The sequence below is a fragment of the Purpureocillium lilacinum genome (assembly GCF_023168085.1).
Source record: "Purpureocillium lilacinum CBS 284.36 DNA, scaffold_3, whole genome shotgun sequence".
NCBI classification, from domain to species: Eukaryota; Fungi; Ascomycota; class Sordariomycetes; order Hypocreales; family Ophiocordycipitaceae; genus Purpureocillium; species Purpureocillium lilacinum.
In genome coordinates, this window is record NW_027072113.1 from 1,613,773 (window position 1) to 1,685,336 (window position 71,564).

At 52.4% G+C, this 71,564-nt stretch overlaps 4 protein-coding genes across 4 annotated transcripts; 1 reads left to right on the forward strand and 3 right to left on the reverse strand.

The window, feature by feature from the left end:
* Nucleotides 1-16,009: 16,009 nt before the first annotated feature.
* Nucleotides 16,010-17,993, forward strand: PLICBS_004143 (uncharacterized protein; the record flags this gene model as incomplete). Its single annotated transcript, XM_065600442.1, has 3 exons — nt 16,010-16,757; nt 17,695-17,801; nt 17,916-17,993. The coding sequence occupies 3 exons, from the start codon at nt 16,010-16,012 to the stop codon at nt 17,991-17,993; spliced, it is 933 nt and encodes a 310-aa protein (XP_065456514.1).
* Nucleotides 17,994-22,559: 4,566 nt separating this feature from the next.
* Nucleotides 22,560-26,524, reverse strand: PLICBS_004144 (putative PKS/NRPS-like protein biosynthetic cluster; the record flags this gene model as incomplete). Its single annotated transcript, XM_065600443.1, has 6 exons — nt 22,560-22,601; nt 22,661-22,789; nt 22,851-22,861; nt 23,191-23,767; nt 24,500-24,858; nt 26,074-26,524. 6 exons carry the CDS (start codon nt 26,522-26,524, stop codon nt 22,560-22,562), a joined length of 1,569 nt encoding a protein of 522 aa, XP_065456515.1.
* Nucleotides 26,525-39,115: 12,591 nt separating this feature from the next.
* On the reverse strand, nt 39,116-40,381 carry PLICBS_004145 (uncharacterized protein; the record flags this gene model as incomplete). Its single annotated transcript, XM_065600444.1, has 1 exon — nt 39,116-40,381. One exon carries the CDS (start codon nt 40,379-40,381, stop codon nt 39,116-39,118), a length of 1,266 nt encoding a protein of 421 aa, XP_065456516.1.
* Nucleotides 40,382-43,847: 3,466 nt separating this feature from the next.
* On the reverse strand, nt 43,848-44,348 carry PLICBS_004146 (uncharacterized protein; the record flags this gene model as incomplete). The annotated part of the gene is made up of 1 exon (XM_065600445.1): nt 43,848-44,348. One exon carries the CDS (start codon nt 44,346-44,348, stop codon nt 43,848-43,850), a length of 501 nt encoding a protein of 166 aa, XP_065456517.1.
* Nucleotides 44,349-71,564: the final 27,216 nt, after the last annotated feature.

Here is a 71,564-nt window from a genome sequence, read left to right on the forward strand (position 1 = left end):
AAACGGCTACATCGCTTCAACAAACACACGCTCATTTACAGCAAGAATGGATCTTTCTTCAAAACAGGATGAAGCATTACGCCGACCAAAAGAGATTGGAAGGACCAACTCTGAAGGAGGGGGATAAAGTGTATCTCCTCCGACGAAACATCAAAACAAAACGACCCAGCGAAAAACTCGACTGGAAGAAACTTGGACCATTCAAGATCCAGAAGAAACTGTCAGAAGTCAACTACAAACTATCTCTACCTCAAGGAATGAGGATGCACCCCATTTTTCATATCTCATTGTTGGAACCAGCACCAAAGAAAGCAGCACTCGAAACAAACGTCGAAATCGAAGAACCACAGGAATACAACGTTGAACGAATATTGGACTCGCGAAGAACAACACGAGGAACGGAGTATTACATCAAATGGGAAGGCTACGACCACACGGAAAACACTTGGGAACCTAAGTCGCATTTGGAGAAATGCCCCCAGCTGATACGGCGGTATCACCAGGAGCGACACCTGAGGACTCGCCAACATCCAACAAAGGACCAACGTCCTGAAACTCGGAACCAAGACCCAGAGCTTCCCAATCAACGTCGTTAGGAACCCCTAACGCCTGGATATCCTCGACCACCCAGTGCTCGTGCGCCTCGAGAGCCGGAAGGACGCCATCCTCTGAATCCAACTCCTGGATACCGCGACGGAACAACTCAGAGCTGCGCTCCTTCGTCTTCTTCCGAATCCGACGTATCCGAGCCAAACGGCTCGCCGCGTCGGCCAGCTGTGACTGCAACGCACTCATCTTCGCCTGCAGCTGGATAACCTCATCACCTGCCTCCTCTTCATCGGCATCCAACTTTCGCTGCTGAGCGACCAACTTCTTCACTGTAGTCAGGAATCAGCACATGGCACCAGGACACGAGGCTGTCACGGAAACACACGAGAAGATGCCACCAAGGTGCCATCGCAAGAGCGTCCCCGCCGAACGCATTCGGCACACCGCGATGACTCCTCCACCATCCGACACTGAAGCTTTCGCTTGAAACAATAGGTGCACGGCATGTCGGAGGATGCACCGTTCAATTCGATTAGGACCGCGAGCTCGTTACGTTCGTGGGACTTTCGGGAGCGGGGTTTCGCTACGCGACCGGACATGTTGTCAGCATCATGGGCCGGCTGAGGAACGCGCAAAAAGGAAGCAAGGCTTACCACGACCAAGGGAAGCGGCGACGACCGTATTTAAGGGCCTTGAGGACAAGCGCCATGGAAGGAGGGGAATGATGTTACAAACCAAGGACGGCCGCAAGGCAGGCCGCCCAACGAATGGACCAAAGGGAAGCCAGCAGGACCCCTGTCATGCATACGACAGGCAGAATCCCAGGAAAGGACAAGAGGGGTCACGTGATCGAGCACGTGCACCCAAGGATCACGAAGAGCACGGTGATCCAGGCGAGCCAGGCTCACGAGGATCACGGTGATCCAGGCGAGCCAGGCTCACGAGGATCACGGTGATCCAAGTGATCAGGTAAAGATCAATGAAGAGCTGGATGGATATATATACTACAGTCTTTACCCGAGAGTAGGTAGCCAGATCTTCAGTGATCAATCTAAGCATTCATCTGAATGAGAAGTCTTCAAAGCTTCTTAACGGACTCTTGTTGAATCGTTTACTGCTCGTCAAGCCTAGCTTACCTCCTAAGCAACAGCAAACCTTAGGACCCTACCCAGGCTCCGTTACAGCCAGAGTGAAATATGATGCTCTCATGGAAGACAGAGAGAATCAAGCTATGAGAGAGCAGATTGCCAAAATCAAAGATCTCGTAGACAAGGAAATAGCGAGAAAGTATTATCCAACTCAATGGGGTCTACTGTCCGCGGACGAATGTATAACCCTACGAGACAACGAGGGAAACACGTCCGAGCCAACGGAACTTAGCTACCCCTGGGCCACCAAGAAGGTTGGAAATAACTTGATTCTCGGTTACAAAACGCATGGAGGTAGGGGACATCAAGTACTAGTCGAAAACTTTACGGATGGACGGTACATTCGTCGCATCATGGCTGCCGGAGAGGTCGGTCTGAGAAAGGTGACCGAATATCGTGACGATCGAGACGCTCTTGATCTAGCCGCAGAGCAAAAGAAAGATTGGGGAATAGCGCATCGCAAATTGGTCAAAGACGTGCTTTGGGCATCACAAGCAAGAGTTCAGCGCAAAAACCTCGCGGCTAACACCAAAAATGGCGATATGTACGCTGCTGTGACGGTTCTCGAAAACGGTCAGCTGGCCCTTAAGATATGGAGCTTCAGCACGCTGAGCCGCGTCATTGGCCAAGGAGATGCGCGTGCCGAAGTCAAGCGGTGCTGTCTCCGAGACCGCATAGAAACGCCTTGGGATGCCGGTCCCGTTGAAACGTATTACGACGAGTCCCGGGTCGAGCAAGACCCCCAGAGAAGGGCAGAGCTGCGAGACAAAAAATCAGCTGCGAATTCCGACTTTTCTAGCAGTGCGCTTAAACGCGGGAGAGGAGGCTGGGCTGCGGGCGGTCTTTCAGCAAGCTTCGCGCCAAATATCAAGGCTGAGGCAACGTCTGAAGGAGGCGGTGTGAACAGGGTGACGGGCAGTCAAAAAGTTGAAAGCAGACTGGACAGATTGGAAGCAATAGTGAGTGAATTGACCACCTCATTCATGCACATGAGTGAGGCCGTTACAAAAGCTTTGGAGGAGAAGGCCAGGAATGGGACGGAAAGGGATGACCGTCGTAGCTAGACCAACTTAGCCGCTACTATACTGTATGTCGTACTAATATGTGCTCGCAACGGTAAATCGTGTCAAAAATGCAACGTAGGAACGTAGATCTGACGTTTCATCCGGCCTAGCACTCGTGCCACACTCGCTAGTTCTGCCTGCTATGGCCCGTACCAAGGCAGTACTAGTACGGTTTCGATAGTTCCGGAGGCTCTTCCAGTGCCTGGTCTTGTGTGTCAAAATTCGTAACATTTTCGCAAGTGGCAGACCAACAACCCTGCACCACGTAACAGCTTTGTTGCCGAAGATGAAGGCAGATGTCGTCTCACAACGATTTCGGATGGAGCATGCAGCATAAACTTGTTTCCCGCTACTGCATGCAACAGAACTATGGTTTTCTACGTGCGTAATTATATTGCGCAGAGCTTTAGGAAGTACATTTCAGTATCTCGCGCAAAAATTCGGCTCTAGGACACGCGTTTGGGTCGTCTCCTGTGGTAGGAAGTATACCGCGGAATTCCATCGCGAACCCTCGGATACCACAGATTGACAACGCCCAGGCTGTTCGTCTTGCGTTAGATCGCCATAGAGGCCGCACTCTCTTGCAAGCGGAGTCTACCTGCCGCTCCCCCAGTGTTTGACAATGCTGGAAGCCCAACAAGTACGTTCGTTCCAAACCAATCCTGAGGATGTCTGTGGTGGTCACGAGACCAGTCCCCTCTATTTCATTGATATGCAGGAAAACACGGGAGTCTAGGAAGTAGTAGCCGTCTGGGGCCGGGAAGTGATTTTGAAGCAGACTAGACAGTTTGTTCGTCGCAAATGACAAAGCAATTCCATGGTGATTGACGCCGCGCATGTAGATGTGCAGTGTGTCTCCCGGCCTTCGCTCGTCATGGTATAGTGATTTGATGTCTTTCCCCACAAGGACGATGTCAACAAGGGTATCGTCATGATGGGAATGATGGGACACGACTGCTAGCTCAGTGCAGCGCAGAATGTCCGAGCGGAGTAATTGAGGTTTGAAGAAGCTCTTCCAAACCCTCTCGTAGCGCATGCGTTCGTCGCGCTGTAGGTCAGTATTCATCATGGTGGAATGTAGGTGGTAGATGGGAGGCAGACCAGCCGAGGCCACTCGCGACTATTAGCAACGCAAAGAATGTGCACAATAAAGCCCTTGGAGATAGAGAAGCCATTTTTGGCATTAGCAATACGACTAGACACTATGCTGTACAAGACGTACAATATTAAAGGGACACTACGGTCACAGATCTTTGTCTGGTGGCCCAAGTAGAGCAAGCAATATCGTACATGAGTGACGCTTCATATGTCAAGGAATTGCTCGCTTTTGATGATTCAATAAGTATGAGACACCGCGGTATGACAAGGCTCGCATGCCTTACAGTACCATTATAATGACAGAGCTGGCATTAAGTCTCGTGGGGATGACGTTTGACCAAGGGGCTTCTGAAGCACACTACCCTTCTTCAACCCTTGACACGTCTTTTCAACTCGCGAAAAAGGTCTGCCACCGGGCACAACGCCAAGTCTTCCCGTTCAGGTTCAAAGCAGCCATATACATCTATGTCTAATGTGACATGGTCCCACGGAAAACGGCAGCGCAGCCTGATCACTGGTTGTTCACCTTGAAGCCCTGTCCATATTTTTTCTATTGTTTGAGTCAACGAAATATGCTTGAGCATTTGGTTATGGCGAAAACCAATGACGCAGGTTCGTCGGCTGCCGATCCTGAGGACGTCCGCAGTCGTTACACTGTGCTGTGATGCACAGTCTGTATGCAGCTGAATATTGAACTCTGACAAGTGGAAACCACCTGGAATGAATTTGTGCTTCCGAAGTAGGCCACAAAACCCTTCATCGCAGCTGAACTGTCCGAGTTTCCCATCACTCGTAACTACGTATAAGTAGATGTGCAACGGTTGTCCTGCTTCACGTCCTAGTCGTATTCTTGCATCATATAGCGTTTCAATATCCAACCCTAGTAAGAGAATATCTTTCATAAGAATGTCTCCGCCCAGTGCATCGCACTTAGGCTTTGTATTTGCTTGAAAATCAGCAAAGCTCACTCCAGGATTGAATATGCTATGGAAAACCCTGTCGTGGCGAATACTTTGAACTGCCTCCAGCGTTAAGAATGAGAAGATCCTATTCATTCCCGCTAGTGCAATTCGACCCGCTGATAAATTATCCAGACGCTGAGCGAGTTGTAGCTTGAGCTCTGGCGGGAGAGCCTGCAGCCTTGGTTTCTCCATGTGCTCGTTCTTTTGGATTTCTTGAGACATTCTGGTGATGCAACATCACGGATGTTCTTCCGCGGCGTTACCCGGCTGTGGCCGTGCCTTGCTTACAATTTATGCGTCTATACATTACCGTAACATTCTGGCTGTGGCACATGAATGTGAGGTCATGATGCCGATTATGGCTCGCATTGTACCTATGGCTAGATTTATGGGCCCTACAGGCGACGCAAGCGTCAGCAGGTTGAGTATTTATATCCGCTGAAGCCAGCACATTGCCGAGCTGTGTTGACCATTACTCCACAACAGCAGCAATGGCAACGCGAGGTGAAGCAAAGTTGCGCGCAGCTGAGCTCGATAGCGAGCCAAGTGATTCTTCTGAGTGTGAGTGTGCTATGTGCCTATGAAAGGAGTGCTGGAATGACGCAATCAGCAGACACGGAAGGGACAGACTCTTCGAGTGACAGCAGTCTGAAAAGGTTCATTGCTTCTGACGACGAGGAGTACAAACCAGATTCCTCAACGGCCGGCGGAAGCGGTATCACTCAATGGCTGGATATTATTGACGACGTGGTTTTCGCCCTAGATGGGCTTCGATCGCAAATTGAACACGCAAGCAAGGAGTGTGGATGCGGGCAGAACGTACTTCGCCCATACCCTGTCAAGCAGGTCGAAGAGTGCTTCCTGAAAGGTCGCAGCAACGCACCATCCCCAGACCCGGCTAAGTCACAAGCGGACTTGAATTTGAAGGGCGAGTCTGACTCGGACGCACGTTCCCTTCGGTCACGCTTAAAAAAACTCGGTCTGTAGTAGATTGGTATATAGTATATATCATAGTTGCACACCGCAAGCCCCCCAGAGAAGCAGTTCCTGTGTCCCCTGCTAGAACTATATAGCCGTGCAGTTTGCAATCCACATTTTCTCGCATTTATCAATGCAACGCGTCGCGTGACATCGTAATGCGTTGATCTGCGGATTTGTTTCGCCAACTCTGGAGAGGGCGGAGTAGATGGCAGTGAATCTGCTTTGTTCGACGGACAGCTCTTGCTGCAAAGCCTCCTTTTCGAGCTGTAGCGCTTGGACCGTAAACACGTGCTGCTGCGAGGCCTGTATTGATATGCGGTGCAAGAGTTCTTCCAGCGGAAATGAGTCTGCTGAGTGGCTCGACTGAGGCCGGGGGACCGAGGCTGTCGAATAGACGCTTGAAGTTGGCCTTTGATATGAATTCATTCTGTTTAGGCAGTAGGCGGAGATGCCTCGATTCTGCCAAATGAATAACGTGATGAAGCGTAGTGTACAGTATGTATGCTAGGGCTCTGTTATTCGAGTGCATGTAGCGCCTATTGGGTAATAAAGTGCGCCTAAAATTGGCTTCTAGCGACACTTTTATATGGATGGAGTCCTGCCGCATGTGAAATGCTGTAGTATTGCACGACACATCTATCTCCATGTTGCTAAATGGTGTACGTGGGTATCGCCTGCCCTCGCAAGCGAAGAGTCAGTGCTCGTCACTGCCGATACGCTACAAAGAAATGGTAATCGCGGCAAACGAAATTGATATTTGGCACTCTATATATGCCGGAACCTGCACATGGGCTCTCCTAGCTGGCTACATCGTGTTTCCTTCCGCCTATGGTGCAATACAACGGTCTCACATGCTGGATGACGCTGGGCAAGTTGGAAAATACATCCAGACCGCGAGCCACAAAATTCCTTACATCTGTCTTGCCTCAATATTCTGCGGCTTGTCTACATTAGGGCTGGCATTCCTTTGGTGCATGCATCGAAGCAATCACCTGTGGGTGAGCCGCCGCATTTTTCTGTTAGTTCCGCACCGGTCTGCATTTGAATCGAGCTAACATTTTCAAGGCCAGTTACAACGAGTTCGTTGATGGGGCTTGGTTCCACCCTATTGAATATCTATTCCATACGCGGTGGGCAGTGGTCCAGTGTTGCGATTACAACGGCGAGCGTTATGGGTGCATGCCTCGTTCTCGCGGGAACATTTTGTTTCCTCAGTGAGTGGGCGATTTGGAAGTTGAGGCAGGGTAGGACATGAGCCTGAGTTGCTAGACAACCATTGACTGCACGCTTTGAATGCGATTACGGTGTTGTACGCATGAGCGCAGGCAATAATTACACCGTGACCACTTCGTATACTGGTTGCTCACGGTTTATCTCGTATCTGGCAATAAATTATATGGCATTGGATCTCTTATTGTAACTACTAGGAACCTCGCAAAGCTCTAAATCAAATCTTGGTGGTAGGACGGATGGGCGCAAACATCGCTTGTAACCGCGTGAGAGTCCCTGAACAGCACAAGCGAAGGGGCTGTACAGCGTCTCAATGACGGCAAATGCTGTACAGTAGCACCTTTCATCAAATAGTTCCCCTTCAAAAGGTTGACCTGCTACTTTACGAAAGACAGGTAAGCATCTTGATTGTCATTATTCAGGGCAGTCTAAAATTATCATCGAACCAAGTGTGCTGTAAGCCTTGAAGGAGTGTCGTCGCAGCTGCGAATTGAGTGGTGCCGGTTATGGCTCCATGGACCTTCTCTAATGGCGCTACCATTTGCAGCCGCGGAGGCTGTACATGATCCTGGTTCCACCTGTAGCCTTCTCTCGGCACCCTTTTCTGGCAGCACCCTTTTTGGTGGCACCCTCTTCTCATCCCCTGGCAACACCCACTTCTCACCCCTTGGCAACACCCACTTCTCACCCTTTGGCAACACCCTCTTTTCATGCCCTGGCAACACCCTCTTCTCCTCCCATGACAACACCCTCTTCTCGTCCCCCGACAACACCCTCTGCTCATATCCTGGCACCACTGACAACACCATCTTTTCATACCCTGGCAACACCATCTTTCCAAACCCTGGCCGCACCTACTTCTCAGCCCCTGGTGACACCAGCTCCTCGTCCGCTGGCGACGTCGTTTCTGGACACACCCTCTTCTCGTCCCTCGCCACATCCTTCTCTGCGGCCACCCTCTTCTTTGTCGGCAGCAGACCTTTCTCAACCAATTCTACTGTACCTGGTGTACGATTTCTCTGTAGCCTTACAGAACGCGCTTTACGGCCCCGTAAGCGACTGGGTTACAGTACTATGCTTGGGCGCGATTTAGAGCGGGTTGGGCCAGAATTAGGAATGCGAATGCTTGAAAACGTCTCCTTGTATGGCGGTGGGTTTCGGCAACTGCTGTACTACACCTTAGTACAGTAACTTTCTTACCCTAATACACAGCCCTTCCACCCTGAGGGTGGCTCCTGAGTAAGGAGTCATCTATGGCTCCCTAAAATCCCCGTACTGGGACTTATAGTTGGCGCCCGAAAACGCTTCCCGCGTCATTTCACGCAAGTTGCTTGTATTCAGATGATCCCGCATCTTTGTCGCAGCACAGCACTAGACGGGACTACATGACGCGGCGGAAAACAATGACTGTTAGCCGCGTACACAAAGCACACACGAAGAAGGAGAAAGAAGCAGCTCGGAAGAGAGGCCCTAGCTTGCTGAACAAGGGCTGCGGTCTTGGACGGAAAGCAAGGGTCATTTCTGGTGCATTTTACTATGAACCCACGCACCATCGCCTGATGGTCAAGTGTCATGTACCGAAAGGACAGCGCCTTCCGGACCTGAATCGAGCGGTATGCAACATTCTTCCTCAGATGTATCAGATTCTAATCGTCCTCTAGTTCCAGAATGCACTCGAAAGCGATCGCGACGCGCAACCCACGTCGCCCATCTACGTCGAGGACGGAGCTGCGTTGGCATTGTTGGACATGAGAGACGGCAGTAGCACTATCGATGACAACTCGTCGCTCGGTTCGGTACCGCGCGCAACGGCTGTCTCAGACACTATCATCGCAGAGACACAAAACGACGACGCAGATTGGGACATGCTCGATGGCCCAAATACACCAACGATGCAACCTGATAGTGAGATCGGCGCGAATACGGCGACTTACTTGCCCGATGTACCCTCCGAGCTCAACTATACTGGCGATGTAACGGCAGCACCACCTGAGCAACCGCAGACTCAGGACAGGATCATCCCCACGCCAGCCCCCTATAATGCGAGTGTATGCACTCCTTCTCAGTTCCTCGATGGCATGCTTGCGACTGATCCTTTCGCTTTCTCAACAGTGGGGCAGGCAGAATTTAATATGGAAGTGCATTCTCATGTTCACATGGCCAAGGGTAGGCCTTGGCAACTCTCCGAGCGCGTGCGGTTGACGCTGATATGTGGGTTTTGAGGCTGCACCTCAGTTAACTAGCATGGGTATAGCTATTTGAAAACAAATCACTTCCTCCGCAACGGCTCTTTCAGGAACTACATACCACATCACAAGATTCAGTTGCCGCTAGGCTTTATGTCCCCTACTGCCGGCAGTGGCGGCTGCACTTCCCCATGCGCAGTGTTTAACAGATTATCGCCCGGCAATTCGCTACAATATGATGGTAGAGATGAGCAATTGTTCTCATCTTTATGAATGTAGTGATGATGTTCATGTATGATTGTTGAGTCGCGGTTCTTTCGTCTTGCTTTGCAATCCGAGCAGATACCGTACGCGACGATATCTCTCCGTCCAAGGGCGCAGTAAAGCAGTTGACGCCAGCCGGCAGCGACAGCGTCATAATTTGTGCGCCGAGTATAGTTGCATTTCCGGCAAACGTGAAGAATTCGAAGGGTGGAACGCATGTTGGTTTCGTGCTGTCGCGCGATGGAGCAATTGTGGCTGGCTGGTGTGTCTTGCTGGCCCAGAGCGGTCTATTATATTGGGATGGACCAATTCCAGCTGGTAGAGCCAATTAAGGCTGCCAAATCCATGCCCGCGTAACAGTATAAACGCTCCCTTGCCTGCGTGCAAGAGCCTGGTGTATTTCGGGTAAAGCCATGTCTTGTAATCACACTAGTTGGATACGCCTCTCCAAGAGAGATTATGAAGTCAGCTTGCAAGTCACTGATCGTCCCGTCCGTTTACTCAACGATGTATGTAGCACAGACAATGCAACTCCAAGCTTTGTCCTGCTTGTCGGCAATCAACACAAGGCCACTGCATTGAAGACACTGGGTATTGATCATAGAAATCCACAAGGCTATCGTAAGCACGGAGATGTACATCTCTCTCTGGTTCAGCCAGAAAGGCTCCAGATGAGCACACAGCCCATTTTACTAGCTGAATATGACGTACCAAAACACAACAGGCTGTTGCCTTCGTGTCAACGGCCGCGCTGCCACGAGGCGGTCGAGCAAGCCCTCCCGGCCAACTGGACAAGGACACGACAGGCGAAGGCTTCACACATAGCTGACCAGGTTTATCACCGTCTTATATTTCCTTTCATAGACGCTCTATGCCTGTTCGTTGACGACCTTGGAGGCCTACAGGATGTTGCACGCATGTTAGGCACTTGGCTGGACCAGGGAGAACCATCGACTAGCCAAGCTCTACCCAGCCTTCTCCTCATTAGCCATGATGACCTCGGATCAGAGGCTCTGACGTACTTGGAAGATCTCGTGCAGTCCGAAACAAGCGTTAGCCTTTACAGTCGCTATCAACGCATCTCATTTATTTCCCTTTCATCCTGGTGGCATCTTCGGCGTAGCACAAAACATCGACAGTGGCATTGGGATAGCTTCAAAGAAGAGCTTGAAACATCACTGCAGCATGTCCGCCAGGTGCGCAACGCTGAAAGTCTCCTGTTCTCTGCGACCCATTTCCTCAGCTTCCTAGATTGCGCTGCTCAGGAGGTACTTGCACAACATACCCTATTTGACTTCGTGAAGGCTTCTCGTCGGCATAATCCCGTAAATGCCAATCTACAGTCCCATCTGGCGGAGTTTCTCAAAGGTATACAAACAGTGGAAGGGCTAAAGACGTTCGCTATACCTTTACTGGCATCAACCATGATCCTCGACCACTTTCCGCCTGGCATGCACAGTCAGTCCCCCTTTCGCACACCCACAAAATGCTGTCGCTAATAAAATTAAGGGTTTAACCCGCGGCTCGTGTACGCGACGCTATACAGACAAGTCTGTCTTCGCGTTTGCCGGGAGGCGGTTCTTTCACAGGACGGATCACGTCACCTTGTGTTGCCATCTGCGTTTGCTGCGCGGGTGGAACAAAGCCTAGTGGAGCAGTTTGACAAGTGGGTCCTTTCCGGGATGGAGTCTCGCAGCTGGCACCAGCTGCAGCTGTCGCGGTACCGAAATGAGTGGGAGGATTTGCGGTCAGATCACACGTGCCTCAGCTGTCTTTGCCGGAGACCAATGTATACGCTGCCTTGCGCACATATGATCTGCCAGGAATGCGTCAAAATATTTGGACGCAAGGTCGACGGCAAAGTAAGACTAGAGCTTTGCCTTCTGTGTGGACGAGACACTGTAGGATTTCAGATTGGTATCAAGCCCGACACTGCCACAGTTCGGATATTGAGCATAGATGGAGGGGGCACCCGGGCTCGTGTACCCCTAGGCTTCCTGCAGGAGATCCAGGACTGCGTTGGCCTGCCATATCCAGTGCAGCATAATTTCGATATAATTTTCGGCACCAGCTCTGGTAGGCAGTGCACCTATCATTCTTTGTCTCCAGCTGACATACTACCTTAGGAGCCATCAGTGTTTGTGGCATGTGCATTAACGGCTGGCCAGTGGAAGATTGCATTGCTTCATCCGAAGCTCTTGCAAGGCTCGTTTTCCGCCCTCGTCAAGTGTCTCAGCTGCCCCTGGCATGGATTCCTCCCGTTCATGCAATGTGGCAGCTCCTGCTATCGGTTGCGCTTGATAGTAGATATCCTGCGAAGGGTTTGGAGAAGACTTTGCAGAAGCTATTTGGCTCTAAGCGAAGCATAATGGATCACTCCATGGCAACAGAAATGGGACAGTTCATCGGCATGCCTGTTACGTCGACCGTTGATGCAAGCACATACATCATCACCAACTATAATGGTGTCGGAAGGCGCAAGGACAAAGCCGGTCAGCAGTTTCCATAACTTAGTATACGACAGACTCACGCTGACGAATCCAAGACTACCATGCGCTGCAACCGAAAAGCGGAATCAACCGCGTGCCGCTGTGGCAGTTGTAAGTAGTTATTTGTAACTCCCCCTACGAGTGGTGCTGATTGTGTTCTTCAGCTTGCGAGGATGTACCGCTGCTCCGCTGTAGGTGTCGCCAACGTCTATGGCACACAAGGAAACTGACAGGGTCAAGCTACTTTACACCTCAATATATACAGGGCATTGGCTATCAAGATGGAGGACTGACCTACAATAATCCGGCGGCTATTGCCATCGATGAAGCAGCTGCCCTGTTCCCTAGTATGCCAAAGCCTAGTATTGTCCTTTCGCTTGGGACTGGTTTCGCAAAACAGTCACCCACCCGGCCCTCCAGAATTCGCCGCGTCGTTGGCGACCCTTTTGTGGCAAGATTGCTACGAGCCTTCATAAAGCAGGGAGACTCCGACCGAGCTTGGAGACAAATGTTGAGTCACCGGTCAATTGGAGAGTCTGGAGAGCTCTTCCGTTTCGACATAGAATACAGCGACAACGGCCCTAGCCTAGATAACATCAAAGACATTGAGTACTTGGGGGCAACGGCTAAGAAGTCAATTAGAAACTCGCCCGAGCTGACTAGGCTTGCTCATTGTATTCGTGCCGAGCTATTTTACTTCGAGTTGGAGGGCAAACCGAGACTAGTCAATGGCGTATACGAATGCGTCGGTACCCTTTTCTGTCGACTCGCGCCCGGAACTGAGGGTTTCAGAGCCCTGATGGATCGTCTTGATGGTGTTTTGGCAACACTGCAAATCGGCACTAGAGTTGTGACCGCAGGCTTCCGAAACCGGACGTCCTACGCGGATGGTTTTCGCAAACACATTAGCTTTCATGTGTCGGCACGGCTGACCCCGTTTAGTATCACCTTGTGCGAGGGGCCGGCCGGTGAATGCCACATCAGTGGCTCACCGTTTACGCTTGATGGCCTGGTCAAGGCACAGCGTCTTGACGCGGGCTTTGGCACTGCCGACCATCGGGATGTTCAAGCCATGCACCGCATACCGGCGAATGAGCGGGTTCCTAGCGGCGCGAAAAGGGCATGCGCTAGAGATGCCAGCGGAGGGAATAAGCGCCGTAGATTGTGATATACAATATAACTTGGGATGTTCGTGATTCTATCAAGATTTACCGGATTCTTTACGAGCGAATTAGTACATCATATACCCGTGAGATCGGCCTCAAAACAATGCAAGCCTGGACTCTCATGTCTCTAGAACCTGTGACAGCTATTTCCAGGCTGCAGCCGCCAAACAGGTTCGCAAATTCCCTGCTCGCAATCACGCCGCGCGATGGTACGGCTGTACCAATATCATCCCCCTTATGTTGGTCCATTCGAGTCCCTGCGCCTGCGAAAGAAGCCACCAATTATACCTCAAAGCGCCTCTACAGTGTCACTACAGGGATCGTTACGGAAGAAAATGTACGGGCTTTCCAACATGATATTGTAGAAGCGGCTTACGCTCAGTGTCGAACAATTGACGAGTGCGCCACCTATTCCCTGCCGCTTCCGGGTGCCCCTCGGTGTGGTTTTCTTCGTGAGCCTTCGTCGCGTATCCTGAGTCTTGTGGCATGAACAAAAATACCCCGCTGTGCAAGTCTATTCAGGCACGTCATATATGGTAATGCGAGTAGGGGGGCCCCCGTACAGAGTTTCCGATCCTGGTATGCTATCCTGATATCATCTCTGCTAACCTGCTATATCCGATCTGATATAAACAGTATATTGGATAAAGTCATTGCTCTTATCCTGATATAAAGGGGTATATCAAGATAAGGTACTGATTCTGATTGGCCTCACTGGGCACTTCGAAGGATCGCCCTGCCAGAAGAAGTACTGATAGAGACGACAAAAAGCTTCCGCTCCATTGAGTACTAGCAAGCTCGCTGGTATAAATACTTAGCTCGACACTACAGCTTTGAACAATTTGACATGTTGTGCAAAGCATATGATACCATGGGCTCGTGGGAGACTGTAAATCGGGAGCCACTACCTCAATTGCTCATTGACGACGACGCAGCGTCCTCGACTTCAGAGCCGTTGAATTTTGACCACGTATTCCGCGCGACATATCCAAATAGAGGCCAGCTAGGACCGTCAAGAAAGCGCAGAGCGAAGGGAGCCGTGGTGTTCGAATGCTGTCGCACTGCACGTGTGCATAACTGACTGACGACCGGGCAGAAGGTCCCCAGTCAGGGTGGCGATCAAGGCAATCAATTCAACCTCAGCCTTCGATTGAGTGAGTTGACGGCTTAATAAGCTTTTCCTCCGTTGAGTTGATCAACCTCGCCCCTGTGTTGAGTTTGGTTGAGGTTGCGTTGACTGGTTGACCATCCCCTCGGCCCACTACTGACGCGAGCGTCGGCGCACAACAAATGGGCTGAGCTACTCAAAAGTGGCTCGCGGCCTCTGATTCTCGGCTTCTCGGAAGGACATATTGCTCTCGACAAGCCATTGGACAACCACACGCTGGAAGATATGCCTATCGAAGCCCTTGATTAAGCGATTTGCTGCGGCGTCTTCTTCTTGCCGGCGTTTATGGAGGACGAGCGCGGGCTCGGCGGCCTAGTCAGCATCGTCGTCATGCCGTTCGTTGCTCTGTCGGCCGATCTGGTCAAGCGAGCCGAGGAGCTCCGCGTCGACTGCATGAAGTTGGACGGCGACGTTCACGATGGAGACAGGGAGGAGCGTCAGCGCGACGCCCCTTGGTCGTCGTGAGCGCCGACGTCGCCGTCAGCGAGGGGTTCACATCGTACGTCGAGAGCATCCGGGCACGGGGCTAGCTGTCGCGCATCTTCTTCGACGAGTGCCACACGTTCGCAACGGACGTTGGATACCGGGAGCGTCTCGGGCTGCTGGTGGGCTTGCATTGTTACGGCTGTCCGCTCGTCATGCTCACGGCGACGCTGCCGGTGAAGATGGAGAAACATTTCCGGAAGTACATGCTAGCGAAGGGTGCGACTATTATCCGTGCAGCAACGGCAAGGGTGAATATCCGCTAATTAGCACTCTACGCGAACGAAGCTATTCGGCTAGGAGATAGAATCGCAAAAGGTGCGGGTCTTCAAGAGAGTAATTATATTCTGGACGTGAGCGAGGCGCCCAATGCCAGTTAAAGCACCGCAATCGCAATAAGTACCTGTTAGTTAGGAGACATGCAACTTTTCCTACATTCGGCATGTCATTTCACCACAACTCACGTGCCGAATTTACTAGCCCTGGAAGGGATGGCGCACAAGCACGTCACGCATACCCCGCCTTACGGTCGAAACAACGTCATGTAACCTCCCAGCGCAGCAGACCTAGCTCACCGATGTCAGACCCTCGACGGCAGATGAACATGTCTCTGCTGTACATACGACATGGAACAATACAGCACCCCCGCAGACCTATAACCGAGAGCATTTTGATCTATACATGTTTGATGTCCTATTTTCTTTCGATGCCATGTCAGCTACATCTAGGACCAACGATGGGGTGCGCGGGAAGTGAACTGTATTTGATTCATGCATGCGCTTAGCCAGCCTCAAGTTGGAGGACGCTGGTCTGAGACAAGAGTCCGGTCTGACACAGAGTCTAATGAGACACATAATATGCTCCGAGAAACAGATCGAAACAGATCGGCAGCCGTGCGTCGTTGATTTTATAGCAGGCTCTTGTAGTCCCCTCGATGCACAGCCTTACGTCGTCCACCGTAATCCCTTTGCGCTTCACTCCTCAGCTCTATTCAGGACCACAACCATGACCGAATTTACAGACACCTCTAGCGAGTGCTCCGACGAAATGGACAGCGAACGACAGCCACTTTTTGGAGGCCGCCACTCTCTGGACGATTGCTCGCTAGCAGGAGCCTCAAATGCGCGAGACCTTGAGGCATCGCGTCTAGAACGACATGCAAAACAGCCAGAAGGTGATATTCCATGGCTGCAGCTGAGTACTCTTTGCTTGGCGCGCATGATGGATCCTGTCGCCTTCTGCTCCATTTTCCCCTACATCGCGGCCATGGTCCGCCGCAATACCAACCTGGCGGTGTCCGATGTTGGATTCTACAGCGGTCTCATAGAATCTCTCTTCGCCATTGTCCAGACGGTAGCCTTGATACTATGGAGCACGTTCTCAGACAAGACGGGCCGCAAGAAGGCTCTCATCTACAGCCGCATTGGGACAGCCGTCGGGTCGTCATTATTCGGTATGGCCACCACGCTCTGGCAGATGTTTCTTTTCCGCTGCGTTTCGGGTCTCTTTGGGGCATCTAACCTCATCACCCGTACAATGATATCGGAGTGCGTCCCCCGCAATGCTCAGGCGCAAGCTTTTGGCTGGCTCGTCTTCGCTGCCAATGCGGGAGATTTTGTCGGCCCCATGATTGGTGGAGCGCTGTCGGATCCAGCACGGCAGTATCCTGGCCACTTTGGGAGCTTCCAGTGGCTAAAAGACAACCCGTACGCTTTAGCCGGCATCGTTGTCGGGACTATCAGTGCAGGAATCACCTTTGTCCCTGTTTTCTGGCTCCAGGAAACTCAGTCAACAGATGAGAATGTGCTGGCAACCGAGACGATGCCTTCACAGCTAAGCGGCCTTGCACGACTTGTTAAATCGCCTGGCGTTCCCGCGACTCTAGGAGTGTACGTGCAGTCGAAAATCCTCACCGTTTCTACCTCTGCAATTCTACCCGTCTATTTGTATACTCCTGTTCAACTCGGCGGTATGGAGCTGTCGACAGTCCACATCTCGACATACATGGCGATCCAAGGCGGAAGCCAGGTCCTCTGGCTTCTTCTTGCATTCCCTTTTCTCAACAGTCGGCTTGGCACCAAGAAACTGTTGAGTGTCGTTGTCACATTATGGCCGCTTATGTTTGGTGGATATATTCTCGTGAACATGATGCTCCGCAAACCAAACGACACTGCGCATCAATGGGTCTGGCTTGCCGTCGCTCCAGCTATGCTACTTTTCGGCTCAGGGGTCACCATGTCACAGACAGGCGTCCAACTTGCCATTAACGACGTGTCTCCGAGTTCTGACTACCTGGCAATGATAAATGCATTGGCGCTCGTGGGTAACGGTGCAGTGAGGGCCGTGATGCCGGGTGTATCCAGTGCAATCCAGCGCTGCAATCAATTCAAGTATCAATTCAAGTATATCAAGTAAGTCAAGTAAGTTAGACCACCCCATTGTATCAAGTAAGTAAGTTTGTGTCGCCGTCAACTTGAAATATTTGAAATAACTTGAAGTCATTTTAATATTTTCCCGCCCAGCAGCGGTTGCAAAGTCTACGGGGTTTGTTTCGGGATCCCAACATGGCTGTACAGGGTAATGTTTTGATGTGTGCCAAGTTGGGACGCAGCAGGAATGCTACGCGCGCTTGGTGTAACACATATGGTTACTGGATTCGCGTTGTACTCTGGGGCGCTTTTTGCCATTCATGCCCTGCGCAACACCACGCGCCATGGCGGCCGGACAGCAGTCGTTGGATTCGCTTTTGCGAAGCCATAGCAAACGTAAAACACTGAGGCAGCAACTCGATTCTGCTTCTATCAAGGCCGAACCTGGGAAGGTAATGCCTGAGGATTTACCTACTGTCAACATTGGCTGCCAAAAGTATGTCCTGGAGGAGCATCTCGCTAACAAGAACCGCAAAGGCCGGCGAAGCTGGATTCAAGGCTACGATTTCTTCCTCACGGAAATTAGCCCCGATTTTAAGGCGCTGCAGACTTACTGGGCTTGCTCCAAATGCGATGAGAATGGCGTGAGTTCGCTCTTCGTCGCGACGAACACGACGTCGCCGACCGAGCACAGAAGGTACACGACGCGACACTGGCGCGATAATTTCGTTCGAAAGTTCATGACTCACACAACTCAGATCGCATATGATCACTCAGTCAGCGACTCCTCGGATCGGCGTCGAAAGTACGCAGGAAGCTCCCTGCCCGCGTCCTAAGCGACCGCGTCTCGAGCGTCCCATAGCGAGGTCGAACATCAACAAAGCTAGGGAACTGAAGGTCGGTTGGATCATCACTGCCGATCTCCCACTTACAGCACCGTCGAACAACTACCTGCAACGAATCCTCGAGCTACATGACGCATCGTTAGCAACGGAGGTGCCTTGGAACCGGACATCGGTTCGTGATATGCTAAGGAAGCTATTCGCGATGAAGAAGGGAACAATAGCAAGCCAATTGGAGAAGGCAATCACCAAGATCAACTTAAGCTTCGACATGTGGACATCACCTAACCGATATGCTTTTCTCGCCCTCCACGCACACTATCTCGACGCCTCCTACACAGTCCAATCACGCCTTCTCGCGCTCCGTCGAGTTTGGGGAGCCCATACTGGAGACAACCAGGCATCGACAATATACGACATTCTTGGCGAATATGGGATAAAGGAGCGAATTGGCGCTAGCGTCTGCGATAATGTCTCCTCCAACGACAAATGCCTGGAAAGCTCATATCGGCGAATTTCTCCAGGAGTGCGCGACAGGGACATTAAGGCAAACCGGACACGATGTTTCGGTCACATAATCAACCTCGCTGCTCGTGCTTTTCTGTGGGGACAGGACCCCGAGTCTTTTGAGCGCGAGGCCTTTACCGAGGCTGCTTTTCAGATAGAAGAGCGTGAACTCCGGTTTTGGCGCAAACGGGGTGCGGTTGGCAAACTGCACAATGTTGTCAGGTTTGTCAGGGCCTGTCCCCAGCGCAGAGAGCTAATGAAAACTGTTGCTGGTAATGGATACGGAGATGAATGCCACGAACTGTTCGAGGAGGAGCGAACAGCTATCGACGTCGAGTTGATGCAGAACAACGAAACGCCGTGGAATTCTACTTTCCTGATGATCCAGCGCGCTATTCGCAAGCGTGATCAGATCACCCTCTTCATTACATACCTCGACGCTCAGACGACCGACCCAAAGCTGCGTGTTCCAGCTCAAGACCATCTCTCGCCGCAAGATTGGCTTCTACTTGCGGAGATCCAAAGCCTACTTAAGCCACTTTACGAGATAACTATGCGTTGTCAGGGTTGGGCGAAAGAAGGGCGATACGGGGCTTTGTGGGAAGTGATGATCGGAATGGAGTATCTGCTTAACTTTTTCGAGGAGCAGAAACTCATGTTCACGAGCTGCGATGATACTCCCGAGGCAGCGGGAGACTACCAAGCCGCTATCACATCGAGTATGGCTCTCCACGCTGTCTTGAGTCTCGTGATGCCCGTGCAATCCCCAGTTGCTGACTGTCTAGCAGAGAGAAGCGCTCAGCAAGCTAAGCGGCATACGCAACCCAGTATAGAGTCGCGGGAACATGCTCGGGGCCATGACTCCGCCACATCCTCGCACCTTGAACCCCTCGACGACGACCATCGGCGATACATTCAGGTTTCGATAAACAACTGCTGGTCGAAGCTGAACGAATACTACACTTTACTGGAACAGTCTCCCCTTTACCCGGCTTCTGTTATACTTCATCCTCGTTGGAATGTGTCCTGGCTTGAGGCTAACTGGACGAGCCACGCACAACTGATTTGGCTCAGAGACGCCAAAAGAAATGTTCGAGAGCACTTCGAAGCACACTACCCGTCGGTCGAATCATCCATCGTGACAGGAGCCATGTTGCCCAGGCCAATAAGAAAAGAAGAGCCAAGCCAGTTCGACCAGTGGATACAGAGCCATGACAGGCATATGCTGGAAGAAGCCGACGAACTTGGAACGTACATGAGGCAAGGACCCATTCGTCGAGACAACATCAACCCTATCCAGCGGTGGAAGGACCATCAAGACGAATATCCACGCCTAAGCAGATTTGCGCTAGATATCCTTGCCATTCCCGCAATGGCGGTTGATCCCGAGCGAACCTTTAGCACGGCCAAATTGACTATCACTTCCCAAAGGCACTGCCTGCACCCCGACGTCGTGGAAGAGATACAGTGCATGCGAAACTGGCTAGGTCAACATGCAATAACGCTAGGTGAAATTGTAGGTTTCGGGGGGCACTGCGACGCTGAAGGCGCCATTGGGACATTGTAAGATCGGATCCTCGGCAGTCAGTCAAGGCCGAACTCGGCAGTAGAGTACACTCAACTACTTCCATTATTAAGCAAATCAAGTATATCAAGTATATCAAGTCAATTCAAGTTTAAGTAAGTTCATCGGAAATTTATATCAAGTAATCAAGTTAGACCCCCGAACTTGACTTAATTGAATTGATTGCAGCGCTGGATTGAGTAACCACGGAGGTGAACAAACGGCTCAATGCCGTCAGCCATGTCGATAGTTCGGGGTGAATGTCGTCGCTGTCGTGAAGAGGTTACTCGTTGCGCGTCTCGCATCCGCAAACGCGACAAATGGCGATCTACCGTCGCGCTCTGATTAGCCGTCACAAATTCAAGTCTAGCCCCCGGATTGCGGGGCTTGACATTCATGTCTGCTAGATTTGATATACTGCATAACATACTAGAGTGGACGGCATGAAGATCACACTGTTTAGGATAGAGGGAACAATGGTAAATCAACTTCAGGCAATCCAGCGCCTGCCTTCCTGAAACCAGGGGAGACATCAACCAAGATCGCCGAGCTTGAGAAGGCATTGTACGGTCTTCGGGAGTCTCCACTTCTGTGGTACAACGAGCTCTCCCGAGCACTCAAGGAAGCGGGGATTGATGTACGCATGAGGAGCCATGTGTTTTTACGAATGGCAAGATCCTTGTTCTCATCCATGTTGATGACATTCTGTAAACATCAAGCCGCTCATTCACGAAGACCGTTAACAGCACCGCTACCGACCAAGGGTGGGAATAACTTCACGCAGCTCGGCTTCTGCCTGCCATGTCTCAGATGCCTACGGCCAATCAAGGCTTCAGCACCAACCGGCAGAGGTATAAATTACCAACCGTAGTCGCTCATTAGATAGAAGCATCAAGAGTTTTTCGCTGCCCAAGTTCACTGGGGACCTTCTGCCCGGTCGTCAGTCAGTTATGCACACGTGCCGTGCGACACATTCTGATCCTCGGCCCACGACAAGAGAAGAAGGCAACGCACGACACCTTCATGTCAAGGTCATCCGTGACGGCGATTATTTCATCCATCCGCAGTCCATGTGCATTATCACGACGCGGATTGTCCTGGCTCCGTGGCCCGCTTGGTCACACACATCGAGGGCAGGCAACATTGGCAGGCAACCGGTTCACGCCCGCTGAGGGCAACGTCTTAACGAAGAAGCGCCGCAGACCCCAGGGGCGAGGGCCAGTGGCCAACCCGAAATGACTGATACCAAAAGATGGACCCAGTGGCCCTATTTATGTGACAAAGTGTCATCCATTCCCACGGAATGCTTGTCCCGACCCATGTCGGTTGTTCACTGATATCTTGCACCACAACGTGGTGGGTTGTGTAACAGACGACTAGGCTAAACATCTAGATGCAGAAATTCCAAAAGCACTTCACGGTATTGCGCTATCCATGTTGTAACCTTCTCTGCATTGGAGATACCCTCAGGTTGCGTAAACCTGACGGTGAGCTGCCCGTCCTCAATGTTGATGAACACCTCGAATATCGCGAGACGGCGTAGCTGCAAATAGGTCCCTGCCTCACAGGCATCTGAGAGCGGCAAGTTCTGAAATAATGAGTCGTCTCGCTCCAGCTGCTGGTAAATACCTGCAAAGTTAAGCATGATCTCAACGGGGAAATCCGAGACGTTGGTGGCAGCAGCGCTCCGGTCTGCGAACCTCGCTGTGAAATGCGACCATCCATTGTTCGGCAGTCGCTTACTCTGTGCGCTAATTTCACTGATCAACTCGCGCAAATTCAAGCCGGCCACGCTTGGCGAATACACTGGGTAAACAGTAGTAAACCAGCCGACTGTGTGTGTAACATCGAGGCCATTGTCAAAAGTTTCGCGCCCGTGTCCTTCGTTGAACACGGCCGGGACAGGTCTGTCCGTGAAGATCCTACAGAATGAATGGACAAGCGCTGCAATCATGAGATCGACTGGCCGTGCGTCAAAGTTGACCTCGCAGGGACGAATGATCGCTGCGGTCGAGGCCTTGTCCAGTAGAAACTCTCGTGTTGTAGCCCCGACCCGGAGGTTATTGCTAGGATCAAGCCCCCAATAGGAAAGGAACGGCTGAGGAATACTGACTATGCTGGCTGGCTCGGAAAAGAGGCTCTCGCTGGCATATGTTCTCTGCTCTGTGCACCAAGTCTGGAAGCTCGTCGAAGGTGGCACCGAGAAGGCCCCTTTGGTGAGGAAATCCTCTAGATCCCTGAAAATGATCCGCCACGAGACGAGGTCAATTACCAAGTGGTGGCACGCAATGAAAAGGTTTTGCACCCTGGTCGCGCTGTCCAGGAACAATGTTGCTGCGACAAGCGGACCGTTCTCGATATCAAGACGTTCCCGGCAGCTTTTCATTTGGAAGTCCCTAACATCCTTGGTCGGGCACCCGCTTATAATTGAGCTTGGTTCGTCAATTTTTCCAGTGAACAGGTGTTGGAAGTGATATGACCCAATGACGTCATTTGTAACACGCTGCTGCCACTCTCCATTCGCACGGCGACTAAAACGCGCCCTTAGCATGCTATGACGTAAGACCAGCCCCTCAATGGCCTCCCTTACTGCCTCGACGGGCACAGTTGCTCGTAGCTTCAGAAGGAAAGCTTGGTCGAGGCAGTAAGTGAAGTTGGGCTCAAACTGAGCATAGAGCTGTTGGACAGGGCTGAGCTCGAAGGGCTCGCCATTCTCGCACTGTGCATTCCTGCTGTCGCAGATTACTTGCTCTTGCAAAACAGTTGGCTTCGCTGCTAACCGAGATATTGACTGCATTTGCAATATGTCCGCAGGGGAAATATCGATATTGGAGGCTTTCGCGGCCGAAGCGACTTGCATTGCGGTGATAGAGTCGCCCCCAAGTTGGAAGAATCCGTCCTCTATCCCGATTGTATCTGGCTCAAGATTAAGCACTTTTGCCCAGATTCTCCGTAATTCAAGCTCCGCCTCTGATAGCGGTTCTCGATTGATGCTTCGCTGGCCTGATGTGTCTGGTGGCATATCCTTGAGCGCGTGCCTGTCCACTTTACCATGCGCATTGATGGGCATCTGGGCCATCACTGTCACCGTGTGCGGGACCATGTATGAAGGCAACATACGGCGCAGCGTATCGTGGATCTTGTCTCGTATGAGTTGTGCCTCGGCGTCGTCGCGAAGGGTGATGAAGGCCGCGATCCGTGCGTCCTGGTGGGTCCCACCAGTCAACACCACGGCGACATCACCGACACTGTCGTGCGCACGAAGAATGAGCTCAATCTCTCGTAGCTCGACTCGATGGCCACGTATCTTGACTTGACGGTCAATGCGTCCCATGAACTCCAGTTGCCCATCGATAGGGCGGTATCGCGCATAGTCTCCTGTCCGATAGGCTCTTATTTGCTCACCATCGACAGTAATGGAGATGAATCTCCCGTTTGCATGCTCGGGGTTAATGTACCCTCTTGCAAGGCCATCGCCGGTGACCACCAGCTCCCCAATGACTCCAACGGGAACCAGTCGCTGGTCAGGGTCCATGACGAACGCCCCTGAGTTAGTGATTGCCCGGCCGATTGGCACCCCATTCGTATAGCTGTCTTCGGGTGAGAGTGGGTGGATGGTGCTAAAAACTGTGTTCTCCGTCGGCCCATAGCCATTCAGCACTGCACCCTTGACAAGCTGTCCTGCCGAAAGCATGTCCTGCACGTCAGCTCTATCTCCGCCAACCACAAGCACATCCAGAGCGCTTATCGTTGCAGGGCATGCGCTCAGGTAGCTTTTCAACAGAGCAGGGGTGATAGCAAGGACGTTGACATTTTCTTTTGCAAATATTTTCGAAACGACTGCGGGTTCGAGCGAATCTTCGTAGCCAATGCAGACCACTGTGCCACCATTGAGTAGCGGTGCGTAAATCTCAGCTGTTGCCATGTCAAAAGCAATGTTGGAGATATGAGCTACTTTTGCAGGTACTGGCAAATGTTGCATGAAATTGCTATTCTTCATCAGTCGCACAATACTGCGATGTTCTACCATCACACCCTTTGGCTCGCCCGTCGTACCGGACGTGAACATAATGTAGGCCAAGCTGGTGGCAGACGGTGCAGGATACGTGCCCTTGGAGCACGGAGCGTTGCTTGCCGAAGGTTGTTGTAATAGGATATCCGCAATTGGAACGAGCTGGACGCTGTGGGCATTTTGGTGACTGGCAGGTGGCCCAGGAACTGATTCTTGCCCAACTAGCACGAGCTGGCAGCTCGCTAATGACAGTGTGGTCTGAATTCGAGCGGCGGGTGTCTTGGTGTCGAGAGGCAGGTACGCCAAATTTGCCTTCAAAATACCCATGAATGCGACAGTCGCCTCGCAGGATCGAGCTGCAAACACGCCAACAACTGTCTCAGCAGGTAGCAAGCGCGTATGTAGCCATCGAGCAACTGCGTTGGATTGCTTCTCCAACTGGGAGTATGTAAGCCGATGTTCAGAGTCGACCACGGCGACACGGCCAGCATTGGTTGCGACTTGTTGTCGGAAGACATCGACAATGCTCGAGTGTCGAGGATAATTCGACTTTTGCATCTTGAATTGACTCATCAGGCTGAGCACGGTGTCGTTGAAAAGCGGAAGCTTCAGTATTGGTGTTGCGGCGTCGGTAATACCCCGCTGAAGGACCTCGTGAAAGACGGAGAGCATGTTACTGATCGTGCCAGGCTCGTAGAGGTCGGTCGAAAAGAGGACCTCAAGTTGGAAAGCTTCTAATTCGCGATAGACGTGGAACTCGATGTCGAAGCGCGACACTGGCGGCACGGTCAAAGATTCTGTCTCTACGCCTTCAAAGGCGAATTCGCCGATTTCAACCTGAGAATGCATAGCGAAGGCTATCTGTACCAACGGGTGACGGGACAAGCGCCGATCGACTTGCAGCTTTGAGACTATTCTGTCGAAAGGCACCTCGTGGTTGGACAAAGCAGCCAGCATTGTTTCCTGCACTTGCCGAGTCAACTGCTCAAATGACTCGTCTTGTAATTTGATGCGGATGCACTGCAAATTTACAAAGAATCCGATCATGTCTTTGAGCTCCCATTGGTTGCGATTTGCGTTTGCAGCCCCGATCGTTGCATCGCTCACACCTGTGAGACGAAAATGTGTAGCTCTGAACGCAGTGAGAAGCACCACAAACGGCGTTACTTCAAGCTTTCGACAAAAATTCTGCAGACTGCGATAGAGCGACCCTTGAATTTGAAGTTTCAACTCTTTGGCTTGTCCAGACAGCGCCTCTGGCCGCGGTTTGTCGCACAGCAACTCGGCGGGCCGAGCAGCTTCCAACTGTGACAACCAATAGTCTAGTTGGCGTCGTTGAATACTTTGTCTGTCGTGATGCAGGGCTTTTTCCCAGGCGGAGTAGTCGCGGTACTGGATTGGCAGTGGTTCCATTACTGAGAAAGGGTTGGCTCCCCGAATTGCGTGAGAGTAGAATATGGTTAGTTCCCTACGGAGAATGTCGGCAGACCACCCGTCGTATACGATGTGATGGACAACAACACAAAGGACATGATCGTTCTCGCCGCAGCGGTACAGCGTCGTTCTGAAGCCTGGCTCTACTTCGAGGTTGAAAGGGGTTGTCAAATCGGGCATGAGGATATCCATGACATCCACTTCATCCACTCGGGAAGAGACGTCGATTACCCTTAGCTGCTTATGCTCGAAGGGCTGAACGTGTTGTAAATTGAATCCATCGGTAGAAGAGAAAGTTGTTCGCAACGTTTCGTGGCGGTATACCATAGCCAATAATGCAGTGCTAAGCGCCTCGATCTGCAAACGTCCTTTCAGTCGCACCGCAGATGGCACAAGGTACCAAGCCCGACCTGGATAGAGACGGTCCAAGTACCACAAGCGTGTTTGAGCGGATGATTGTTCCGAAGTGCCTTCACTTTGGACATTCGCAATGTTTTTGGTGGCGTACTCGGCGACAGAGTTTGTGCCGCGAACGTGCTGCGCTATGCCCGAAGAACAGGTGCCCACAGGCGGCTCATCCGACTGTGGGTCGGTGTTGGGATTGGTGGTAGATGCAGAAATGTGATTGACGAGATTTGATATGGTCTTTTCACGGAGAATGTCCTCGACTCCGATATCGATGGACACGGACCGCGCCAAGGATGATGCCTGCATGGCAGCAATCGAATCACCGCCCAGTCTCAAGAAGCTGTCGTGCAAACCTATGTCCGTAACGTCAACGTTGAGGGATCTGCTCCATGCGCTCTGCAGCTGCTTCTCAACCTCCGACGTAGGTTGCTGTACTGACTGGCTCACGTTGGTCTGCGTTTTGACTAGATGTTCACCGGCGACAGACTCTCCAATAAGGCGTAATCGTTTGCGATCTGTTTTGCCACTGACGGTGACGGGTATCCGGGGTACTCTGATGAATATCTGAGGTACCATGTAGCTTGGTAGGCTGTCCAACATTCTTCCTGTGGCGCTATCAGGGACATGCATAACATTTGTTGTGGCGGCCGGATCTAGCGACGCATCGCTGCCGTCCGGGTTGCGCATGCCCTGTTCCAATTCTAGAAAAACTGCCAAGATTGGAGCAGTCGCGCGACTCTTCTGCGGCACAATGACTTCGGCCACAACTTGCCGAGCCTGGGGAACACAAAGTTGAACGATGTGCTCTACCTCGGCCAGTTCGACTCGCTGTCCACGGATTTTCACCTGTGAGTCTTTCCGACTTATAAACACCAAGTTGCCGTCATCACAATAGCGGACCAGGTCGCCTGTCTTATAAAGGCGCCCATGGCGCCCTGGCTGTCCGTCCGTACCATGTAACAGCCATGGCGGGTCCTCAAGGAAGGGTGTAACCCTGTCCTTCACCAAGTAGCCGGGTCCTACGATTGGCCCTTCCAGCAGCAGCTCTCCAATGTAACCCGGGGGAAGTATTTCGTTCTCGTTTTCTGGATTGACGACCCATGTAATAGCCCCAGACCCTTTACCAATAGGGACGCACTGCTCTGGACTGGATGGGCCGGCATTGATGGTGCTTGTCGGAGTGCACTCGCTCGGGCCGTAGGCGTGGTGAACACGTAGGGCCCTTCCCCACCAACGTTGAACGTCGGAGAGACGCAGTGGTTCGCCGCTGAGGATGACGGTTTTAATTTCCGGTAATTTGCTTGGCGTTAACAGTTGTGCAACGGATGGGGTAATGTCGAGAGTATTAGCCCCAGAACACGCTATACTCTGTTGTAGGTTGTTCTTCCGATCATTATCGCTCGGCACACAGAGGCAACCCCCAGCAGTAAGCGTTGTGAGGATGTTATTGATGGAAACATCGAAGCTGTACGACGCAAAGTCGTAGACCTTGGAATGTGTAGTCAGACACAAAAGTTGACTCTGGTGATGAAGAGCGGATACGGCGTTCGAGTGCGTTATTTTGACGCCTTTTGGTCTGCCCGTACTGCCGGAAGTGAAGGTCACATACGCAACCGAGTATGGGGACGAGCTGTCTTTCACAGGCCTCTGCTGCTTCGCCGTTACTGATTTGATGGTGGAGTAATCGAGGGGGATGACGGTATCAGCAATAGTGCGGCCAACGTCAAGCATCGATCTCGACGCGATTATCAGCCGCGCGTTGGATTGCTGCACCATTTGTCGCAGGCGCCGCTTAGGGATGGACGGATCGAGGAGCACGAATCCGGCACCGGTTTTGAGAACGCCGAGCAGCGCAACTGTGGCCCACATCGATTTTTCAAAGTATAGTGGTACCAAAGATTCAGATGCGACTCCTACTTCATGAAGCTTCTTCGCAAGCTGAGTGGCCAGCGCGTCCAGCTCGCCGTACGTGAGTTGCCCATCCCAGGCGCTCACGGCAAGGGCACCACAGTCTTGCTGCACCCGTTCGTAAAACAGATCGTGGAGGCGTCGTTCTATTGTTACGGGTAACTCTCGATTCCACGTCCATAGTTGTCGCAAGTCTTCTGCCGTTGCCATATGGACTCCAGAAAGTCTGTCTCCGGGCCGTGCTCCGCAGAGCCGGCTGGCGACAAGCCGCAACTGTCCTGGCAATCGTTGCAATACCCAGGGCTCGAGAAAGTGCGATGAAGACTCTTTTGTGTCCCATCCCAGGTGAACAAGCTGCTCAGGTTCATTACCGCTCTGGCCATGGATTGCTGACCAGCTCCCGGTCAATCCTTCCAAATCGTTAGGCATGTCGATGTCCATGAGAGCAGTGAAAGAGCCCGGCTCTATGATACGGAGCATTTGGTCGACTCTTGCCTCGATTGCGAGGGGGAGCTCCATGACGGTCCTGATTTGGCACTCGATAGTCCCAAGAAACGCGGACACTGTCATGGTGTTCCTTACTGTAACGTTGATCGAGAAGGCGACCCTCTCCGGATTTTCGACTCCATTCCCTTCCAAGTCCATGACACCGCCTATGAGCGTCTTTGGCATGGCAACACAGATGGTCGCCTCATCAGAGTTTGTTATTCGAGCTGTCATGACGGCCCAAGAAGCGCACACTGTCGCGACCGCTGCAGCCGACGACAGTCGACCAATTGACTGGCCAGATGCTGACTGTCCAGGAGAACTGGGTAGGGTTGCAAATGGGCGAGCATGGCTGTGGGCGCAAATACTGTCGGATGACTCTGGCCTTGCCGGGACGGTCGAACAAGTCGAGCTGCAAAGCTGACAATCGACGCAATTTGCCAGACTGTGGACATTGCAGCTGCACTCGACGTGTGTCACAGAAGCTACACGGCCTTCGGTCTCCTGCACGTTCTGCTGTTCCAAAACAGACCATAAGCTGGAACGGCTGCTGATATTGTTGTCCATGGTTTCTGATTGGTGAGTATCTGCGAAAGTGGTTTCGTGAGGCCTTGATACCAGTTGCCGACAACCGGCCCAATGTCGTGAGCCGCTGGCGAGCTTTGTTATATGCCCCTGCGGCGTGAGGGGCTGATGGTTTCTAATCTTGCATCATTGAATGACTCCAACGTGCTACGTGTTAGCGGGATGTCTTACACATCGAAAGTGTTGGCGCCACTCTTGACGCCCTTTTGTACGTTTGCTCACCTTGACCGGTGCGGAGCCATGCATGCCGAGTCTAACATGCCCCCGCCACTTAATTGCTTTTGGAGTTAAATCAAAACAAGATCAGCACTGAGCGAAGAAATGGCGCCACAACGGTTGTAGATGGCCAAAACTGTCGTGTCTATCACGAGGTTGCGAAGCAAGCATAACATCCGGTCAGACCGCCTCACTGCCAGTCTCAGACCTCGCCAGTGTTGCATACCTTCGACATTTCGCACGTCGCTGAGACAACTTTGCTGGTTAACGCGCAACTTTACAGAAATGGTGGAATTGACGAAGCGCCCATGGTCTCACAAGGCCAGACTGGACAAGCGGTGATTTTATCATTCACAACAACTACAAAATACCTGACCAAACCGCATGCAACGTGGCAGCTCCACACCGAGGGCGGTGAGAATAGCAGTTGCATGAATGGTCGGAACAAACCCTCCGTCGAGCGAGGCGGCTGAGCTAACGCAGTGCGAACTTGCCTACGCTAGCCTGCCCTACTGTCAGATGTAAGACATAGGCAGTAGTGCGTCCTGATGACTGCGACGAAGCCATAATTTTTACAAACGCTGACATGACAGGTAAATTGCGACGCCAGCCGGCCTGGCGTTCGCCTATATGAGTTATGGTACCATACAAGCCGTTGTCTGCACACACAGACTGGAAAGAGTGAATGAACTTGTTCATCTCTAGCTACAGAAAGGAGTGGAAGGCTGCGTCTCATATAGACGAAGCTGGCAAATGTCGACAGCGTCACAGAACCTTCTATAAGCATCCATCCAACATGAACGTCTACAATGGCATCGCGGCGGGCGCCCGTACCGTGAGTACCCACAGCACAGCTGCTGGAGGTTATTGGCGAGACAGTGCGGTCGCCTGTCCGTGGTCCTGGTTGATGATCGCTCGACTGCGATACAGTCTGGATCAAGGGTTTGCTTTGACAGGCGGACGTCGACTTGTTGATCGAGAGGCTGTGCTGATGAAGAAGAAGGGGATTTGCCTGTTGGAGAGTGAAGGGGGAGACAACATGGAGACAGGGTGTCTATATCAAGCCGCTCATTCACGTAGACCGTTACCAGCACTGCTGCCTACTATCGGTGCCGATAGCTTCAGGCAACCTGGCTTCTGCCTGCCGTGTCTCAGATGCCTGCCTCAATCGGCACAGGTATAAATTACCGACTACAGTCAATCGTTAGACAGAAGAATCAAGAGTCTTTGTTGCCCAATTCGCTGGGGACCTTCTATTCGGTCGTCAGTTAGTCATGCTGTTGCACTACTGGACGTGCACAACTATGTTAGATAGCGTCAGACGTACGGAGTGGATACCAGCACAAAGGCGTCATGGTCTAAAAGATGGGGTGTATGAGCAGTTGCTTAAGCGTCTTGATCGCGATCTGCCGTCGTTCCTCGTCGTGTAATAAGGGTGTGACCAGCATGCAGCGAGTTTATGCCGCAGGTCAGAGTTTTCCGCGTAAGAGTCCAGATCCCGCAAATGGGCTCAATTAGCGGCTTCGGAGTCGAACAATTGCGAATTATCGACCCTTTTCTCCTATGAAAGAGCCCTGCTAAGCTTAGCTTGCTATATTTTCTCTCTCCTTGCCACGAGTTATTTTCCCAAGAATTGACTCCAGAGAAGTTGGGGTCGGATTTTCTCTGTTATATACTTTCTACTACGGTAGTTTCGTTCGTGAATCGGTTGGAAAAATATTGGCCTAAGGGCTACATGGGATTGATTCTTTTTCGTTTCAAACTCTCCCAGAGAAAGTTCAACCTGTGTCTGTTCGGCATCAACTAGCAGCCAAAGTCTCTAGTTGACAGATGCTAGAGCCAGCTCACTCCGTATTGGAAGGTTCCCATGCTGTTCACCAGGAATGGCTTTCGCCACCCACGACATACTCACTCCTTTCCGAAAGAGTAGGCAGTAGCTTGATCCCCAAAGCGAAATGTACCTAATTCCTCTCCCTTTTGTATGGGCTGTGGCCGTCCTGCCAAGAACTTTCTCCTGATCTCGCATGTTGAGACATCGCCCATACCAACTGCTATGACGCACATAAGGCCGACGGGGTCAAGTGCTTGAATAATGATGACAGCCCGTGCAGCAATATGGCTGAGGTAGACTTGATCATCTCTTAAGCCAGTCGTTCGTGGTTGAATACTTTGTGGTTTTGAGATGGCAATTGATATACGGGCCGAACCACTTTACTACGGGGGCCGTCTTCCGGGGGCCGTGTGGCTGACTCTCCAAATCGGGTAGCTGAACATTCCAGCTATTGTTCTTCAGCCACGCATTAATGCTTGGGCAGAGGTGCTATAGCGCTCTTGTATAATTGGAGTTGCCGTAGCATTGCGTGTTGCAGAAGATAAATTAATGCCATCACGGCCCTCCCGCGTGACGTCTATGGTAATAGCGTCCACCTGCAAAGAACTGGAGTTTGGGTTCAGATCCGGCTGGCACACGGAAGGCCAGTCCCATGGACGGGCTATTTTCAGGATCCACCAGAACAAGGCCGTCTTCTATAGTCGCCCTAATTACATTCGTACATGAATACAACCCCCGCGGTTTGGCTCGCTTTCAGACCTTGATAGTACTGGGGGCGCTGCGACGGCAGGCTGCATCCTGGAACTTTGCCGTCTCCGTTTCGGCTGACCCTCCTGCCTTTCTTCATCGGAGATGGTCTCCCATTCTGACCGTCGTCTTCGTAAGCTAGGTTGCCTCCGGCAGCCAGCTTGTCGCACGCCTGTCTGCTTGCCCGGCCCAAGGTTACAAGACTTGCGAGCGCGCTTTCTGCCTGGACTAGCCTTGCCCACTGCTGCTCGACTACGGCTGGACGGCCGAATTTCCATGCTATCAGGGACAGGCTGTGTCGCATTTTTCGGACGGCCTCGGAGACATGCTGCGATCTTAGGGTCGAGAATTCGGCGGTAGGGATTGTGCGAGGTTGGCTCTCTAAGGTGCCAACGAGGGTGGACGTCCCATTTCGTCAAGGGTATGCCCGCTTCTAATTTGTTGTAGATTGTATGGCCGCAAGGAATCCCCAGCTGCCACGAGACTGCACAGTCCTCGTTGCAGTCCCCGATCGGCTCTGGCCAAGGACGTGACCTGCTTGGTATCGATCTCAAAGCTTGCCGATGCTCTTTCGCAATGAGTTTGAGCCCCGGCTCAGACATCACTGTGCGAAGCTCTCCCAGATACTCCGAGCCGGGACCGGAGTATGTACGGGAGGTCAAAACCTCATCTTGCGAGCAGTTGTCGATGAAGTCTTGTTCTTGGTCGGCCAGCATAGCCTCTATTGCCTCCACAAGCGAGTACAAATGGCTCATCCCATGGAGCAGGTAACTCTTGACGTTATTGTTACTGGCTTCGGTGCCGGACGTCACACGAACCCCGAAGTTGCGGTACCTCCTGATGAAGAATTGTGCCCACTGCGCTCGTATGGGCAAGTATGTCTTGTAAAGGTACATAAGGATTGCCTGCTGGTCGTTGAACTCGTCACAGAGACGCACCCAAGCCTTTTCATGCTCGTCCTTTGTCTCCGCAAATGCCACGAACTTCCACAGTTCGAGGACACCACGGTAGGTGTGAGGCACTGGCGCAGCGAGGTTGCTCTGGTTCAGTGGGCTCTCTTGTCTGTCCAGGGCGAGCACAGCTTCCATAAGCCTTGCATTCGGGTTACCATCCCCGTCGCTTTCCGCAGCGTCTTCTCTGCTCTTCCATTTCCGTTTGGCATTAAGGAGAACGTTCGCGTTGATATGCTGAACACAAATTTGTTGCTGACTGTCGGGATACTGGCTTTCCAGTGCCGCGTTCATCTGCTGGTCGTAGTCGGCGACAAGAGCATCCGGTAACGGAATCTTATGCCTGTCATTCAATTCTCTGACCGCTTCCGCGAGAAACCGGAACCCTTCGCGTTTCTCGTTATCGATTAAACCGAATGCAGCGTTGTAGACAGATTTCAGGCAGGTCCGCCCCGTGACTTGGAAGAGTGGTAGCTTGAAACGGTTCGTGTTGTATGTGTTGTCGACGCTCATTGTTTCCGGAAAGCGTCTCCACATTCGGAGGCAGTATGGGAAGGTCCACAGCAGACCAACAAGGCGGTCGGACTCCGCTGCTGACCACTTGACCACGTACGAGATGCCCCTCTCGTCAAACAGCTTGATCAAGGCAGCAGTCGGCCCTAATCCCCCGAGCTTTTCGCGGCGCAAGAGTGCCCGAGCATTGTATATATCTCTTCTCGTGTATTGCGTGCCACGATGCTTTTCGTGGACGATGCCACGGACATCGCGCGCTCTTATACCGACACGTCGACTCGTTGCCTCAATTGTTGCCTTGACGGAGTCAGTAAGTCTCCGATGGTCTGGATGTGCCGACAGACTCATGCTGCGGTCGTGGTTATGTTGGCTGTGCTGAGGGTCGGCAAACGCGCGCAGAGTCCACAGGTAGTTATTCCGTTCCAGAGCCTCCGCAATGATCTTCCACTTACAACCACACTTGCGCGATCGCCTTTGGCGGAGACCTGCGCCTCTTGGCATTCGAGGCTCGCCGTACCGATCGCACTGAAACACATATCTTTTCTTCCTGGCTTGGCTGCCTGAGCCATTGCGTCAGATAACGCCAAATGCATTCTGCTTCGCAAATTCGTTGACGTGTAATTGAAGAGCATCGACCGATACCGCGGCAGGGCCAGGGATTTGCGGGTTGAGAATTGGGATCGAGGTGTCTTGACCAGTAGACTCCGCGTCCGACAGACCGTTCCACTCCTCGTATTCCCCTTGATCTCGGCTTGCCGGTCGCGGCGAGGGAGATGTTAGTAAGACTGACGATGATGATGGGCCCCGTGCGCTTGGAGCAGCATGTCGCCCAGCAATTGTCGTGCAATACTGGGCCAATTCGCGAGCTTGTATATTGTCGATCTTTGCTTGCTCTTGGGCGAAATCCAGCGCTGACCGAAAGCAGACCGTGTTTTTTATGTGTCGCCCGTCATCATCCGAATCTCCGCGCTCGCGCAGGCGCGCTCTCTCAAGCTTATCAGGTCCTGGAACGGCAGGGGCGAATAGCCGCCGGGCGCCACGGCCGCGAAACCAGTCGTCTAAGAAGACTCGTGACTGGCGCACTTCCCAGTACGGCTCGTCAATCCCGCGGTGCCATATGGCTTAGGAAGGCTGCTGAAATAGTTCTCTGGCCATGTCGCAAATAGATTGTATAGGGCGTTGTCGTCGCCATCGCCGTAGTGAAGCTCGGGGTCGAAAGCAGCGTGGGCTGAGAGGGCGCTGGCGGTCATGTCGTGGCCACAACGGTCGCTGAAACGACCGTCTGCTGCAGAACTTGTTTACTCCTCTGGAGACAGTGAATTTAATTACTACAATACAGGCAGCGATGCGATTAGGATACTACCGGGTTTTAGGGATATACACAGATGGCTGGCACGAGACACCAGCCATCCGTTGGAAGGGGCAAGATGCAAGGCAATGGCAATGGAATGTTCAGCTACCCGATTTAGAGAGTCAGCCACACGGCCCCCGGAAGACGGCCCCCGTAGTAAAGTGGTTCGGCCCGTATATCAATTGCCTGCAAAAGAATGGCACGATTTGTATGCTTCTACGGACTGAGGCTGTGGAGCGTTGGTGCTGTGCGGCAGACCGCCACTTGTCAGACCGGCGATGGCACTTGTGAAAGCAAATGTGAATGTTTCGTCATCAAGACTGAAGTTATTATTGGTCTCTTCTTCAGATCCTCGAGATTCTTGAGGATTGTGTAGTTATCCTCATCTTTACGCTTGTTTTGTGCGTCGATGTGCAGCAAATGGCGGTGTGTGTGTTAGTGTCAGACGTACGGTGTGGATACCAGCATTAAAGGCGTCACTCTCGAAGGAATGGGTGTGAGGGCAGTTGCCCAAGTGTATTGATCGTGATGTGTTCTGTCCATTCTCTGGCCATCTTCGCGGTCCCTTTTCGTCTGTGAACCACTGAGACATTCATCTCGCTACACGCCCCTGTATGCACTTATCCGGTGCAAGTGGAGTTATGCACGCCCACTTGTGCAACACACCCCCCCAGCTTTGGCGGACAGCCAGAGCTGTAAGGTCTTCAGAGTTCCAGCAGTTCCAGCGCCTGTTGCAGACTGTCGTCGTCCAGCTCGCTCAGCTTTCGCTGTTGTAGCGGGCCTGCAATATCTACCAGTCCCAGTCGACCAACGGAAGCGTTGAAACGCTGAGCAGTCAGTGCTTTCGTTAAGCCGTCTGCTATCATCTCGTTGCTCGGGACGTATTCTACCGAGATACTCTTGCGCTGAATTTCTTGCCGTAGCCAGTGGTTGTGGATGTCGACGTGGCGGAGTTTTGTCTGTAATAGGCCAATCTCCTTCGTGATAACCTTAATTGTTTGCTGATTGTCGCACTGAATCCGAATTGTTTTCGTGGCCAGGCGAATATCCAGCTCCTGGAGGAGTCGGCCAACAAACATTGACTCTTTGGCTGCTTGGGACACTGCAAGGAGCTCTGCTTCTGTCGTCGAGGTGGTGACTGTATCCTGCTTGTTCGCTCTCCATCCGATGATTCCGCCGAACAGTTGCATGACATATGCCTGGGAACTTTTCCGATCTGTCGTATTGTCCGCAAATGAGGCATCGCTGGCCACTAGGAATTCATCTCCTCCGCCAAGCTGGAGCGCAAGTGTTCTCGTCTGCCGGAGGTATTGAAGGACTTTATCGGCTGCTTCGTGATGCGTATCGGATGGATTTATGTTGAAACGTGCAAGCCTCGAGGCCGCGAAAGCGATGTCTGGTCGTGTTATTACGGCAGCGTATAGGATCGATCCGATCTTTCGTTGGTATCTTCGTATTGAGGTGATCGGTGCTCTTCCATCGTAAGGGAGCAGTTCTGATGCTGCCATAGGCACATTTTGCCTTCGCTCTGGGCTCTCGCTCAGGTTAGCAATCTTGTCAATGTAAGCAGTTTGGGACAGCCAAATTAGCTTCTGATCTCGGTCTCGGGTAACTTCAATCCCGAGGAACCACTGCAAGGTATGTCCTCCCGTCAGCTGGTATTTACTCTTCAACTGGTCGGTTAGCTGCTTGGCTTCGCTTTCTTTGCCCTTCTTGAAGGCTAGGACGATATCGTCCACGTAGAAAAATATGATGATGCCATTCTTCAGCATGCAACATGGTTCATGTGGAACCTTTTCAAACCCGAGTTGCTCAAGGGTGCTGGTAAGTTCTTTCTGCCAAAGCAGGGGTGAACACCGTAACCCATATAGAGCTCTCTGGAGCTTCAATATCCTTCCCGGCTTTCGGTAGCCTGGAGGCATTCTCATGTAGACATCTCGGTCCATCTTGGCATTGACGAACGCGTTTACTGCGTCGTATTGCACCAGCTCCAAATCGAAGCGTGCAGCGATTGCCATGAGGATCCGGAACGAACGTCCAGCCAGTGTAGAGGCATAGGTATCCTCATGTACAGATTTTGCCTGCTGGTCGCCTCGTACGACGAGTCGCGCTTTGCACTTCTGAAAGTAGCCGTGCTTGTTGAACTTGTAGGTGTAAACCCACATGCAGTCCAGAACCTGCTCGTGTCTAGCTGCGGGGTCGTCCTTGGGTATTTCCCTGTACGTCTTCATCTCCGCGTGGCTTTGGAGGTGTGCCCCCTCAGCTTCAAGAAATGCAGTCTTCAACGGATGCTTGAGCACGTCTTGATGTGATCTCGGGAGGGCCGGCATCTGTCGCCGGTGGAGCGGCTTGTGTTCCGCCAAGGTCCGCTGCAGGTTCTCTTCATCAATGGGTTCACCTTTGACTGGGCTGGTCCTTCCAGGTCGTTTCTCCGATTTTCTGAGCATGCGATAGAGCTTGGCTTTGTCTACAGGTTTGCCGTCAATAGTCCCTACTGCGGCGGCATGTCGGCCAGCGGCAAATGCCGCTTTCCAGATATCCATGTCTGCAGTGTGACTATGGCGTCCTGATCCCATCTGAGGATCTTCTTCTGTGACGCCAAAGCATGATGCCATGAGGGCCGCAGGATAGGATTCTGACAGTGCTGGGGTTGGATAAGGATGGAATTGCGTGCCAGCAGCTTTTCTGGATTCGGGGCATTCCCACGCAAGTGTATCAGGTAGCGAACTGTGGGACGTCTCCCTGCAGTTGGCATCCTGCCTTGTAGGAGCCCCGATCTCGGGTAAGATGTGAAACTCTTCCCTGGAAGGACCCATTGTACGGATTCCTTCTCGAGGGTATGGCTCAAGCGCGGTCAGTGCATCTGGCACTCCAGGAGGACTGGTTGCGCCATGGGCTAACAGCTCATCATGACCGGCAACCCCTGGTGGTGCATTTGGCACCCCAGATCGTCTCTCCCTGCTCCGCTCATCCACTCCTTGGACTACACCAAAGTTCCATCCATTATCCGCACCATACACTAAGTCATCTTCCGCGCCAACGTCCTCCTGTACATCAGCCTGGCTTGTTGGTTCTTCAATGTCTCGAAGAATAGCCATGAGTTCTTCTCGGCTCATATGACGCAGATCATCCTTCATTTCTGCAAGGTCTCCGCTGAAGCACTCATCTTCGTTGAATGTGACATCTCTCGTTGAAATGACAGTGCCGAGTTTCGGATTCCATATTCGGTAGATATTTGTCGATTGGTAGCCAACCAGATAGCCAATCCATGCTCTTGGGTTCAGTTTCTCCAGGCGATTTGAGTGCCGCATCGCGTCCCTGGTCATTGCAAATGCCTTGCACCCGTAGACACGTAGGTGTCTTTGGTCCGGCTTGCTTCGTTCACAGGGTACCCCATCACGTTCGGCTAGGAACGTATACAATCGTTCGTAGGGTGAGCGCCACCTGTAGATGTATTTTGGCGTTCGATTGTATAGGTATACGGCAGCTCGGAAGATCTCGACCCAGAGGTAGGTCGGTAGCCTAGCTCCGCTTCTCATTGCGCGCGCCTTGTTCTTGATTACACCCCCCGAGCGTTCAGCGCCGCCATTTTGGGCCTGTGTTTCCGGGGCTGAGGGCTCGATGATTATGAATAGAGACTCCAAGAACTGGCGCACTTGCAACTTCCTCTGGTATATTTCGTTGTCGCACTCGATGACGCTTGGCTTGAAGTTAAATCGTCTCTCGAGGATGCCGAATAGAGTTTTGAATGCTTCAATAATCGTTTCTGCTGAGCGATCGTCCAGGTAAAAGTCCCAAATGTATCCGGACCACCGGTCTGTGACCAGCATGATGTGCTGTCTTCCTTGGGAGATGTGCTGGAAGTCGTGAAAGTCAACAGCTAGTCGTACACCTGGTGCATTTTCTGTCGATCGTGGTTTGCGACTGATCTGACGCTTCGCCTTCGATATAGCGCAGTCGTCGCACTCAGTTGTGGTCAGGCCTTTGATCTTTGCTCCAGTCGAGCAATTGACGAGGTGCTCGAGTGCTTGGGGCCCTGGGTGGCCTAAGCGCAGGTGCCACTTTCTTGCATCTGCCTTCGCCGGCGCTCTTCCAGTTCGCGAATTGAATGCGTTCCGTCTTGCGTAGAATGCTTGCTTTGACACATCTCCTGGTATGTGCTCAAGAACGTACTGGTCGTGACGATCCAGGATTTCACAGACGACTCTCCCATCATGCGTGCGGAGACAGTTCTGGTTTGGCCGATTGTCCCACCAGTAGCCATGCTTCTGCAATTGCCGAAGCGACACCAGATTCGCAGCAAAATTCTCGCAGAACGCCACATTTCGCAGCTTTAGCAAGCTGTGTCCCTTCGGGCCCTGTATGTCGATGTCCACATTTCCGTAGCCTTGAATGGGGACGGAATGATTCCCCGCCGTAACGCAGTCTCCTGCCGGTGCGGCACGAAAGTTGTTGAATCGGCTTATTGTGTTGAAAATGTGAATAGTCGATCCAGAGTCCAAGATTGCTGAGTTCTTCAGTGGGTAATGGGTGATGGCAAATGCGGTGTGTGGCGTGTAGCCGGTATAGAATGTCGCCGCACATTTGCCAACACCCCTCACGGGTCAATGTCTCTCATCGTCCTCATCCTTGGATTTGGTCTGGCGCTTGACCTCCTCTGCAAATGCTGTGTCTTTCTGCATTCGCGCTTCAATGGCGAAACGAATCATAGGGTTTTCCCTAAACGTCGATGGCGCGATGCTCTTGTTGATGTAGAAGCATTTTGCGATGGTGTGGGTCCTTGAGCCACAAGCCGGGCAGTTGTCTTCTGTGAAGGTCCTACTTCGCTTGCGAGCATCTGTCCTTGACTGCTGCCTCTCTTGCCTGGGCTTCGGTTTGGCTCTGCGGTTCTCGCTCGGATCGATTGACTCCTCTGTGGCTTCCTCTGACCCAAATGTTGGTCCAAAAGCTCCCTTGGTAACGCGACTGGTACTTTTTCTCAAAATGCGGAGGTCCCGAGCTTCGTCTCGTAGCGATGCTGCCACTTCGTGGTAACTCAGCTTGTTGTCGTCGAGCTCTTCTCGGTGGTCACCTCTGAACATTGATCCCCAGTTCGGCATGATCTTCCTGACTGCCTGAACCAAATCGTCGAGCCATTCGTCCGCGTTCTGGACGTCTGAGACATCTTTGCTCACCGCGTACGCGAACGCCTCCTTCCATTGGTTGATCCACGCTTCAAAGTCCGCTGGAGGTGTCGCCAGTGGTTTCAGGACAGCGCGATATCGCTCACGAGCATCCGACCGTAGTCGCCTGGTGTCGACGTTGGCGTCTTCTTCCAAATTGCTGTACCAGATGCGCATCGATGCCTCGCCTTTGCAACACGTTGTGTAGTAATGGTCGGAGATCGTGTCCATGACCCATGTCCGCAGTTTGGATAGGGCTGCTTGCTGGTCCTTGAACGTTTGATATCTTCGATCGTAGTCTTTTCCGGCTCGGTCGTATATGTCTCGGTCTCGAGCTGTAAGTTCGTGGTAGGCTCGTGCTCGCAGTGTGTCGTGGCCCCACTCCGTCTCAGGTTCCGTTCCACTGATCACCTGGATTTCATCGTCAACAGTCTCGGACGTTTGAGTCTGAGAACTCCGCTGCCGTCTGGCTGATGATTTCGGTCCTGACGGCGTCGATCCCGCTGCTGCAGTTCCATGGACTCTTCGAGGGTAGTCAGCAAAGTCTGGTTGTAGTGGACGTTTGATTGGTTCTTCGTCCTTGTCTGGATCTACCAGAGCCCAGACGTTCAGGTCTATGGCCTTCATCATGAACTTGTCGCTCCACACCTCCCAGTCTCTGTTCGACCGGAGACGCGTCGTTCCTTTCGTGACTTCCGTGGACGCCATTGTTGCTTCCGTATGTCGTCTTGGGTGCGCAGTTGCTCGTGCTAGCGAATGAGACTCTTAATTGTCAGACGTACGGTGTGGATACCAGCATTAAAGGCGTCACTCTCGAAGGAATGGGTGTGAGGGCAGTTGCCCAAGTGTATTGATCGTGATGTGTTCTGTCCATTCTCTGGCCATCTTCGCGGTCCCTTTTCGTCTGTGAACCACTGAGACATTCATCTCGCTACACGCCCCTGTATGCACTTATCCGGTGCAAGTGGAGTTATGCACGCCCACTTGTGCAACAGTTAGATTGACGATGCAGCACTCGAATCACGATGGGGTTCCCGTAGTCAAGGATGAGGCCAGAACTGTTGATTCTATTGCTTGAACCTCAAGTTCTTGTGGGCGGGGGAGTCGATGCTCTACCCTACGCCCAACCACCACCAACCAATTATCCTTGTATCCGATTGCCGCATACTTTAGCGCCGTTTTAATTGCACATGGGCGTCAATCTATCAGTGTGCGATATCCTTCACCACATTGCATAGGCCTCCATAAGCCTGTAGCCGTCAGGTTCGGCACACACCCAAGTACCCTCCAGGCACCCCTTTCCACCACTCTAACACGGAACTGGTCTCTGAGGATTGTGTAAATTCGGGTGTGTGTGTATTGGTGTGTCTGCGTGAGCCACACTGCCTGTCCATGTACTTCCAACTCATGCAATCCTCCGAATCCATATCCTTGTACCGGGTTCCACCCCTTTGTGCAACCTCACTCCCTGACACAGGTTTTGTTTGCCCGCGGTTTGATGTTGTTTCCACCCGTGCCGTGTTCCACCCGTGCCGTGTTCCACCCGTGCCGTCTTCCACCCGTGCCGTCTTCCATCTGTGCCGTGCTTCCCTGTACTCTATTCCAGGTAAGTAAGTACTAGCATCAGCAGCCGTCTGGTTAAACTTTGCAATCAGCACGGAAAGGCTAATTGCGTGGAACTTGGCCACCCGCAATGCACGACGTCAGCGTCACGGGAATTAAGAACAAATGCCGGGGTACGAGATTGCATTTCTCGAAATTGAACCTTAGCATGGCTCCTAGACATGTAATTAACTTGATACTGGCTAGAGAAAGAATTTCCTCCCGCCAATTTCGACTTTCCAGGTCGAGCACCCTGAAGTGATCGGGCAGGCAGGTGGGATATGAGGCAACACGGCAAATAATATTTTAGGGGTGACAGGGGGACCCAGATGGACACACCTGCTCGCGATGTCCAACATCGCTGCGGTTCTGAGATGACAACGAGCGGCCTACTATTATAAGCTGTACTCCATCCACACATTTGGCTCCACATAACGAGCCCTGCCCGTTGACGGCGAGTAGCGTAACCGTACTAGACCGTGAGGAATGATTATCAGCAAGTCTTCCTGCCCCGACTCATTTAACTCCCTCTTTGCACCTTCCAGACCTTTGTTGAAGGTCTTGATTCCTAACCACTTCGCCCAAGTCGTTGCATCAGCCTCAACCGTCATGCTAGAGGAAGCAACGCGCACCAGTCGGGCCCCTAGGCTCACATGTTTACGCAGCCATGGATCAAATGGCTTGCCACCATTTGATGCATCTGGGAAAGAAGACTGTGGTGTGCCATCCTTCCCCCATAAGATGTACGTGGTTATGCCGACGTCTGGATAATAATGCTTCAGAGTGGGTCTCGCAGGCACAACAAGAGTTCCAAAGCCCGCACGTTTCGCAAGGTATTTCAAGACCTGGAGTAGTAGCCCCGCAACACCCTTGTTCCTCCAATCTGGATCGACCGCAATGCTCAGTGCGGAGAGCGTATTCGGTTTGTGATCCTTGCTCTGTCCTAGGCCAAGATAGTGCTCCACTCCGAGTCGGAGCACATCGTCCATGCCGCCGTCTGGAAGAGTGTCGAAGCAGTCGCAGTCGCCTCCGCTTTCCGTTGAAAGCTGACCCGTCTGAATCTCATGGACTGGTCGGTAAAATGGAATGGCATTGGCTCGTCCTATCACCTTGGCTGGCAAATCGCGGGGTGCTGTTGAGTCTTTGGCGACAACCAGGACCTGAAAACGAGCGATCTCGGGAATGATTGTCAAATATCCCCAGTACTTGTCTTGTGAGGCCGTATGACTGATGTATTCTGGCCAGATGTTCGCCAGTGGATGGTCGGGTCGTTCAGAATCTTGATACAAGTCCGGCTTGTGGAGTGCCGTATAGGTTTGATACACCTGCGAATAGTTGTCCATGTTCCAATGTGAAGTCGTAGCATTTGCTGGCGCTGAATCAGGGAAATCGGACTCGACCATTGCCCGTAGCTTTTGCAGGAGAGGAACTTGAGTCTTTATAGTCGGGCTGGTCAACAACAAGGAAAACCAACAACGACATGGGCGGACTGGAGGAGGCTGACACTGTCTCAACCGTGATACTGACTAATAAGCTCGCCCAACGGCTCCATGGCTGTAGGCGGGAAGATTTCCTCCGGCGTAGAATGTCCACAGTCTGCGGCTTGCACTTCGTTCGAGGACGGGTGGCTGATGGGTCTCAGCCCAATGTTCATCAGGTACCGTGGCTCGGTGCGGCCTATTAACATGCCTTCTACTGACTCCATGACGTAGGATGGAGGAATGGAACGAGACCATAAGGGCGCTGACCTCTCATCGGGCTGAATTTTACATGGCCATGTGGGGGTCGACGTTGGCTGTATGCAGAGCGGATGGCTCTACAAGTACGGCCAAGACCGCTCTCGTGAGAGGCTCCTCCGATGGGAGAGACCTTGAACAATGTTCCCACAAATGGATTACAGCTTCCGTGCGGTGGGGGGCGGTGGGGTCCCTGCCTGTTGCATCCGCGAGCCCCATATCTACCTTGGCCGCGAAATCAGATCCTTGTCGATCGTCCGCAGTTACTTGACGCTGCTTCCTGATTCTGCCTAGATTAATGCAACTCGGCCTGTAGCGCCCTCACCGGTCGACGACACCTTGAAAGTGGCCAGCTGAGCGACCAATTTTTGGGAAGGTCTCCCGACAGTACTTGGTCCAAGTTTTGACGGCATATTTTGGTCCAAGCTTATCCTGGCTGCCGATTCAGCCCATCTGAAGTGGGACTGACACCTGCCGCTATTCGAATGAAACAGCTGTTGTTGGCAGTCAGACTTCCAAGGATTTTGTCTGAGACAGTGGTACTGACACATCCCGCACAGACATGCTGACGAGATTTGAATTGCAACAGAAGAGCAGTAGCGTGAATGTAGTATTATCGTGTCAGACGTACGGTGTGGATACCAGCATAAAGGCGTCACTGTAGAAGGAAATGGGTGTGAGGGCAGTTGCCCAAGTGTATTGATCGTGATGTGTTCTGTCCATCTCTGACCAGCAACGTTGTTGATGTGAAAGGTTGGAGGAATGCATGCGTTGTTCTCCAGGTAATACCTATCGATCAAGGGCTACTAGGTCCAGCCAGGGTCGTAGCCGCAACTTTATCCCGCTCTTACGAGATCAACAGTGGCGCAGTGAAATGAACCGCCGAGACTATTGACATTTTCAAACGGACAAAGAATGGGTTCCATCCCGAAATTTTCCTTCAGCCAGTTCGCAAACTGGGTATCATGTTCTTCGACCAGAATTCGTTTCTCGTCAATACTCAGAGCGTTGAGCACCAGCCACGGCGGGCACATATACATAGGGGGACGGTAGCTTTCGCGCTCCTTTGGCATGAACGGGTAAGGATGCAGCTCCCACTGCTCATCGGCGAAGATGGCATGTCGGCGAAGCTCCTTTTCCGTGACGCGCTCGGGGTTGTAGACCAATATACCCTGGCGGAGTGGCAGGAGGGTTGCGTCAATGTGCATCGCATGTGGGTCGTTTGTCTCGAGGATCTCGACTGTGTACCCTTGAGGAATGATGGCGCGTAGATAGTCTACGCCCCTCTGATTTGTGACATTGCTGAGTTGGCCAAGTATGATCTTTCCGAACCGCATGAAGTCGGCTGCATCGAAGGCTGGCCTGGAATTGTTGATAGCCCAAGCAGCATGATTATCGGTGCGAATTTCTTGGCCATGGGATTCGCTTAGGTGGTCGTCATCGCGAAAGCCGTCGTACAAGGTATCGCGACCTAAGATGACCGGAGCGCGACATATGCGAGCAGGGCCATTACAGTTAATGAGCTCCGTTAAGATGTCCGAGTATCCCAAATGTATCTCATTACGACGGCAGCCCCAGGCAAACGGCGCCTCTATGAGCGAAGTGCCGACTGTCATTAAACCGTCCCTCGGCATGGAGCCAGTATACCCGCCCGCCTTCAGCCAATCGATGTCTTTGGGGCGATGAACTCGAATACCCTCTTTCTCCAGCAGAGCTGCGAGGTTGTCAAGCTCAGCTCCAGCCTTGGCCACGATGTTAGCCGGGAAGGGGTTAGACGGCTTGAAGTGGGCAGCATGTTCGCGGGGCATTGTTGCCGCAATCATATGGGCGGGTTCGGAAGGGAAAACGGAGTATTCTGCGCGGCCGACAATAACGGCCTTGAGAGGGGCCATTCATTGTCGGCAGAGATGGCCGGAATTTTGTCGATCGTCATTGTGCTCTGGACTAACAAGCTCAGTTTCTGGGCGTTGGTACAAGGTTACCACCGTGCCGCTTCAAGCATTTCTGCATGAGAAGGATGCCATGTATAGAAATTTCACCCCGCCATGACTGACCCTCGCTCGCCCTTTACTGGTAGGCTCGAAGTCTGCAAAGTATGATCTAGCAGCCTCTTTACCACGGCAGGTAGGTTCGTCCATGGCGGCACTGCGGAGCTGTGGGAATACTGTAAAGCACCTTACAGTACAGAATGGAAAGACACTAAGCTGTGACACAATTGGATCCTGCGTCAGGATCCTGCGTCAGAATACCTTACAGCAGCGCAAGACGGAAGCACGTGCAGAAATTGACGACCAGAGACGCAGCCATAACTACTGTACTGTACGTAGTGGGTGGGCCATCATATTGTCATGAATGCCATATATGGCGCTTTACGCCGTCAAGATTCTAGAGTCCGTTTCTTCCGCCAGCGTTTCAATATCGACAGGATCAAGCTCTTATTTAAAAGGTGTAGACATTAGAGGACCAGACAAGACCTCGCAAACCTTGACTGTTATGGAAACCCAAATTAGGCTGCTAGCTGTTGAAGTATTTTCTAACAGATCTCTGGAGGTGCTAATAGAAGCATTTCGAGTCATACAGTCGCGGTACCCAAAGTATTGGGGGATTGAAAATGTGCCGGAGAATGCAGCTGCAGCAATTTCCAGGAGCTTAGGTGACCCACTGGCCCCGGTCTCAGAGGCGTGGGTGGACTTCATCCGAAATCATGACCTGTCTTCTGCCGACCTTTCCAGCGAACAATCGGCTACAGGCACTGAAATAAGCGATGAGACTGTGGCGAGATACCTCGCTCTGCTGCGTTCCAAGTTTGGTGAAGCTATAGAACCTGTCCGCCGTTTGACATCGGAACCAGTTCCACTTTCTGGAGGTCAGCTTGATCACCCCACCTTCACACCTTTCCTGGAAGAGAGCGGCTGCTGGTCCTTTGCTGCGGCCTACATTGATTGCATACACTGGTTTGGTGGGGTGGGAAATGATTCAGGAGCACCGCAGCTCATCGACACCCTGTCCAGACCAGTGAGGATGGCTCCAAGACTCTTGCAAGCTTCAGAATCGGGACTAGCCATGTTGCTGCAAATGCGATGTCTGTTGCGCGGATGCCCCAGTCCAGACCAGGAAACGTTCGACGCTACCAAGTCACACTTCCGCATACGACTACTCGTTGAAATTTTCTGTGATGAGTTAGATCCCACCGACAATGACCTGTGGATCGCCAGGGATCGAAGGGCCGCTCTAAGTACAAGTCAATTTGAGGAAAGCATGCACAATATAAATCTAGCAGCTGCAGCTGCGGTTGAGAATCGGATAGCCGGCGACATGAGCGATGAACTGATGCGGAATTACAACAGCCCATTCGTGAATGCAGGCGGGGGAGGTCTTGATCATCTGCAGACCCCCCCTTTGTCACAAGAAGACAGCATACAGGACTCGGTTTCAAGTACAAATCATGCAGAAAACGACAGTAACGCAAGTACTCCGCCCCCGTCCTCCCCCAGTACGCAAAGCCAGCCACCTGAGCTCCAGGAGCGAAGCAACGCAGCCAGCACTGATCGAAGAGATATACTTGGCATCCTGAACGAAGCAACCAGGTTCAGTCGGGCTCACACCGTGTCTAGCGCAAGTTCGCTGGCTCTTTTATGGTCGTTGGTTTCAAAAAGCAATATCACAAGTGTCCTTCATTACAGATACTGCTGCGTCTTGTACTATCACAAGATAAAAACCCTGGAAGGCGACACGGCGGTTCGAAGAGCAATCAGAGCATGTTTAGGAGCGCAACGCAAGATTTCAGCCAAGAAAATGGAAAATATGAGAGAGAGGCAGAAAGAAGGACAGTTTTGGAACGATCTTTGCAGCTTGCGGCAGGATTGGGGCCTGCGCAGGTTTGTCCTACTATGCGCTGTCCCTGCGCGTGTCAAGCTGCGTGACAACGATGCCGAACGACAGCAAATGCTTCGCTGCATAAGCGAACAACTCGCACACCACGGGTCGCAGCTACACACAGACCTGGAGAGCGCAGCCGGCCTTTGCGAAAAGCTGCTCCAAAATTCACTGCCCGAAGAGCGTCTGATGATTGAGAACTACGCCTCCAAGTACTTCCGAGACGGCATGCAGATAGATGATTACCAAGCTTTCGTAAGCCTTGACCCACATGCGAGACGGCCTTTACTGCAGAGATAGAACGTGCCGTGGACTGTTTGGACTGTGTCAGCGAGGGACCGACGGTTTGACCCAGAGGTTTCTAGTTACAACCAGGCTTAGTGCCTACTGTAGTTCTCTCACACCATGGGAAGAATATAACTTCCCTACTATAATGTTTCCAACGCTCGTCATTACTGTACTGTAAACGCAGGTTAGCAAGCAGAGCTTTAGTGAACGTATGTAGCAAGACAATGAGAGGTGATCTCGTAATCCCACCGGAGTATTTTACTGCTTCGGTAATCCAATCAATCCTGCTGGTAGCACTCTACTTCGGCGTTCCAAGCATGTAGGTGTCTGTGAGAATCTACATAGCAGCATCCGGCGGGGACGGAGGTGGGAATGGGACCCTAAGTAGGTAGTCCAGTTTCTTCTCCTATACAGCTGCACTTCTGATCGGTCCTCTGCAGCACAACGCAATATGGCTGCGCAGTGGGCATTGTGCTCCAGAAAGCAGCCGAATATAGTCTGAATCCTACACGGCACGAGTGCGCTAGATGGTTCAGTGTATCGACCTGTCAAGGCCGCCAAACCACTGCGAATGATGGAGTTCAGAGGTTCCGCGACCATCCAGCTAGGTCTCTTTTTCTTCTCAAGAACTGAAGCCAGCTCTGAAATCGCTGGCACAGACGCGGGAATTAGCATGAATGCGTTACGGGACGCTCTTGCTACTCTCAAAGTGTACGACAATGCCTTAGACGAGTTGATGGACAAATTCCAGAGTGGAGCCGCTCTCCCAGTTGCGGAAAACGTCCAGTGCTTGGGGACGTTCGACCACATTTTTAAGCTTGCGCAAATTGAAGAAGACAGCCGGCAGTCTCTCAGGAAGCTTCAAGACGAGGTCAATAAGTTGAAGGTCGAGCGGAAAACTCTTAGTGGTCAGGTACAGGAAGAGGGAAAGAAACTCAGAACAGTCATCGAGAAAGTGGCGCATCATCAACAGTACTTGGACGCGGCCTGTCTCGATAGAGTGGTACCGCAAGAGCAGTACGACAGGGCAGAAGAGCTGTTCGAGTAGATTATGGTCTCATACAGTACTATAAGTCGTCTAGCCAATGAGAAGCGAATGGCTACATCACTGCCTGAATCTGCTCTACGGATGCCCTAAACAATCTCTGAAGATGATATATCAGGCCTCGCTCTCGTGCAAGCAGCTTTGAAAACTGCCAGGTTATGGCATTCTGCGATTGGCCTAACAAGCCCCATGGGCTGGAAAAATGGGAGCAACTCTGCCGCCTCTTCGAAACGCAGCTTGCAGACTCACAACTGCGGAATCAAGCGCTGGAGGATCTTGCGCTCCGGTCCTCGCAAGATCTAGAACGCGAACAGGTTTGCAAGGAAGTTCTAGAAAGAGAACTTGACAATCACAAGTCAGCACTCTGCGAGAAGAACGAGTTAATTAAGTCGCAAGAGGCCGACTTGAAAGCTCTGGCATGTACAATTCAGGAGCATGAGCAGCTCATATCAATGCTATGTAGTCGCTTGGAAAACTTGGACCGTGCCCAGAGTAGTGGCACAAGTCAATCTAAGAAGCGGAAACTTAGCTGTTCACTTGCCGACATACGAAAAGCCTCCTCAGAGATTTAATATATCCATTTGGGTGTTGTGATGCTGTTAGCAATGTATCGGAAGACTTCATGTATTGCAAGACCGCCTGTGCATGATAATCCTTGGCCGATATCCCGTCGACGATGTAAGCACCTGAATATTCACCCTAGGCCCGCCACATTTACAGTTGGACATCACCTTTCTTTGTGATTCACCTACCTCGCGTGTGCGCATTGGATTAGAATCGCAGTCACCATAGTTGCGTTTCCAATCGTTTGTAGAGCCCTGAGCTAGGGCTGAGTGGCACGGTAAGCGAGCCGACTTGGACATCTGGCAATCTGGCAGCCTGGAGGGTTGTACAACGTGAACAGCGGGACGAACCACGCACGACATATAAGTACTCTATCCCCCACGAGGCTAACCGTACACCTTATTCTGGCAGGCCTTTCAATGAAGAGCGCCTTCCAGCCACGTCTGTCTACGCACCCCAAAGTACCGCCTGTATATCGCATAAGTTGCGACCTGCAACTTGCTGGCCTGAAAAGCTCTTGGGACTAACTGCTCGCTGAGCGTGCCTTCTCCCTGAAGCCGCCGACAATGCGAAACGATGTCTCTTACAACGCTTCCCCCAGAAATTGGAGCATTATGCCTGGCGTCACTGCCGGATTTTTGCTCGCTACAAAACGCTATTGTAGCCCACACTGCTTTGTACAGGATTTTTTTGGGGCGGGAGAACTACATAACGACTCAAGTCCTGCAGAATAAGCTAGGCCCGGGACTCTACATGCATGCGATTGTGCACCAAGTTCTCTCTAGCAGAAGAGAGTCTTGTACGAAGGTACCGGCAACTGGAGCGAGCGTTGGAGTGAGCGTTGAGAGCCTTCCCGCTGTCAGAGAACGCTGCCGCAAGCTTGACTGCCGATACTCCCTGGCGGCATCATCGACCAGGAAAATACTTTACCTCAATACGATCGTGAGAGAATTGTGCCAGTTCGTCATGGAAGACCGTTCCAGAGTCACGGAAGTGTATCCTATGTATAGCACGGCTCGCTTCCGCTACCCTTCGCCGGCTGAAAGCACACGGGTGCAGCAAGCTATATATCTGTTTGGCATCATGACTATGGCTTGGCACAATCGCCCGGCAATTATTGACAACACCGGACAGCTTGCCGGCTCTCTGGAAGGAGATTTGGATTGCATGTGGCGAGATTTCATGGCCCCGTGGGAGATGTATCAAGTTGCGGCAATCATGGGTGTATTTGAGCGTGCAGTCCGACGGCATTATTCCCGCACTCAAAGCGAGACTCCGCCTGGGTTCCACGTCACGAATGGCAACAGCGCGCCAACAGATGCTTCAATACAAGGCATTTTGGCATCAGGTTTGGAAGCTGTACACTACCTTCTGTGCGGGTCCAAGTCGCTTACGGCAAAGGGAACTGGGCCCAGGACAGTAGGCACACATGTTGAAGCCGGTGGTGTGTTCTTCGACACGACAGCAGAAATACTGCGTTCGATCAAATCACGACAATGGCCTCTTCAATACTGCCAATACGACCCGTTTGTGCAGGGCGACGAAACTGCCTTCCGGTCCTGGCGCACGCTCAACGAAAAGCATGTCGATATCCTCGATGATGCACCTGGGGGCTTGGCTATGGGGCCGGAACTTCTATTCTTAGCCGATCACTTCGGGTTTTGGGGTACGATGTTCTGGGACCAGGATCGGTGGGATGATATCATACACACGGTGGCTCGGTCACACCTTGCGTACCTTCTTCACGCGCCCTTTGATCTAGGCCCCGTCGCCGTCGAGACTCTATTCTTAGAGGAAGCTTTGGCACTAGAAGAAATGTAGGCTGCATCTAGTCATGTTTTAGGGGTGCTGATATGGCGAGCATGCGTGTTGTACCATATGAGAGGAGTGGATATCAATACAAGCCATGCGGTCGGTTTCGGCCAGCCATTTAAAGCAATTTTGGCGAGCAATGGTTACATATACTCGGCAGCCGTCGCGAGGCCAGGAGTTATTCTCGTGTTTCCAATGCTAAGACGGAAGACGCCAATCGGACGAAAGAGCAATGCTATGTCCCTTTCATCGAAGGCAAGATATAAACCATCAACCAGTCAGCTTCAGACCTCGGCATTCACAGCCGCAAACCGGAGAGCTGGGCAACGGCAATCCGAATACAACGACGCCATATTCCCTGCAGACGCTCAACAGCGGCGCCTGCTGTCGTACGGCGACCATAGAACCGGTCCTGTGGTGATACCCTCCTCGCCCGTGCCTTCACCAATTGCGCCCGGCTTTAAGATTGGGGCGGCGGATCCGCTCTTGTCGTCCGTTACCACTGTCCCAGCATATCACGGGCCAGATGAAAGGCATCGTGTAGTTGAGAGTAGGAAACACAGTCCGTTGTAATAGCAACGGGTAGCTGACTGCGTATAGATCGTTCAGAGCCCATTTTGTTTCAGCGGCCCGGATTTCTACCAGACCTAACCTGCGATACGACGGAACCCTCTTCAGCTTTTGGTTCAGGACAGGCCTCTAGACATGCTTTCCACACCAGCGCCACACGGGTTGCAATCTTGTTGCAGAGAAAAGGCGGACGGCTATAAACGTGTTTATTTGCGTCGTGGGTAGTTGTACCTCAGAGATGAATAGTCCTGTCTCTTATCCCGCTGAAGTGAGGCGAGATAGCATAGGTCTTATGGCCACGCCACTTCGTAGCTTTTGAGTACATGTACAATTCCTTTGAACGGTGTCTCTGGGTTTATGCCACCATCCAAACGGACGTATACTTGCGCAAAGTGCAGCATACCCCGCATGGACGTCTACATAGCTGGTGGCTCTGCCAAGTAGGGTGCAACAGAGGGACGCTCTAAGGATCTGAGCGCGCAAATGCAGGCGAAGCTGGATTTGGCTGCGCGTAGACGTTGCAAAGCGGCGTGCAAATCACTGTGCTCAGAAACGATGGTGTCGCCAGAAACGGTGTGGACAGGGGAGAGATTGGTCTCGTCAGAAGGTGGTGTCGTCTGGGGCTGGCAGGCGAGAGAAGTGGGCGTCACGCCAAATGTGGTGTCGACAGGGGGTGAGAAGAGGGTGTCGCTCAGATGTGGTGTCGACAGGGAACGATAAGAGGGTGTCGTCCAGATGTGGTGTCGACAGGGGATGAGAAGAGGGTGCTGAGAGAAGATGGTGTCGACAGGGGACGGGAAGAGGGTGTCGTCCAGATGTGGTGTCGACAGGGGACGAGAAGAGGGTGTCGTTCAGATGTGGTGTCGACAGGGGACGAGAAGAGGGTGTCGCTCAGATGTGGTGTCGACAAGGAATGAGAAGAGGGTGTTGAGAGAAGAGGGTGTTGAGAGAAGATGGTGTCGACACGAAGAGGGTGTCGTCCAGATGTGGTGTCGACATGGGACGATAAGAGGGTGTCGTCCAGATGTGGTGTCGACAGGGGATGAGAAGAGGGTGCTGAGAGAAGATGGTGTCGACAGGGGACGGGAAGAGGGTGTCGTCCAGATGTGGTGTCGACAAGGAATGAGAAGAGGGTGTTGAGAGAAGATGGTGTCGACACGAAGAGGGTGTCGTCCAGATGTGGTGTCGACATGGGACGAGAAGAGGGTGTCGTCCAGATGTGGTGTCGACTGGGGACGAGAAGAGGGTGTCGTCCAGATGTGGTGTCGACAGGGGATGAGAAGAGGGTGCTGAGAGAAGATGGTGTCGACAGGGGACGGGAAGAGGGTGTCGTCCAGATGTGGTGTCGACAGGGGACGAGAAGAGGGTGTCGTCCAGATGTCGTGTCCACAGGGGACGAGAAGAGGGTGTCGTTCAGATGTGGTGTCGACAGGGGATGAGAAGAGGGTGTTGAGAGAAGATGGTGTCGACAGGGAACGATAAGAGGGTGTCGTCCAGATGTGGTGTCGACAGGGGATGAGAAGAGGGTGCTGAGAGAAGATGGTGTCGACAGGGGACGGGAAGAGGGTGTTGTCCAGATGTGGTGTCGACAGGGGACGAGAAGAGGGTGTCGTCCAGATGTCGTGTCCACAGGGGACGAGAAGAGGGTGTCGTCCAGATGTGGCGTCGACAGGGGGGAATAGAAGAGGGTGCTGGCAGAAGAGGGTGTTAACTTGGAGCGAGAAGTGGGTGTTGTCCAAATGTAGTGTCGGCAGGGTGTGAGAGAATGAGCTGAGCATGAGGAGAGTGTGTCGCCAGGAACGATCGTTGTGAGAGACGGAAAGAGGGTGTTGTCAGCGATGATGCTGCCATGGGACGAGTGATCTCGATACGTGACAGAGTGATCCAGGATCGGCTTCAGCTCTCCCGCATGCTCTGTCCCAATTCTAGCGGGACTCGCTGCGGTTTCATTGTACCCAGATCCGATCAAGTGGAACTGCATTGTACGGCATGGCAACATAGCATGGACGACCTTTCAACACGACCAAAGCCTCATACTACGGACCTTTTCATGTGTCTATCTTCTGATCGAATTGCTTCAACGAACGTCAACTGAGCAAACCAATTCCTTGGACTTCGTTACGTCCACATCGCCGCCAACGGCATTCATGAAGCTTCATAATATCACCGCCGGGCAGGAAACCTTGACCTGCGACTGTGCGACCTTTTGACTCTTAAACCAGGAGCGGGATGCCTGCACCATCTTTAGGGTGTTCTCATTCTTACGCATCGGAGTTAATGGACTCTCTCCTCACGCGTGCAATGTTGCTGGCATGTGCCTCGCCCTTGGGCTCTAAGGAAGCTATACCGAGACAAATAGATGAAGTAAGTCAGTCCATGGGGAAGCGAATGCATCAGATTCCCTCTACAAAATATTGTCATGACAAGTTTATTTTGGATGGGGTATTCCTGTCCTGCCAGCGATAGGAGCCGCCATATTCAGTAGCCGTCGCCATCAGTTCGTCGCAGCTCAGAGACAAGCTCCGCAATCTGGCCCAAAGTAAGATGGGACCTGAACTCCGAGGCTTCATGCGAGCTCACAGCGGCTAACGCTTGACTTAGTTGTCTCTCAAGTGACTCCACCTTCTTTCTGGAGCTGGATAGCAGCTCCTTTAGAGAAGAAACCTCGCCTTGCAGCGTAACCAGCTCGGAGGCTTCTTCACCTCTCTGGGTAATCCCCGTCCCCTCCTCGTATATCCAGCAAGAGCTTGCCAAGTTTTCTTGAACTGGCGCTGGGTCAGAATTAAGTATCGGCAAGGACTCTGAAACTGCCGACGAAAGCCCTAGCCGCGGTTGGCAGCGTGTCGCAACCGCTTCAAAGCTACGACCAATCCCAGACTTCAGCTGCTGGCAGGCCACCACACCATGCTTGCTCAGGCACTTGGCAAAGAGATGTGCTGCTTCCGGCAGGAAGTTCCAGGCGTATACATCGCTCCTAGTCGGGTTCAACCTCACCTTCTCCGGCTCGATTGCGTATCCCGTCTTGTGTCCTTACTGTCGTAAGCCGGTGGCTCTCGCTGGTGACGTAACACTTACTGATATGTGAAGCCAGTGCTTCGCGGCAATCAAGGTGGATTCGTTTTCTTGCTTCACGGTTTCGTTTGCGTCTTGGTTTCTCCGACATGGCTTGCCCGCTGAATGAACGCTAATGGATGAACTGTCTCTGATATACTTACTGCACGTGCGAGCGGTTAGATGCAGCAGGCAGCCTGACCGGGGCCCGAACCGGACAGGTCCGCAAACGGCTGCTCCGGCGGCGAAGTACTTAAGTCAACAAGTTGAGCACGCCTTAATTACGACGCAACCGCCCTGAGTCCTGCGAAAATGGCGGCAAGAGAGACACACAGATGCAGCGTATGCTCACAAGAATGCATAGGGCAAACGAATTCCGACTACGAACCTCTTGTATCACGCTTCGATGAGTTGATATTTGAGCCTCACAGCTCCGGGACGTGGTACCTTTCTGCCCTATCTAGGGTTTATCGTTGGCTTCTTCTGGGCTACGCCCTATATCCCAAAGCACAGTCGCTACTTAGCCGGACCAGCGGTCTATGCACGCTCATCAAGAAGCTTGGACAATGCGCGGTCAAGCCGCCAACCGCCGCACCTGGAGCCTATTTTGCCATTTGTGTTTCCTTCCTGGTGTTTGCCAGTGCAGTGTGGGCTTGGCGGTTACTATATCATAGCTACATAGGGTTTGTCGTTCGACTGCTGGTACTTCCTGTGAGGATAATTCTGCCAGCTGTACGAGGCATAATTGGGCTCCTTGTATTGACTGGATAGCGGAATGACACTATCATGTCGAGACATTTGTTGAGATAATCACAAGTCCACTTCACCCCGTCTTTGCCCAAGCAGGTTTTGCAAGCCGGGTTTTCAGTGTGTAATCGTGCATGATCCTGTTGAACTTGCTGAGAGCGACCGACGCAACTGAAGAAGCTCCAACCAAAAACGTCGCCTACTGAGACGACCTGACTCGGACCAACGCACGCCCTGGAGAGCCCGAAAGCGCCCCGTGGGCATTTTAAACTAAAAGGTGTAGCCCCTGACCGGCAAACCAGTATCTTTACTGTAGTCAATTTGACAGAGTTAGCGGAAATCAAACTACAGTATCATATTTGGCTTTGCCAGTGGTGATAGTGTACTTGCAGTGAAGCCATTTGTTGCGTAGCCAGCGGTGCCTACTTAATATCCCGCCACCACGATGTTCATCAAGAAACTTTGCCTGTAGTTACAGCCTGTGTCTAGCATCTGGCGGTTCCTGTAGAAAGCATGCAGTGGGGAACAATACTTGCAATCTACGCCTTGATGGGGGGAGTTTCCTATCAAAAGGTCACCGCCCTGGCATGCGAACCGACGCCCTCAGCAGATCAAACCGCGACAGAGATGCAATGCACGCCTGTACAGTCCCTGTCGGCTACGAGATCAAGGGCATCGTCATATCCCCTACCAACTCATGAAGTGGTGCTTCAAAACTGTTACCCAAGGACCACCAAAGCCGTGAACGACACGCTTTTGCTGAATTATGCCCTTAAGTTCTGTTCCAGCGCTCTGCAAACGTACTTGGAGCCGCACGAGAGCCACGTACAGTGTTTCCGGGACTTACACGAAAGGTTGACGTATACTTTCAATATCACGAACAACGCCAAGTGCCCTAGTGGTCGAATTCCCTGTATACCTGGCGCGGAAGCCCAGTCACGTTACGATATGACCAGGCAGGACGAGCTTGAGAATGCATGTCAGAGGATATTCTGGGAAGCTGGGTCACGATGCTGGACGAAGAACGTAGGGCGAGGTGGAACCGTTACTGTCGAGTGTCTTGACTACAGTTTCCGTGTGGTCTAATGCCAGCCCCACCTTGTCTCCAACAGATCCGCCCGCTATTTTTTTGTCCGCCCTATAGTTTCGTATGGGAGATGACAGAGTCGGGAGTCTGCACATGTGTCCATAGGAATGGATCGTCATCCAAATCGTCCTCGTTCTGCATACGACCTGATATCATCGTTAGATAGGAGCTAAGGAAGTGCTTTCGTGTCAACATACTTCTGAGTTCCTCCCATTTGGTCGTAAGATCCTTCAATTTTTCTTTAATGTCTTCCAACTCGGTGGTAAAGACCTGTTTCAAGTCTTGAATACTCGCGAAGAGATCTTGTATTTGCGCTTGGCTCGGGACCAGGTTCTGTGGATTTGCTTCGCCGGGTATATCAGGCATCGACACTTCTGAATAAGTTAGCACTATGATCCGAAGAATAAATTCAGTCTGTACTATTCCCTGAAGCACACTGCACCCCCTGCGAAGCCTACCGATCTGCTCGAGCTCTGGGTTGCCAGAACGGCAGGGCACGAGATGTCCCTGCAGAGTTGTTTTGTTTTCCCGGTGGACTTGTAAATGAAGATTTTCGGTACTCTGAACTCTTGGGCGCAGTTGCATCATCTGCCCAAGCGGACGGGTACGTTCCATTGTAGATAGGTGGCCAGCGAAGAATGCACGACGCCCTCAACGATTACGTATCCAAAGTATGTTGCCGCGGGCTGCACCCTACGCGTTCCAGCGTTGCACTATTGCCCCTCACTGCTCGCGATTCCGCAAATCTGCTTTCTGCTCAGACGCTAGCAGATGCCGTCCCAAGCAGCCTCAACTGAGCCCTTGCAGCGCCATGAGCAGCGGACAAGGACGAGTCACCATGTCAGGAACCCTGGCAGGGGTATCCCAGGGGACATGGGTAGCCCACCATGACATGGGTAGCCCACCATGACATGGGTGGCAAACGATGTCAAGCACTGCAACTGTGCGAAACTTTGCTTCTCCGCCTTGACGCGGGCGATGGAAATTGGCCATTTTTGTCTTCTGACTTGAATCGCGAACGGAAGTTACAACCCCCGAGGGCTTGGCAGCAGGCTTCGCAGCTGCTGCAGTTCTTTACCGCCGGTTCCTTGATTCGTCCGGAGCTCCACAACACCAGCCAATCTCACCACATGCCAGACTTGGATGCCGTGACTACTATGTTGAAGACATGTGGCCTATGGCAGCCAACCTCCGGTGATACGCAATGATGGCATAACATGCCCAGGCGTGACGATTCAGCACTTGAACAAAGCGTGCGGGGACTCTCTACGAAGACGACCATACAAAATTTGTGTGTTCAGACTGCTCCTCATCGAATAACGGCACAAGGCTGCAATATCCAGCCGCTCATTCACGTGAAATGTTATCAACAAACACCCGCCCCGATAGGATCAATGCAATTATCAATTTTTAACGACAGTGATTAGATAGAAAACCCAAGAGTCTTTCGTTGCCCAAGTTCTCTAGGGACCTTCTCCCGGATCGTCAGCCAGGACTGAACTTGTTCAGTGCGACAGAGGCTTCCAGACAAAGATTCAGTGCATCCAGAGGTTAAGCCCGTTTCCCCAACCGATCGCCTCCAGAATTAGGGCGTCAAATCCGCAGTCAGCAGTGCTAATCCATGCGTCATGTCAATCCAGCTGAACTAGTATCAATTTCCGACCATAGCCCGACTCCATTCCAGCGCACAGACGGCCACTGAATGATCCCGCGCCTGTACCAAATTGGATACCACCGTGCGACCATTTGGTGCCCATGCGATGATGCCTCGGAAGCCATGGTTTCAATGGCGGAAGTCCACCTTTCGGGATGGCTGTTGTTGGCTGTCCTAGCCGCTCGGTAATGCATGGGGCGAGTGTAAGCGTAATCCGTTCACATGATTCCATTGCCTTGGTGTGCGCGCTGGAGCTCTCCCTCTATTTACATCCTCGCCACGATGGAGACCAATGCGATCGGTTGACGGAATAGCCGGCGCTCTCGGTCCATGCTGCTCATCACTTCTGGACCTGTCCTCAGACCATGTCTCAAGCTCCACATGTCGAGTCGTCTGTGAGCATGCGTCTGTCGATGATGCGTCCTTTGTGCTTGTTGCGCTCTGTATGGCTTGCAGTCCGGCCTCGGCTATACTGGCTAAGTTTGAAGTATTCCGGCGGAGTCCAATGGACGATTCTGTGGCCACATCGTTTTGTGCATTTGACGCGCATTGCTCGGCCTCCAACGATGGTACGGGGCCACGTGCACCATTTTGGGAGTCTGTCTTTGCCTGATAATTCATGCCCTCTTGGTGAACGGCGCCGCCAGGTGTTGGCCTTGACATTTTCGCTGTAGTACCAGTTCGAGAGGCATCAAGGAAATGAGACGATGCGCCAGCCACTTCTTCGATGGTCGCTAAGCCATTGCCCGGTGTAGAGATTGGTTCTGAACTGCTAGAAGTGGGTTTGCCATGCGCATCAGTGCGTTGCGGCTCAGGTTGCGTTACGCCCACGGTTGCCGGCGAGAGCGCCGGCTGGTGAATCGATGCCGTAGTGTCCCTAGCTGCAGGCGACGTGCTCTCCAGGTATTGTTTCTTGAAATCCTCCATCCATCTGCCAGCGTTGGCATAAACATTCCACTGCTGTTCACGTCTAAGATGGTATTGTTGCAACTCCTGACCCTTTAGCGGACTGCCTGCCTGGGCCCTTCTGCGCCATAGGCTATCCAAGACTTCGATCTCGCGGTGACTGCGGTCCATGACATGGAGCGCTTTCGCATAAGCAGTCTTCTTACTCTCGACCCACTGCATAACTTCTGTGTTTGGCCTGTCCCGCAACGCCGGGGGAATGCGAATGCTCGTATTTGCGGCATGCTGAAGGATGTGGTCAGGCAAGGAGGCTCCTTTCGGTGTCACCTGAACGCCTTCTGACTCGGGGTTAGGCAACGCCTTGTACTCAAGGGTGCTGGCATCCGTTTTGGTAGAGCTGCTGGAAGCTGCAAGATCTGGTTGTTTTTGCCCTTCATTCGGTGTACCGCCCGGAAGAAGCCTCGATGTCGGGATATTCGGTATGCCGCCCCGTCTGCTCTCCACGTTTTGGTGGGTTGGCTGTTGGGAGATGCTCGGCCTCCCAACCTGTCCACGAGCCTCTGGCGGCCTTGCACTCGTGACCACGGGTGCTTGTTCGACAGCACGGTTAGATTCATGACGACGAAGCGTCTGCACACCATCCTCAGCTAGACAGAGTCAGTGAATCATCAGAAACCTGCCATGCGGGAGAATGGTTGTCGCCTGGGCATCTTCTGCCAAAGTGCACGCTTACATTTGGCGTTACTCGTGGCGAGTGCCTTTTCGCGCTCGCTGAGGAACTTCCGTACTTGACTCGCGTGTCCGATGAGCTTTCGAACGGCCGAATCAGTGATGTCAAGCACCCTTAAGTCCCCGGCTGGCAGCCAACGAGCGGTGACCTTTCCTGGAGATTTTGGCAAGAATGTCGAGCCGTTGAAAAATATAACGGGATAATATCTCTTCGACACGAAAGGACCCCCATCTTCGTAACCGTCTCGCCACCGAAACGATTTCTTGTGATGATCGTACACATAGCAGCTCGGCACGTCATCTACCAGGCCAAGTGACTCCATTGTGTAGTCGGAAGGGACACCGACCTCGTGAAGCTTCTCAGTGGGCAGAAGGAGCACCGCTGACGGGGTACCGGTCTTCCCCCAAGATGCGAGGTAGACCTCGCCAGCGGTAAGACTTGGTGCATGTATCCCCGAGGAGCACTGCGTCAAATTTGCTGCTTGGTCCCGTTGACCCCAGCCAAACCGAGTTCCATGGCCTTGAATTGGATGTGCTGACGCTGTAGCGTTTTCTTCGCTGGTTTTGTCTTGTCTGCCGAGCCGCTGCTTCTTCTGCCGCCGGGGAGGCAAAAACCCAAGCGTGTATTTCCGTTTACCCTTGCCATGTTAGTTCGGAATACTTCTCGAGAGTGACGAAATACTTACACTGGGAGCGCTATATGAAGTATCATCTTTCGGCCTGGCCCCTTTTTCTGTTGTTGGATATCAGCCTGCATTACCAAAAGCATCGAACTTTGCCCTGATGCATACTCTTGCCCAACGGTTTTTGCAATACTTCCTGCATCTTTGCCTCGCCCAAAATTTTCATCACCTCTCGGCAAAAGCTCTCCCAAACCTCTCCAAGCCTACCGTTGTACGCGACTTCCGCGTCCTCGCGCCTAGCCATGTAGCTGGCTTCGAGCTGCTCCAATTCACAGCTGTAGCCGACGATCTTCTTTCGCAGATCGGATTGATCTGTAGCGCTCTGAGTTGCGTATCGTTCCAGGGCCTCTTCAAGCTGAGCGTTGACGTGTGCTAGCCTTCCCTCATGCTCGTATTCTGGCGTTGGCACGGTTTGAAGATCCTTGGAACATTGTGTCGCTAGATCTTGTATCTGTTGCAGCCATTGGTGTATGTCAGTGCCTATTAAGCTTGCCATGCTGGGAGGTTTTCAGTTAAGCGGAATTATGGAAATGCATCGGTGGGGAGCGAGTGCATGGCTTGACGCATGAGAGCTTGATTGGTGGCTGCTTATATAGGTACGTTCCATGGCAAGGGTTAGGGCGGTAAGACGTAGGGATGGCCCTACGTATGTCATCTCCTCTGATAAGCTGTACACTTGGGCTGACTGGCTACTGTAATGGCTGTGCATAGTGGATTGTGCCTTCCTATTATAACGGGCTGTGGGGACGGCCAATACTGTCAAACAGAACTCCTCAAGCTTACAACATTCGCAGGGCGATACCGCACCATCCGTTGGGCACCAATTACGACCCCTTCATCACCGCCCTGCCGCGCAATGTCCCGGTACAGGGCAAATAAATAACGTGTGAGAGGGCGTACCGCCTAGAAGCATTTTACTATATCGTCACCCTTTCCGCCTGCCACTGCAGCAAATATCTCGTCTGCGTAGCTTTGTGGCTCGATCAGCCTCCATCCGTATGATTGCATGTGCTCATTTCCTCAAACAAAGGCTGCCTTCCAATAGAGCTCTCCACAGTTCAACTCGCTTCCGACGGACAATTGCCCAGTGGGTATTGTACCATGTTCGATTTGCACAACTTCTCGACATCTCTCAATTGGACCCCTAGTTCCTTAATCTCATGCCTTATTTCTGAGAGCTCGTGGAGAATTTTCTCGTGCTCGGCTTGAATCAGATCTTGTAGGACAACCGGCAGGGGCGTGACAGGGCTGTACGTCCAGCTAGAGACGAAGGGTGGTGGCGACGGGTTCGCAGCATTGACTAGCACGACTCCAATTCAGAAAGTGTTCTTGACATCGCACGATAAGCAGAAGAACAACCTACGGTTGACCGACGCAATGTTCTTGCCTTTGTCACTGCGCGCAACCCGCTCAGATTTGTGCCCCACGGTAGGGCTTGGAAAGGCGGGAAATGGCGAGTCAGGCCGGCGTGGAGGGGACCAATCCTGTGACATGTCTGCGAGCGGGTGGTAGCTGATGGGACGCTGTTGCAGCGAGATACGCAAGATGGCAGACGGTCACAACAACGTACATATGTGCAGCGTTGGTGGCGAGGTTTGCAAGGCCGCGTCTCAATGGTGCGGTCGCGGGGTTGATCGCATCAGAGGATCCAATGTTAGTTCTGTCGCCTTCTGCGGCGCGCGACCTCTCTCAAGATTCCTCTGGTCGCCTCTGGGGAGTAGCAGATTGGAACGTAAAATCCGGAAATGGGCATCGGCAGAGAGACGGTACGGTTCCATAGTGGTGGTGAGCCATGCTCTTGAACTGGATGTCACCCCTTGTCATAACCCATGCCGGTGTGGCGGCGCCACTTGATGGTGCGCTTGCCAGGGTGGTCCCTCTGCCCTTGTCGCGTTGTGGATTGCGTGCTGCGCGATGGTGTGCTGGGAGGCAACCACCAGGGACGTCTTGTTCAGGATAGTCGTCAGCGTGGGAGATCCGCACAAAAGCAATTTTTCGCGCGCTACGGTACTGTACCATCGATTCTGCATCAACCGCACCACTGGGAGCGGTCTTGAATCAGCTGAACTTGGGCTGACCCAACCTCCCCAGGATTCACGAATGGCACCCGCCGAGCACGGAAGCTAGCCGGGAGCGAGTATGTGCGTGCAAGGCCGTACACCGGAAGTCTTCAACTTGTTTCCTTCGTTCGAGCAGCTCTTCAAAATCTTCGGGGACAACGGGTACGATACTGTATTGGAGTGCCGATACCTTGGAGGTTACCATGTGACACCTTATAGCATGGTAGGCTATGTGTACGCCGAACCTGTCTGGAAGGTCGCGAGCAATGGCTGACATCGTCGCACAATTACTTGATCCTCCGGGTCCCATAAAGTAATAGAACAACCGGCTCGGCGAGATAAGCAATAGTTTTCACCATCTTTTACGTGCCACCATCTCAGATGATCCCCTTACTCTCATTTTTCTGCCTGTCGTTATGGAGCTTGTGGAAAGAATATGTTCGCATTCCTCCTCGTACCGCGGTGTCCGTTCGCGGAATCGACGCCAATGGCACCATAGCTAGACTCATTGGAGCGAGGTTGCCCGCGACCATACAGGGCCCCAACCATCCGTACCTGGCTGTAGCTATTGCTTTTCGTCGCTAACGCTGTTTGACTGTCACTGCTAAGATAGGAGCGTTGGTGACGTTGCTTTCTGCGATTGTATCGACGAGCACCAGCAAACATCGCGGCACCGAACGCCATGCTGAGCCCGGCAGCACCTATGGCTATACCAGCAGTTTTGGCCCTCTGCTTGGGAGACAAATTGCTGCTGTTGGACGCAAATGCATCGTTATCGGGATGGCTGCCACATAACGCTGTGGTGCAATGAGTTCCAAGTCTCGTTTTGGTGCTTGCGTTGGTGCCGGGCGCGGGTAGACTATTCGTAGGCTGCGTGTCAGAACCACCGTCCTCACTGGTGGTGGTGGGCATGGCGGACGGTGCGGCAAATGCGTCCGATCCGTGTCGCCCCGACGAGTCCGTGGTTCCAATCGTGTGTCGAGAAGCGAAGCTCTCAGATGATGCGTGTGGCGCGTTCAACTGCATGGTGGAAGTCATTGATCGCGTAGAAGCATCCGAAGAGGAATGCGCTGGCCTCTGGCCGATGACGCTCGTACTTCCGTCGTACACGGAACTACCCGACCAGAGATAGTCTGTTGATGTGGTGGCAGTGGTGAGACTCTCCGGCTTGAGAGGTTTCACGACTGGCAACCCATAGTAGAAAGTTGACGGTGTCATCGTGGTTGGCGTGACGTGTGGCGGTGCTAGACTCGCGGAATCAGTGTACGGCTGGCCGGAGCCCCCACCTGATGTCTGCGACGAGGAACTGTTGATGGTCACAGTCTCGTCCGCGAGATTGGTGGTGGTCATTCCTGAGTCTTTTGCTGGGCGCGTACGCGTAGTTACGGTGTCCGAAGGGTAAGTGGTGTCCGTCGTTGTGGCCGAAAGCGCAGCACTTTCACTAACAGGCCTTGGACCACTCCCTTCCGCTGAACTGACGGGAGGCGCCGTGGCCGACGGTTGTTTGGAGACTTTCCATTCTGTTGAAGTTGTCGCTGTCCTAAATGTGGAATGATCGAATTCCGAGTGCGGATTGGTTGAGGGAACATCGGAAGTCGAACTGCTTGGCGTAGTAACACCGCTGGAAATTGGCGCTTTGCTGGCGTCGTCTTTCGTTGTGAGCACAGGGGTGACGACACTATGTGGCGGAGTGACAGTGGTTCTAAAACCAAGGTTACTGGTGGTTCTTGTTGTGTCTGTGGTTGCGGGGGTTGTGAAGTATGATGTCGACGGCTGGTATCCAGAGGTCTTCTGCATGGTGGATTCTGAGACAGGCGTTGTTGCGGGGCTTGTGAAGTATGCTGTCGACCGCTCGTATCTAGAGGTCTGCTGCATGGTTGTTTTTGAGACAGGCGTCTTTGAGTAACCACTACGCGAGGACCGGACGGTAATTGTATACGAATGGTGGCTGGTGGAGATTGAACTGGGATACGTGGGGCTCAGCGTCCCGACTGCCGTTGTTGATTCTCTAGGTCTGCGGGACCACGTCTTTCTAGTACTGAAGGAGGCAGAAGCATGACTAGAGGTTGTGACTGTCTCTGTGTTTGTGTGTTTGCCCGTTGGCCGTCGGCTCGTTGACTGTCTACTCGTTGTTTGAAAGCCTGTTTCAAGGGTGTCCGTTGTTTGTTTGCCCGATGATTGCGTGTCGGTTGTTTGTCTGCCCGTCGCTTGCCTGTCCGTCGCTTGCCTGTCTGTCGTCTGGCTCTCCGTCGTCTGCCTGTTCGTTGTTGGCGTATTCCCGGAGCGGGTCTTGGTTGACAGAGTACTCCTCGCAACTGTTGAATTCGTATAGTGCCAACTAGCCTGTGGCCGCGCATATCGCTGGGCTTGCTCAGCTCTGAGGATATTTTGACTCGCGGACGTTGCGAGCGCCATAACAACACCCAACACTGTCAAGGCCCGCATCGCTAGTTCTGCGATGCAGCTCAGCGCTGCACTGCCGCTGAATACCTAAAGACCCACCTGTGCTCACAAGGGTCGTGACTTTGATGTGTCGCTTTGGTCGATTCTATGGGCACTGCGTCAAAGTTATTTTTACGAAACTTGCCTGGATCCCTGCCTCGAATGCAAATTGTTCGCTCGCCCTGCTTCTGAACTGTGGTTCACATGCTTGCGCTGAGTGAGTTGCGCACGTAAGATGTGTGCCAGAAGGCCGAATAGGTAGCTAGCGTTGGATATCGTACAGTACTAAGGATTTCATAGGCCCACACCCAGTGACTGATTACTCTCGGTGAATGGATAGCCAACGGAGTAACTATCGGCTCAGAGGTCTTTCACCGTACACTCACACCGTCGGATTCCTTCAACCACGAACAATGCGTCGAGAGGATGTGGGCCCAGGCAGAAACGGTTTAAGGGTTTCTGCCCCTTTCTGCAGACCTGTGGCGTCAGTCTTGGCTGCGTGGAGTGGTGATGGCCATGGGTGGACCTGTTGAGTTGCCAGGGTCAGGATGGGCCACAGGGGCGCTCTGGTTGATACTGGGGATGGGGGCCTGAAAACGCCGCGGGTGAGGTGGAAGGGGGGGAAGGGGTGGTGAGACCGAAGCGGCCTACTCTTTACAATTCCTCTCGCTAAACGTAGGAACAACTGGCGACGCGTATGCATCCTGCCTCTATTCTAGGAGCACCGGGATCGAATGATCACTGGCAAAAGCAAATGAGCAATTCTGTAGACGAGCAGAGTTGGTGGTTGCGGATCTTTCGGTCAACGGCATGGCTTGACAGTGTGAAGTCGCGAGGTTTTATCCCGTTCTTGGTTGGCCGTGATCTATTACACGATACAAAAACTATGACTGTTTTGGCACTTCGATTCGGTCGCAAAACAAAAACGACTCCAGAAAGCTTTACGGAAGCCTTCGCCTCGAACTGTTTCGATCTTTTCGTAAGCAACTTACGAGATTGTGCCAAACTTGCCAACGGAACATTCTATGTCAAGGAAGAGAAAGTTCTCCTGTACACTGGCATATTCCAGAGGAGACTTGAAGACCAACATGAAGTCAAACTTGCACCGGAGTATCTGGATGACTGGACCCGGCTTTGCGTACTCGCTACCGTCGACTCCTCTAAGGAAAGAGGCTCCGAGCCCGTAGGGCCAAGCAGTCAGGCGCAAAATGAGTCGCATTTAGCGAACATAATGCACTATAGCCTTGGCTCTAGACTTTATCGAAGCTACTTGAAGTGGTTACATTCCTCGGACTCTACAGCTGAAAATCTAGAAGCCAACATCACTCTGCAATCTGCCGCGATTTGCTATGCTGACGAGTCGGAGATGGTGCGGCAGATCTCAGCAGCGTCGTCCAAATATGGGATAATTTTCAACCTGCCGAGAGGCTTTTGTATTGATTCTGCCTGGAAACCAAAAATTCGAAATGTAAGTATTCTACTATTAGGGTCCAAGGAGTATAGTAACGACCGCAGATTGAGACACTGGATAGAGTCAGGGACTTTCCCAACGAGCTCCAAGCAGAGCTCGGCAATTGTCTGGGAGAGGCAGACCCTCTTTCACTACTGATGGGCATAAAGAAGGGGCTCGCCGTTCCGCCGGACATCATCAAAAAGCAGCAAGAACGCTGGGTTGTAGAGCAATTCACTTCGCTATTTCAGGATGGCAGATGGCTAGAGCATGTATGCAGCGAAGGCTTCAACCCAGTGTTGGTAGGAAACTTCCTGCCGGGCGGATACGTTGTGTTGTACTTACCGAGTCGTCGTAATTATGAGGCTCTGGCAACAGCAAACGACGACAATAGCATCGCATGCCTGGACGAACTCTATAAGCAAACGAGTCCAGAACTTTTACTGTCGTCACTAGGCTCACCCAAGGTAGACATTGAGACTCTCGAAGTCAGGTACTCCGAGCGAACTCTCAATATAGGTCCAGTGCTTGAGCCGACTTTAAAAGGACTGACTACCATACCAGACTTCAATGCGATCTTTACGGGGTTGCGGGGAGTAACCTGTGTCGCATATTATGTAGAACGTATATTAGTCGAACAAGAGGACAAACTAGAAGGGATAGGCCGCGACCAACTGCGGATCGTGGATTTCCCATTATACCATGCCAGGCAAAATTGTTTAATCTTCACGATTGCCAATACTGACATCGAGATCAGCCGGGGAATCAGAGGTGGTCCTTTGGCAGAAGAAGGCTCTTTGATGAGCAGATTAAGGATAAATGAGGGTGTAGGAGGTTGAACTAGCCACTATATCATTCGCGTGGTCCTGTCCGTGTTTGACCATGGCTGAGCGAGCTTCCATTCAGTACCAATAACCTTGTCTTGCGAAGGAGCCAACACGCGTGGGAGTAGGTTTATAACAAGGAAGGACAACACAAGTCTCGCTGCATATTGCCTCAACTGTCGTTCATAGCACCAAGAGCTCGCCTTACTACTGTCATATCCCGGTCAGGTCATCGCGGTACTCACTTGTCCTTATCTCGATGGCCTCCGCGTGCAGCCAAGGTAACTGCCGTACAGTTCCGTCTAGCAGCGTTCATACGCCCTCCACCGCTATCCGGTAGCACGCGAAACAGACAAACTTTGGGTAACAAATGAAATGGTTGCTGAGCTCCTCCACTCGTTCTGTCGCACAGCATATTTGATGGATATGGTGACGGGCCGCCATTACTTGAGGCAATCAAACCAAAATGCGATATCACTAATCGAGCGGCTATTCGCAGCCTCTGTGATGATGTTTGGTCGACTGTCTAAGCGATGGAATGAAGAGACGACGAAGTTGTAAAGGAGCAGCCGGGATGGTGCCTGGATAAGGTTTATAAACACAGAGAGCTGGTTCCCGTTGCCGAATTGGCCAAGGAGAGACAGCAGGTGGTCTCTGAATTGTTTTGAGTATTATCGAATCGATAAGACGCCATGCCTTCCGACAAAGGTCTAAGCTGACGCAATTATCTTCAGTGGCAACGCGCTCAGCAACGGATCTTACTTATCGCCCCGAGGAAATCAAGTTTAGCCCGGTGACATCAAATTTGCTACGAGACTTGACTTGCAGAGTTTGAGTCGTGCATTGTTATAGCTTGGATGACGGCCAGAGCGTCACTCTAGATCACACAAATGGCACCCGCCCGAGTGCCCCTGCTCTCTTGCAGTCGTTGGGCATCGAGTGAGATTGGCGTAACTGGCAAAACCGGGTCGTAGCGTCGACGCCGAGTTTTAAGCACCAATTTGCGTAACCATAAAAAAAGCGGGGGGCAACCTGGTCTGAAATTTGAACCAGACGACTTGCGCGAGGAGAGTTTTGGTGATCAAAGCCCAGGACGCAACACTCTCGTACTATCTCATCGCCTCCTGAGGGTGCGGCCGCAAACAATATCTGTTACGGTCCCCCACCAATACCATGCATCTGCGTCGGCCGGATCATATTATATGAAACAAATGTGCTTCTCGTAGAAGCGAAGCATCTTCGAGTGTCAGCACTTGAGTTAATGGTCCCACTCATTGCATGAACACAAACCTTCTGAGGGCATTTTGCGTACGTTACGGCGGCGTCGTGGGCGGATATTTCACCCGTGTCTATAGTCTTGATGTACACGCGAAGTCGCCCGCCTGCGTCGGTGTCCAGACTATCAATGGCTACGAGGTCTTCCCAGGTCTCTAATGCAAGTAGGAGTTGCCTTCGTGAGGTCGAGGACCTGACAGCCTTCGTAACCTTCGCTCGAGACCTGGTTCGCATGACGTAGCTGCAAGGAGTTAGCGTAGTTGCACCCAAAGCGTGATACTGGGACAACGAGGGACGTTGCACGTTACTTTTGCTGTATAGCCGTTTGGGACAGTGACTTCAGTGAACTGACGGTGCTGCCGAGTATCTGGCGTATGTCGACTGCTGGTGGATCAAACCTGCACAAAACTAGGCATCACGCTTGCCAGTCGTACTGTAACCGAAGTACTTGGAATGCAGTAACATGGTTGTGATGAGGAAAAATCCTCAAGCGAGGAGGAGCATATTTGGGCTTCTTCGACGCTTGAACAGCTTGACCTCCAGCGGATGGGGTCAGCTGAGTGGAAGGCAAGGGAACCTTGTCGCCCCACATGGCCACAGCACCCTCTCCCATGCCCACACACCACCCATTACATGTGCCCCGCAGTAGATGAAGAGCTTGTTCTTACTTCTTACGATCTCAATGACCAGCCACCGGAGACTTGGCCGCAGATACTGTACACGGAATGAACTGACAGTCTCTGGTCGTGCGAAGCATGTAGATTTGCAGGACGTGTGGTGTGAGTTGCAGCAATCCTAGGCCGGGCTTCATGCTGGCTTCCCCTTCCGCCTTGGAATGGAATGCGGCAGGAGGCAAAGAAGGATTGCAGCCGCTTCTGGATCGCCGTAACGGCGATTTGTTGCACATTGAGCAGGACAGGGGGTAAGACAAGGGTAGTACAAGGGTGCAGACAAGGATCCGTGTCCCCTGCCACTCAGCCCACCACCCGCTACTTTGCTTCACACCATCAACCTTCACCCCCCGGTTCTCCACACCATCGTACTAGACACCCCTGTCCACGCTTGCCTGCAACGCTGACAGCTCGTCTGAGCGCCGACAATGGCTCATTCTGGGGGAGGTCCTGCAGTCGGCAGGACAGTCAATCCGCAACTTGGCCGTCCATTCTCCATCGTAGAAGGCGCTGCAGTGTGTCGAGGAGACGAAACTTGTGTCACATGAGAATCAGGTAGAAACGGCCGTGGAAGGGTCTAGGACCGATGCCCCAGACCCTCTCTGTCCAGTCTGTTTCACCCACCTTCTCCCCTCACCCACCTGCGCCGTACTTTACTCTCAGCTTGCAAAGAAGCAACGTTGAAGTAAGTAATTGGCCAGCCACGACAACATCTACCACCAAGATTCGCTGTTCGCATCGTCCTGCATCAAGGCACTGCGATCTGTTCGCTACCGTCACATTGTGAACAAAGCGCCGTCCGAATTTGCTCTTCATCGATTATTTAAAGCCCGGCGCAGCATTGTACGCAGAATGCCGACCAAGCTGCCGATGAAGTGTCAAGGTTGCCATCCGCCATGAGTTTCAATGTATGGCATTTATCCGAGGCCTCACTGACAATTCATCCTTAGTTAGGATTAGCACCATCCGCAGTCTCCAGATACCCTCACGAACTTGCCTCCAAGATCGTGAATAGCCGGTCACGATTGAGCCACCGAGCGACGATGACTTACAAAGGGTACCCAGTGAGAGCTTGCCGCAACCTTGCCTTCGACTCGTGAGGCAACTACACCTCCACGCCGACGACGTGTATGCTGCGGTTCACCGCTCCCTATAAAGAAGAGTACGCTGGTCCCATTGACCGGGACGAAGAGCCCGAACTTGCTAGCCGCGCTGCACCGATTGAATAGCGGCATTCATCCCGTCTCTACGCAGCGACCATGGGAGTCAAAGTTCAGATCAGAGTTCAAAGTTCCAAGCTTCATCACGTGACCCTCGAAAACGTGTCTTAGCACACCATGGTGCCGTCAAGCAGGTTCATGTTAGAGCACTGAAGCGTATTCGTTGGGCAACACAAAGGGAGCAGCAGAACGGTTGACCATCTCGACACGCATGCTGAAGCGGAGGCGTAGTCAGGAACGACCAAATATACAACGCCGCGATGCGCCCTTAGGCGGCACTGCAGCCCGATACAGATGCACATTTGTCCATGCGATTCTACAACTAGACAAAATGGTTCGTGCCTTGTCGCCACCCTGCGGATAATCCATGCTATTTTCTGGGCCATGTCCCACGAGTAAGTTAAGTTCTGCGACAATGCAGTCTTCCTAAATGCCGTGTCACCCTGTGCTGCGGATTATTACAAGCCAGGGACGACGTACGGCTCGGCAATCGACTACCACTGGTCGTCCATTATGAGACACTCAATCTCTACTTACGGCGTGTCGTCCTCAGCAAATGCGGACATCTGGTAATCTCTGACGGACTGCATGTCCCGAGGCAGACTGGCAACAATATTTCACGGTAGTTGTTTCCCTGTGGAGTATATTACAGTACCATGCAACGTTGTGTCATCCGTTTCGCCTGTCGTCTTGACCTGGGCAAGTACATCTGAGTCGGAGATGCTGCCAATATCAGAGCAGCTGGACGCTTCCCGCTTTCTACTGAGGAACCGAACGAGGGACTTTACCATAGACTCCGCGATGGATGTTTGTCGGTCGACAATCAATGGGCCAGTGCAATAGCGGCATCGTCATTGTCGGTCTCAGACACAGTTCGGGGTGTGCTCAGGTCGGGCTAGTTCTGGTGCCATCATTGAGCAAACACAGAGTGAAGAGAAAACACATCAAAAAAATTGCTCTGTAGCCTACACAGTATGATCTTGGCCATTCCACCACCCTGCAGCCTATATTGACATTGTGACTGCGTCACACGGACGAGCTCTCGCGGCTCCGGCACCTCGAGATGGCGCAATACTTTCCCTTCGCATAACACTGTGCAAAGTGCTTCACCATCGGTGCCGCTGGTCGCGGATGTAATGAAGTTGAAGAGCCTGATTAGTGGGCACTAGCAGTTGTAGATGCCGACGTAGATAGAGACCTTTGTCGCAGTGGGAGAGGTCTCCGCCTGGGCTGAGACGTCGTGCTATGTCGCCGGGCTACCGGGTACCCCTGTGGCCCGGAACTGGAGCAACAAAGCGTCCAGCCAGGGCTTGGAGGAATTGGGCAGCGACTGCAGAGCACTGAAGCCATTTCTGGATCACTCTCTTGTGTATTGGCGTGGCGATCAGTCACTGAACGACACCCTCTTCTCGTCCACTGGCCAGGCTGCAGGATGTGTGGTGTGAAGCTCGCAGAACGAGAGGTGTGAAGCATGAAGACTTCAGGACGTGCAGTGTGACGGGGGGGCGTGAAGCATGTAGGCTTGCAGGACGAGTGGTGTGAAGCAAAATCGGCTTGCATGATGTGTGGTGTGAAGCTCGCAGGATGAGTGGTGTGAAG